General features: G+C 46.7%; 3 protein-coding genes across 3 annotated transcripts in view; 2 read left to right on the forward strand and 1 right to left on the reverse strand.

Moving 5' to 3' along the window:
• Positions 1–393, reverse strand: part of LOC139541955 (zinc finger protein 271-like) — a 22,105-nt gene extending 21,712 nt beyond the window's left edge. Inside the window, exon 1 of the mRNA XM_071346891.1 lies at positions 10–393. Within this exon, the coding sequence (XP_071202992.1) occupies positions 10–393 (384 nt within the window). The remainder of the gene's footprint in view (positions 1–9) is intronic.
• A 3,928-nt stretch (positions 394–4,321) lies between these two features.
• On the forward strand, positions 4,322–48,047 carry LOC139568389 (zinc finger protein 850-like). Its single transcript, XM_071390176.1, is given in 9 exon segments — positions 4,322–4,769; positions 28,252–28,471; positions 36,183–37,114; positions 40,438–40,546; positions 40,735–41,750; positions 44,732–44,893; positions 44,895–44,973; positions 45,175–46,860; positions 46,863–48,047. Coding segments are annotated over 9 exon segments (4,290 nt in total). The 5' UTR covers positions 4,322–4,760; the 3' UTR covers positions 46,940–48,047.
• A 6,967-nt stretch (positions 48,048–55,014) lies between these two features.
• gaa2 (alpha glucosidase 2) overlaps positions 55,015–67,500 on the forward strand; it is a 27,563-nt gene continuing 15,077 nt past the window's right edge. Inside the window, exons 1-10 of the mRNA XM_071390178.1 lie at positions 55,015–55,169; positions 55,970–56,059; positions 60,113–60,664; positions 61,203–61,348; positions 61,829–61,994; positions 64,394–64,496; positions 64,897–65,016; positions 65,102–65,220; positions 65,439–65,570; positions 66,593–66,703. Of these exons, the coding sequence (XP_071246279.1) occupies positions 55,970–56,059; positions 60,113–60,664; positions 61,203–61,348; positions 61,829–61,994; positions 64,394–64,496; positions 64,897–65,016; positions 65,102–65,220; positions 65,439–65,570; positions 66,593–66,703 (1,539 nt within the window). The 5' untranslated portion in view covers positions 55,015–55,169. The remainder of the gene's footprint in view (positions 55,170–55,969; positions 56,060–60,112; positions 60,665–61,202; positions 61,349–61,828; positions 61,995–64,393; positions 64,497–64,896; positions 65,017–65,101; positions 65,221–65,438; positions 65,571–66,592; positions 66,704–67,500) is intronic.

Raw genomic sequence — 67,500 nt, forward strand, 5'->3', positions numbered from 1 at the left:
AGGTTTCACTTCCTGGAGTAGCTCAAACTGCATGTGAGGTTTCACTTCCTGGAGTAGCTCAAACTGCATGTGAGGTTTCACTTCCTGGAGTAGCTCAAACTGCATGTGATGTTTCACTTCCTGGAGTAGCTCAAACTGCATGTGATGTTTCACTTCCTGGAGTAGCTCAAACTGCATGTGATGTTTCACTTCCTGGAGTAGCTCAAACTGCATGTGATGTTTCACTTCCTGGAGTAGCTCAAACTGCATGTGATGTTTCACTTCCTGGAGTAGCTCAAACTGCATGTGATGTTTCACTTCCTGGAGTAGCTCAAACTGCATGTTATGTTCCACTTCCTGGAGTAGTTCAAACTGCATGTGATGTTTCACTTCCTGGAATAGCTCAAACTGCATGTGATGTTACACTTCCTGGAGTAGCTCAAACTGCATGTGATGTTTCACTTCCTGGAGTAGCTCAAACTCCATGTTATGTTCCACTTCCTGGAGTAGCTCAAACTGCATGTGATGTTTCACTTCCTGGAGTAGCTCAAACTCCATGTTATGTTCCACTTCCTGGAGTAGCTCAAACTGCATGTGATGTTTCACTTCCTGGAGTAGCTCAAACTCCATGTTATGTTCCACTTCCTGGAGTAGTTCAAACTGCATGTGATGTTTCACTTCCTGGAGTAGCTCAAACTGCATGTGATGTTACACTTCCTGGAGTAGCTCAAACTGCATGTGATGTTTCACTTCCTGGAGTAGCTCAAACTGCATGTGATGTTACACTTCCTGGAGTAGCTCAAACTGCATGTGATGTTTCACTTCCTGGATTAGCTCAAACTGCGCATGTTATGTTTCACTTCCTGGAGTAGCTCAAACTGCATGTGATGTTACACTTCCTGGAGTAGCTCAAACTGCATGTGATGTTTCACTTCCTGGAATAGCTCAAACTGCATGTGATGTTACACTTCCTGGAGTAGCTCAAACTGCATGTGATGTTTCACTTCCTGGAGTAGCTCAAACTCCATGTTATGTTCCACTTCCTGGAGTAGCTCAAACTGCATGTGATGTTTCACTTCCTGGAGTAGCTCAAACTCCATGTTATGTTCCACTTCCTGGAGTAGCTCAAACTGCATGTGATGTTTCACTTCCTGGAGTAGCTCAAACTCCATGTTATGTTCCACTTCCTGGAGTAGTTCAAACTGCATGTGATGTTTCACTTCCTGGAGTAGCTCAAACTGCATGGGATGTTACACTTTCTGGAGTAGCTCAAACTGCATGTAATGTTTCACTTCCTGGAGTAGTTCAAACTGCATGTGATGTTTCACTTCCTGGAGTAGCTCAAACTGCATGTGATGTTACACTTCCTGGAGTAGCTCAAACTGCATGTGATGTTTCACTTCCTGGAGTAGTTCAAACTGCATGTGATGTTTCACTTCCTGGAGTAGTTCAAACTGCATGCCGTGTTTCCAAAACCTCTATGTAGCAAGATGGCGACATGCTGAAATGACACTTCCTGATCTTCAAACACGCCACTGAGACTTCACATAGGAAACAATGGGGTGACGCCACTGAGACTTCACATAGGAAACAATGGGTTGACGCCACTGAGACTTCACATAGGAAACAATGGGGTGACGCCACTGAGACTTCACATAGGAAACAATGGGGTGACGCCATTGATGGCTTCACATAGGAAACAATGGGTTGACGCCACTGAGACTTCACATAGGAAACAATGGGGTGACGCCACTGAGACTTCACATAGGAAACAATGGGGTGACGCCATTGATGGCTTCACATAGGAAACAATGGGTTGACGCCACTGAGACTTCACATAGGAAACAATGGGGTGACGCCATTGATGGCTTCACATAGGAAACAATGGGGTGACGTCATTGAGACTTCACATAGGAAACAATGGGGTGATGCCATTGATGGCTTCACATAGGAAACAATGAGGTGACGCCACTGAGACTTCACATAGGAAACAATGGGGTGACGTCATTGAGACTTCACATAGGAAACAATGGGGTGACGTCATTGAGACTTCACATAGGAAACAATGGGGTGACGCCACTGAGACTTCACATAGGAAACAATGGGGTGACGCCACTGAGACTTCACATAGGAAACAATGGGGTGACGCCACTGAGACTTCACATAGGAAACAATGGGGTGACGCCACTGAGACTTCACATAGGAAACAATGGGGTGACGCCACTGAGACTTCACATAGGAAACAATGGGGTGACGCCACTGAGACTTCACATAGGAAACAATGGGGTGACGCCACTGAGACTTCACATAGGAAACAATGGGGTGACGCCACTGAGACTTCACATAGGAAACAATGGGGTGACGCCACTGAGACTTCACATAGGAAACAATGGGGTGACGCCATTGATGGCTTCACATAGGAAACAATGGGTTGACGCCACTGAGACTTCACATAGGAAACAATGGGGTGACGCCATTGATGGCTTCACATAGGAAACAATGGGGTGACGTCATTGAGACTTCACATAGGAAACAATGGGGTGATGCCATTGAGACTTCACATAGGAAACAATGGGGTGACGTCATTGAGACTTCACATAGGAAACAATGGGGTGACGTCATTGATGGCTTCACATAGGAAACAATGGGGTGACGCCACTGAGACTTCACATAGGAAACAATGGGGTGACGCCACTGAGACTTCACATAGGAAACAATGGGGTGACGCCACTGATGGCTTCGTCCTTATTATATACAGTCTGGTTTGCAGGTCTACAAAAAACTACTGGCTGGAAAGGTTCAGTCAAAACACCCAGCATAATCTTCTTACCACGCTCCAGCATGGTAACAAGGCTGCAGAGTTGTCGTTCAAATGTTCTAACTTTAGGAGATGGGTGTTTCATTTCTGAGCGTCAAATATTTTTTGATAAAAGGCTACGGTTATGAGCAAATGTATATATCTTAAATGACTGCGTTTTCATGAATTTGATCATATAATTTTGAAGCCCATTCAAGAGATTATGGGACACGACCCAGAAGTAACGTGGAAGTGGCCATCACCAGAGGAAAAGGAAGAAGGGAGTGTCCAACTCGGCGGAAAATCTTTCTCCCTCCAGCAGGTGGCGTTGTTCCGCCCACCAAGCAAGGAGTTTTGTATGGATGTCAAAGAGAGGGTCGGATTTGTTCAACAACGAAAAATGATTTGCTACCTGAGGTTTATTTGATCTAATAGACGTTTCGTAAAGCTTAAGTTGTTACGAGTGTACTTATATAAGTAGGACACGTGACATCCCCGCATCTTTAAGAAAAAAACACACAAAAAAAACTTTAAATCCGCGTTGTCTCATGATGGCTATGCATATTCATGAATGGGGCATAGCATCTCTCCCCATTGAATAACGGCGGTAGACGTAAACAATTTTGAATATTCAAAACTGGATTACAATAATGAGATGAGATGTATCCACCAATCCATAGAAAGGATAGCCGAAGCTTGACAGCCCGCGGTGCCGCTTTTGTGGACAACGACTCCCAACTGAGAGACATGTCCTGTCAGTATATCCATAATCTTTGCCGTCGCTTTCATAGCGATTTCAATCCAGAAAGTAAATTCCAATGGTCAAATTTTCATGGAAGTAAATTCTAAGGCCCACCCACCAAAACAGGCTTCAGAAAATGTGTTTCATGGTCCAGGAAGCGGAACCGAAAAATTAAGACCATTAATTGATTAATTGTATTAAGAGTAAGAATTTGTGATCTACAACTTGTACAAGTTGTTACTACTCGTTGCTTTTCTCCACTAGCGATGCGTGAGAAGGGTTGGCTACCCCTCGTCAGAAGTATATTACTGGGATTTACAATACACTACTACTAATCATGTATTAAACTTCTATAGGGTTTTTTATAGAATCCCAAAACGCTTCAAAAACAACAACAACAAAAATGACAAGCAATATATCATGCCGGGTCGACGAATAGAGGCCAAGTCTTTGAACGCTGTATCCTCCGAAGAGGAGAGGGTCAGTTCATGGTTTGAGCGGAGGGAGTGGTCAGAGGATGGAAGATGACGGTGATGGAATCTGCTGATAATCTTGTAGAGGGCAAGTCAGGGAAGCAGCCTGAGTCATGTAGCCACTGTACTTCTCCCCTTCCACTCTGTGTATTACCCATTTAGGTGATGCCTCAGGAGCTCTGTATATGAAATATCAATAACAGTCAACTCAGTATTATTAAAATAACATTATTTGGATTAAGAAATTAAAATATACATTTTGTAAAACACCACTGCAATGTGCTCCTGAACTGGTGGTGGCGGTATAGCAGAGTCCACAGTAGAAGCTAATCCTAACCGGAAGTTAGACCGGAAGCAGAAAGACACTGGTGTAGCTAGCCAGCAGTCTGGATTAGCTGTCCACGTAATTTTGTGGAAAATTCGTCAAATATCACAATGATACGGTTGAAAAATATGCTGTGACGTTGCCAAACTCGAACTGTAAACACGGAGCAGGCAATATTTCCAACTACTATTTTTATAGTTTTGTAATCGGGTTTAGCAAAGCAGTTAGCTAGCTTCCTGGCCGCCGTTAGCCTAGCTAACTAACCTTTGTCAAATTGTAATGGCAGTGCTACTAGTAGCGAGGCTATTTAATTCGCTAGCTAACTAGCTAACGTGACCTCGTGGTGAACAGTTAATTTCAGAGGAAGGACGTGGACGATTTCAGAAATTCATTTTCCGCTACAGCATTTAGCTAGCTGCTTCAACCATTCCTGAAGGATTCAAGATGGATGAGGTGAGAACCATGACTTTGGTTGCTAGCAAACGAAACGTTCTCTAGCTAGCTAGTTGCGTCCCGTTTCTCCACCCTTTTCCCAAAGTGTACACTCCCAGATTTAAAACAAGCATCGGATTGGTGTTAGCACAATATTAGTGGCTGGATGGAGATAGCTAGCGTTAGCTATCAGTAGCGGGGATTGATCTTGTGTAAACCAAGTACACTTCGGCAGAATAGTAGCTAGCCTTTAGCATTCTCCACTCTTCTCCCGACATATCGTTGGCTTACACACGAACATGACCATTCCCCGCTGTGCTGAGCGATTAGTTATTTTTGAGGTCGGTTCGATTCAGAAAACTAAAAACTTTTCGTTTTCGATTATTGGGGTTGAATGCACAGGATACAACTATTAACAGTCCCATGATGGTAGTGAATGCCAATTACAGCGTTTCACCTATTAACCATTCATTTACTCTAATAACATATTTCAGTTATGTATATTACATTTGTTTTATTTTATGACTTTCATTTCATGCCAAGTCATCTCATCAGAGCTGCTGCCTGACAATCACTATTTTGTATTAATTTAAAGTAAATAAGGCATACTTTAATGACTGCTGAATAGGGAAAGGGGGATACCTAGTCAGTTGTACAACTGAATGCCTTCAACTGAAATGTGTCTTCTACATTTAACCCAACCCCTCTGAATCAGAGAGGTACCAGGGGGCTGCCTTAATCAACATCCACCATGTCAGGGGCAGAAGGACAGATTTCTTTCCCTTGTCAGCTCAGGGATTTGATTCAGCAACCTTTCGGTTACTGGCCCAAAGCTCTAACCACAAAGCTACCTGCCTCCCCATGCAACTATCAATCACTTAGATCATGTATTTTCAGGTAGCGATACCTCTCAAATCATGCTGTAGCTGGCATAAAAGAAACACAGACCAGACAAATAGATGCATAATAGATTATGGTCATTGTAGTTAGTTTAGCGCATAAAATGTAATTATGTGGAATATTCGCTTGTTGGAAACTTCAACTCCCTACTACATCTCACAGTTCAGGCTGGATCTGGTGTATCTCTAGAGAAACTACAACTCCCTACTACATCTCACAGTTCAGGCTGGATCTGGTGTATCTCTAGAGAAACTACAACTCCCTACTACATCTCACAGTTCAGGCTGGATCTGGTGTATCTCTAGAGAAACTACAACTCCCTACTACATCTCACAGTTCAGGCTGGATCTGGTGTATCTCTAGAGAAACTACAACTCCCTACTACATCAAACAGTTCAGGCCGGATCTGGTGTATCTCTAGAGAAACTGCAATGTGCCCATTGAGCTCACAGAAAGAAATGAAACGTTGGTCAATTAGTTGTTTAAAAAATGAAGAATAACAGATATTTTGGTGAATTGCTCAGCACTAGTGGAATGCCTTGTTATTGCTGTTGGTTGGTCTACAGATCTCTCCCTGACCTAGCTAGGTAACTCACCTCCACGGTGAAGGAAGTTTCTGATGAACTCCACCAACGGAGTTGAGCAGAGACCGGACTTTGTGGAATTCAGCTCCGATGCCCTGAACCAGATCTAACCGGTCTCTGTGTTGGTAGCAGTATAGAGATGTCTAAAGATGGCCTGAACCAGATCTAACCGGTCTCTGTGTTGGTAGCAGTATAGAGATGTCTAAAGATGGCCTGAACCAGATCTAACCGGTCTCTGTGTTGGTAGCAGTATAGAGATGTCTAAAGATGGCAGCGTTGTATCTGTCTCATTAAGGCGTCTCTGAGCGCACGGGCAGCGCCATTGAGGCCATCTCCATTTTGAAGTAGTTCATTTTCTTCTTCTACTACTTGTATGAGTTGGTAAACAAACTGAAAGGGTGCATACTGTCACCTGGAGTGTGTTATTTAAACAGTTATGAAGCCATGGTTGGCCTGCAGTTATGGTATGGTTGCTCATGAGTATAATTCATTGGCAGGTCCCTCCTGCCTACCTGGATGGAATTATGTGATCCTTCTTTAAACCACAGGAAGTCCCACCCAGTTGACTACTTTCAAATTGTAAAATCAATCAAATGTATTTATAAAGTCCTTTTTACGTCAGCCGATGATGTCACGAAGTGCTGTACAGAAACCCAGCCTAAAACCCCAAACGGCAAGCAATGCAGATGTAGAAGCACAGTGGCTAGGAAAAACTCCCTAGAACAGCAGGAACCACGGAAGAAACGTGGAGAGAAGTCATCAGGCCAAGTAGTCCTGAGGCATGGTCCTAGGGCTCAGGTCCTCCGAGAGGAGAATTAGAGGGAGCGTGCTTAAATTCACACAGGACACCGGATAAGACAGGAGAATTACACCAGACTGACCCTAGCACGTAGACTATTACAGCATAATAATGTCTCAGTAGGCTCAGTAGGCTGAGACAGGACGTGTCGGGAGACACTGTGGCCCTGTTCGACGATACCCCCCGGACAGGGCCAACCAGGCAGGATATAACCCCACCCACTTTGTCAAAGCACAGCCCCCACACCACTAGAAGGGTTATCTTCAAACCACCAATTTACTACCCCGAGACAAGGCAGAGTATAGCCCACAAAGATCTCCCCCACGGGAAACAAACCCGAGGGGGCGCCAACCCGGACAGGAAGATCACGTCAGTGACTCAACCCACTCAAGTGACGCACCACTCCTAGGGATGACATGAAAGAGCACCAGTGACTCAGCCCCCGTAATAGGGTTAGAGGCAGAGAATCCCAGTGGAGAGAGGGGAACCGGCCAGGCAGAGACAGCAAGGGTGGCTCCAGTGCCTTTCCGTTCACCTTCACACCCCTGGGCCAGACTACACTCAATCATAAGACCTACTGAAGAGATGAGTCCTCAGTAAAGATTTAAAGGTTGAGACCGAGTCTGTGTCTCTCACATGGATATGTAGACCATTCCATAAAAATGGAGCTCTATAGGAGAAAGCCCTGCCTCCAGCTGTTCTAGGGACAATAAGAAATATAAATTCTAGGGACAATAATGAGGCTTGTGACCGTAGCGTACGTATGTACGGCAGGACCAAGCCAGAAAGATAGGTAGGAGCAAGCCCATGTAATGCTTTGTCGGTTAACAGTAAAACCTTGTAATCAGCCCTAGCCTTAACATGAAGCCAGTGTAGAGAGGCTAGCACTAGAGTAATACGATCAAACTTTTGGGTTCTAGTCAAGATTCTTGCAGCTGTATTTAGTACTAACTGAAGTTCATTTCGTGCTTTATCCGGGTAGCCAGAAAGTAGAGCATTGCAGTAGTCTAATCTAGAAGTGACAAAAGCATGGATACATTTTCCTGCATCATTTTTGGACAGAAAGTTTTTTGCAATGTTACGTAGATGGAAAAAAACTGTCCTTGAAACAGTCTTGATATGTTCGTCAAAAGAGAGATCAGGGTCAGAGTAACGCCGAGGTCCTTCACAGTTTTATTTGAGACGACTGTACCACCATCATGATTAATTGTCAGATCCAACAGAATATTTCTTTGTTTCTTGGGACAGAGAACTAGCATCTCTGTTTTGTCCACGTTTAAAAGTAAACTATTTGCCGCCATCCACTTATGTCTGAAACACAGGCTTCCAGGGAGAGCAATTTTGGTTCTTCACCATGTTTCATCAAAATGTACAGCTGTGTATCGTCCGCATAGCAGTGAAAGTTAACATTATGTTTCCGAATGACATCACCAAGAGGTAAAATATATAGTGAAAACAATAGTGGTCCTAAAACCGAACCTTCTGGAACATCACAATTTACAGTTGATTTGTCAGAGGACAAACCATCCACAGAGACAAACTATCTTTCCGACAGATAAGCTCTAATCCAGGCCAGAATTTTCCCGTGGAGACCAATTTGTGTTTCCAATCTCTCCAAAAGAATGTGGTGATCGATAGGCTGATCGACAAGCAGTGAGGGCTCTTCGATACTGCACAGTACAGTCTTTCCAAGCTAATCGGAAGACTTCCAGTTTGGTGTAGCGCCATTTCGTTCCAATTTTCTGGAAGCTTGCTTCAGGGCTCGGTTATTTTTTGTATACCAGGCAGCTAGTTTCTTATGACAAATGTTTTTTGTTTTTAGGGGTCCGACTGCATCTAAGGTATTACGCAAGGTTACATTTAGTTCCTCAGTTGGTTAACTGATTTTTGTACTCTGACGTCCTTGGGTAGTTGGAGGGAGTCTGGAAGGGCATCTAGGAATCTTTGGGTTGTCCGAGAATGAATAGCACAGCTTTTGATGATCCTTGGTTGGGGTCCGAACAGATTATTTATTGAGATTGTAAACGTAATAAAATGGTGGTCCGATAGTCCAGGATTATGAGGAAAAACATTAAGATCCACAACATTTATTCCACGGAACAAAACTAGGTCCAGAGTATGACTGTGGCTGTGAGTAGGTCCGGAGACATGTTGGACAAAACCCACTGAGTCGATGATGGCTCCGAAAGCCTTTTGAAGTGGGTCTGTGGACTTTTCCATGTGAATATTAAAGTCACCAAAAATGTGAATATTATCTGCCATGACTACAAGGTCCGATAGGAATTCAGGGAACTCAGTGAGGAACGCTGTATATGGCCCAGGAGGTTTGTAAACAGTAGCTATATAAAGTGCTTGAGGAGGCTGCATCAATGTCATGACTACAAGGTCCGATAGGAATTCAGGGAACTCAGTGAGGAACGCTGTGTATGGCCCAGGAGGCCTGTAAACAGTAGCTATATAAAGTGCTTGAGGAGGCTGCATCAATGTCATGACTACAAGGTCCGATAGGAATTCAGGGAACTCAGTGAGGAACGCTGTGTATGGCCCAGGAGGCCTGTAAACAGTAGCTATATAAAGTGCTTGAGGAGGCTGCATCAATGTCATGACTACAAGGTGCGATAGGAATTCAGGGAACTCAGTGAGGAACGCTGTGTATGGCCCAGGAGGCCTGTAAACAGTAGCTATATAAAGTGCTTGAGGAGGCTGCATCAATGTCATGACTACAAGGTCCGATAGGAATTCAGGGAACTCAGTGAGGAACGCTGTGTATGGCCCAGGAGGCCTGTAAACAGTAGCTATATAAAGTGCTTGAGGAGGCTGCATCAATGTCATGACTACAAGCTCAAAAGATGAAAACACAGTTGTTGTTTTTTGTACATTTGAAATTTGGTATCGTAAATGTTAGCAACACCTCCGCCTTTAAAGGATGCCGCGGGGGATATGGTCACTAGTGTAACCAGGAGGTGAGGCCTCATTTAACACAGTAAATTCATCAGGCTTAAGCTATGTTTCAGTCAGGCCAATCACATCAAGATTATGATCAGTGATTAGTTAATTGACTATAACTGCTTTGGAAGTGAGGGATCTAACATTTAAGTAGCCCTATTTTGAGATGTGAGGTATCACGATCTCTTTCAATAATGGCAGGAATGGAGGAGGTCTTTATTCCAGTGAGATTGCTAAAGTGAACACCGCCATGTTTAGTTTTTCCCAACCTAGATCGAGGCACAGACACACGGTCTCAATGGGGATAGCTGAGCTGACTACACTGACTGTGCTAGTGGCAGACTCCATTAAGCTGGCAGGCTGGCTAACAGGGGCATTGTGCATTCGATCAGTTGACTACACTCTGACTAATGTATACTTCTCGCCTGTGACGTCACGTGTCTGTCCGGTAGCGAGTTACAATGCCAGATTAACTTCAAGCAAAAGCTCCTTTCTTTCTGTGGCCGTGCATCGTCTTTACAAGAAATACCTTGCTCTTTCCCATTGAAAGCTATTTTACTGAATGTGTCTGCAAGCCAAATAGCACTTCTGTTGTCATCTGATATAAATGACTCTACTTTCTGCAGGATGTTTAACATTCAATTATTTTGTGTGATTTAAAAACTGTAGCTGCACCTGATCACTCTATTGAAGCAAAAAAAAACACTGATGCCTTTAAAACACAGGTTAAATGGTTTAAAACGTCTATTTTTTTAGGTCTGCGTTTTTAAAAGGCAGTTTTCTGAAAGTTAACGCTAACCCCTGGCACGACACAGCTGATTCAAAAGATCAATTCATCAAGCTTTGATGATTGGAATCGGGTGTGTAGTGCTAAGGCAAAAACGTGCAACCCCCTGGGATCCCCAGGGTTAAGCACCACTAAACTAATAAGCCCACATTGACCTATAGGTAACTGCCAAAATAAAGGAAACACTTCAGTAAATGAGGAATACAAAGTATCCCATGGTAAAGGGTTCAGGCACCTCTGTTATGTTGTGGTCCTGGCATGGGTTAGGTCCAATCAACCCCATAGAGCAGGGTAAACACCAATAAATACACTGCCATTCTGAGTGGTCACCTTGAACCTTTTGGTGAATAATTTCTTCCAGGATGACAATGCCCCCATCCACGGTGCGCGTGTGGCTACTGAATGAAATGCATCATCAAGTGACCCGATGAGGCTGCAGATTGGACAGAACAAAGCAGCAAGGATTGTGTTTCAGGTGGAGATGTGATTCTCCGGGGGTCATTCACAATGTTCTCGGGGGGTCATTCACAATGCTCTCGGGTTGTCATTCACAATGCTCTCGGGTGGTCATTCACAATGCTCTCGGGTGGTCATTCACAATGCTCCTGGGGGGTCATTCACAATGCTCTCGGGTGGTCATTCACAATGCTCTCGGGTGGTCATTCACAATGCTCTCGGGGGGTCATTCACAATGCTCTCGGGTGGTCATTCACAATGCTCTCGGGTTGTCATTCACAATGCTCTCGGGGGGTCATTCACAATGCTCTCGGGTTGTCATTCACAATGCTCTCGGGGGGTCATTCACAATGCTCTCGGGGGGTCGTTCACAATGCTCTCGGGGGGTCATTCACAATGCTCTCGGGTGGTCATCAATCAACAAGATAATTGAGAGAAGAGAAAAAAACATTGCTTATTTTATTTTTCTCAATGTTACACCATTTTAAAACGTCCCAACTCCATTCACAACAGTATTGAGTTGATAAGAGACAGACATTCAATCAATACTTCGAATAGATTGTCCACCATCTTATCCCGGCAGAAAAGAGAAACGGGAAATACATTTAGATTCAGAAATTGAATAATTTATCTGAGCAAACCAGAAAGCTTTTTAAATATATAAATTCATACAATATTTTAGAACCACTTAAATATAACACGTGAAGGTTGTGCAGGACTATGGTAGATGAAGGAACCTGTCTGTCTGTCCAGACGGTATTTATCTGGTCAATATGGCGGTGTATTACGTCTGCTGTTGGGAACTGTGTGCTGTATGTGGACATGGGATTGTTTTATAAATTAGATTTTAATGTTTAAGGACTCTTGGAAGATTAGTCCAAATGAGGACTAAAAGAGATCCAAATAAAGTGGTTTGATGAGCATGAAAATGATGTAAACCACATGCCATGTCTGTCTGTCACCATGATGTAAACCACATGCCATTGCTGTCTCAGTGACCACGATGTAAACCACATGCCATGGCTGTCTGTCACCACGATGTAAACCACATGCCATTGCTGTCTCAGTCACCACGATGTAAACCACATGCCATGGCTGTCTCAGTGACCAGGATGTAAACCACATGCCATGGCCGTCTCAGTGACCACGATGTAAACCACATGCCATGGCTGTCTGTCACCACGATGTAAACCACATGCCATGGCTGTCTCAGTGACCACGGTGTAAACCACATGCCATAGCGGTCTCAATCACCACGATGTAAACCACATGCCATGACTGTCTCGGTGACCACGATGTAAACCACATGCCATGGCTGTCTTTCACCACGATGTAAACCACATGCCATGGCCGTCTCAGTGACCACGATGTAAACCACATGCCATGGCTGTCTCAGTGACCACGATGTAAACCACATGCCATGGCCGTCTGTCACCACGATGTAAACCACATGCCATGGCTGTCTGTCACCACGATGTAAACCACATGCCATGGCTGTCTGTCACCACGATGTAAACCACATGCCATGGCTGTCACCACGATCTAAACCACATGCCATGGCTGTCTCGGTCACCACGATGTAAACCACATGCCATGGCTGTCTGTCACCACGATCTAAACCACATGCAATGGCTGTCTGTCACCACGATGTAAACCACATGCAATGGCTGTCTCAGTGACCACGATGTAAACCACATGCAATGGCTGTCTCGGTCACCACGATGTAAACCACATGCCATGGCCGTCTGTCACCATGATGTAAACCACATGCCATGGCTGTCTGTCACCACGGTGTAAACCACATGCCATGGCTGTCTCAGTGACCACGATGTAAACCACATGCCATGGCTGTCTCAGTGAGCACGATGTAAACCACATGCCATGGCCGTCTGTCATCATGATGTAAACCACATGCCATGGCTGTCTCAGTGACCACGATGTAAACCACATGCCATGGCTGTCTCAGTGACCACGATGTAAACCACATGCCATGGCCGTCTGTCACCACGATGTAAACCACATGCCATGGCCGTCTGTCACCACGATGTAAACCACATGCCATGGCCGTCTGTCACCACGATGTAAACCACATGCCATGGCCGTCTGTCACCACGATGTAAACCACATGCCATGGCTGTCTGTCACCACGATGTAAACCACATGCCATGGCTGTCTGTCACCACGATGTAAACCACATGCCATGGCTGTCACCACGATCTAAACCACATGCCATGGCTGTCTCGGTCACCACGATGTAAACCACATGCCATGGCTGTCTGTCACCACGATCTAAACCACATGCCATGGCTGTCTGTCACCACGATCTAAACCACATGCAATGGCTGTCTGTCACCACGATGTAAACCACATGCAATGGCTGTCTCAGTGACCACGATGTAAACCACATGCAATGGCTGTCTCGGTCACCACGATGTAAACCACATGCCATGGCCGTCTGTCACCATGATGTAAACCACATGCCATGGCTGTCTGTCACCACGGTGTAAACCACATGCCATGGCTGTCTCAGTGAGCACGATGTAAACCACATGCCATGGCCGTCTGTCACCACGATGTAAACCACATGCCATGGCTGTCTGTCACCACGATGTAAACCACATGCCATGGCCGTCTCAGTGACCACGATGTAAACCACATGCCATGGCTGTCTGTCACCACGATGTAAACCACATGCCATGGCTGTCTGTCACCACGATGTAAACCACATGCCATGGCTGTCTGTCACCACGATGTAAACCACATGCCATGGCTGTCTCGGTCACCACGATGTAAACCACATGCCATGGCTGTCTGTCACCACGATGTAAACCACATGCCATGGCTGTCTCAGTCACCACAATGTAAACCACATGCCATGGTCGTCTCAGTCACCACGATGTAAACCACATGCCATGGCCGTCTCAGTCACCACGATGTAAACCACATGCCATGGCCGTCTCAGTCACCACGATGTAAACCACATGCCATGGCTGTCTGTCACCACGATCTAAACCACATGCCATGGCTGTCTGTCACCACGATGTAAACCACATGCCATGGCCGTCTCGGTCACCACGATGTAAACCACATGCCATGGCCGTCTCAGTGACCACGATGTAAACCACATGCCATGGCTGTGTCAGTCACCACGATCTAAACCACATGCCATGGCCGTCTCAGTCACCACGATGTAAACCACATGCCATGGTCGTCTCAGTCACCACGATGTAAACCACATGCCATGGCCGTCTCAGTCACCACGATGTAAACCACATGCCATGGCCGTCTCAGTCACCACGATGTAAACCACATGCCATGGCTGTCTGTCACCACGATCTAAACCACATGCCATGGCTGTCTGTCACCAGGATGTAAACCACATGCCATGGCCGTCTCAGTGACCACGATGTAAACCACATGCCATGGCCGTCTCAGTGACCACGATGTAAACCACATGCCATGGCTGTCTCAGTCACCACGATCTAAACCACATGCCATGGCTGTCTGTCACCACGATGTAAACCACATGCCATGGCCGTCTGTCACCACGATGTAAACCACATGCCATGGCCGTCTCAGTCACCACGATTTAAACCACATGCCATGGCTGTCTCAGTGACCACAATGTAAACCACATGCCATGGCTGTCTGTCACCATGATGTAAACCACATGCCATGACCGTCTCTGTCACCACGATGTAAACCACATGCCATGGCCGTCTCAGTGACCACGATGTAAACCACATGCCATGGCTGTCTGTCACCACGATGTAAACCACATGCCATGGCTGTCACCACGATGTAAACCACATGCCATGGCTGTCACCACGATGTAAACCACATGCCATGGCTGTCTGTCACCAGGATGTAAACCACATGCCATGGCTGTCTGTCACCAGGATGTAAACCACATGCCATGGCTGTCTGTCACCACGATGTAAACCACATGCCATGGCCGTCTCAGTGACCACGATGTAAACCACATGCCATGGCTGTCTTTCACCACGATGTAAACCACATGCCATGGCCGTCTCAGTGACCACGATGTAAACCACATGCCATGGCTGTCTGTCACCACGATGTAAACCACATGCCATGGCTGTCTGTCACCACGATGTAAACCACATGCCATGGCTGTCTCAGTGACCACGATGTAAACCACATGCCATGACCGTCTCGGTCACCACGATGTAAACCACATGCCATGGCCGTCTCAGTCACCACGATGTAAACCACATGCCATGGCTGTCTCGGTCACCACGATGTAAACCACATGCCATGGCTGTCTGTCACTACGATGTAAACCACATGCCATGGCTGTCTCAGTCACCACAATGTAAACCACATGCCATGGTCGTCTCAGTCACCACGATGTAAACCACATGCCATGGCCGTCTCAGTCACCACGATGTAAACCACATGCCATGGCCGTCTCAGTCACCACGATGTAAACCACATGCCATGGCTGTCTGTCACCACGATCTAAACCACATGCCATGGCTGTCTGTCACCACGATGTAAACCACATGCCATGGCCGTCTCGGTCACCACGATGTAAACCACATGCCATGGCCGTCTCAGTGACCACGATGTAAACCACATGCCATGGCTGTGTCAGTCACCACGATCTAAACCACATGCCATGGCCGTCTCAGTCACCACGATGTAAACCACATGCCATGGTCGTCTCAGTCACCACGATGTAAACCACATGCCATGGCCGTCTCAGTCACCACGATGTAAACCACATGCCATGGCCGTCTCAGTCACCACGATGTAAACCACATGCCATGGCTGTCTGTCACCACGATCTAAACCACATGCCATGGCTGTCTGTCACCAGGATGTAAACCACATGCCATGGCCGTCTCAGTGACCACGATGTAAACCACATGCCATGGCCGTCTCAGTGACCACGATGTAAACCACATGCCATGGCTGTCTCAGTCACCACGATCTAAACCACATGCCATGGCTGTCTGTCACCACGATGTAAACCACATGCCATGGCCGTCTGTCACCACGATGTAAACCACATGCCATGGCCGTCTCAGTCACCACGATTTAAACCACATGCCATGGCTGTCTCAGTGACCACAATGTAAACCACATGCCATGGCTGTCTGTCACCATGATGTAAACCACATGCCATGACCGTCTCGGTCACCACGATGTAAACCACATGCCATGGCCGTCTCAGTGACCACGATGTAAACCACATGCCATGGCTGTCTGTCACCACGATGTAAACCACATGCCATGGCTGTCACCACGATGTAAACCACATGCCATGGCTGTCACCACGATGTAAACCACATGCTATGGCTGTCTGTCACCAGGATGTAAACCACATGCCATGGCTGTCTGTCACCAGGATGTAAACCACATGCCATGGCTGTCTGTCACCACGATGTAAACCACATGCCATGGCCGTCTCAGTGACCACGATGTAAACCACATGCCATGGCTGTCTTTCACCACGATGTAAACCACATGCCATGGCCGTCTCAGTGACCACGATGTAAACCACATGCCATGGCTGTCTGTCACCACGATGTAAACCACATGCCATGGCTGTCTGTCACCACGATGTAAACCACATGCCATGGCTGTCTCAGTGACCACGATGTAAACCACATGCCATGACCGTCTCGGTCACCACGATGTAAACCACATGCCATGGCCGTCTCAGTCACCACGATGTAAACCACATGCCATGGCTGTCTCAGTCACCACGATTTAAACCACATGCCATGGCCGTCTCAGTGACCACGATCTAAACCACATGCCATGGCTGTCTGTCACCACGATGTAAACCACATGCCATGACCGTCTCAGTGACCACGGTGTAAACCATATGCCATAGCGGTCTCAGTCACCACGATGTAAACCACATGCCATGGCTGTGTCAGTCACCACGATGTAAACCACATGCCATGGCTGTCTGTCACCACGATCTAAACCACATGCAGTGACCACATCTCAGTGACCACGATGTAAACCACATGCCATGGCCGTCTCAGTCACCACGATGTAAACCACATGTCATGGTCGTCTCAGTGACCAGATTTCAACCCAATTGAACTCTTATGGGAGATTCTGGAGCAGCGCCTGAGCCAGCGTTTTCCCACCACCACCATCAACAAAATAACAAATGAGGGAATTTCTCGTGTTAGAATGGTGTCGCATCCCTCCAATAGAGTTCCAGACACTTGTAGAATCTACGCCAAGGCGCATTGAAGCTGTTCTGATGGCTCGTGGTGGCCCAGCTCCCTATTAAGACACTTCATGTTGGTGTTTTCTCATATATACATTCGCTGTAGTAGCTGTATCTATATTAAGACACCTTTATATGTGTTTCCTTTATTCTGGCAGTTACCTGTAGCTCTACATTCGCTGTAGTAGCGTTTATCTATATTAAGACGTGCAACATGCACGCACAGTTACAAGCCTGCTGGAGTTAGCTGCAGGCGGACGAGCAATATCCACCGTCGTAATACGGATGAAGCTGGCTAGCTTTATAACAGCCGGAGTAGATCTAGCTTGCTTCGTAGTGTAACACTCAGGAAACTTCATTTTATGAGAGGAGTGAGCCGACATGGCAATACTTTGTAATCGTATCCGTAAATTGACAGTTCATTAACAGATGATACTCGTGATCGGGGGAAAAAAACGGAAGGGTTTTAATATTGCTAAGTAGATGTTGGCAAAATCTCCCTGCACATTTATCGACCCAAAAAAGCTGCAGATTAGGAGCAGCGCGCGGAGGGGGGTGTGTATCTGTGTCCTTAGTAAATTAGCTGTCACTCAGTCAGAATGTTCCCTACCCTCGCCCCGCTTCTTAGATATGCACATTGATAGCGTCATAGCACGTTTACTCGCCTGTTGATGTATCATAGTAGCAGGCTACCAGGAGGCAGGAGCAATCGGAATGACAAGACCCAAACATTGTGACGAAAGACCGGGTGAAATTAGGAATTGAGTGGAATGAGAAATACCGCTTCACTTTATCCAATCAGAGCAGCAGGACCAACAGCCCGCCCTTCTGTTCTCCCAAGTCTATTTCTATTGGCCAAGCACTGTTCATGACACAAACTGTTCACACCCCTCTTGTTTTGCAGGTTTAAAGCTTATTCGCTGTAATTCTACACATCTTGTCATGGGGCAGAGAAAATGTTGCAATTTTGAAGCAAATTGTCTTGCAATTCTATATATTTTGCCAATGTTTATTGATGTGATATCTGAGTGACTCAAACATTAAACAAAATCTATGGTCAAAAAAAAACTAGCTAAAAAACGTTAGCTGACACGGGCTAGTTGATCTGGACATTACAGACCAGTTATAAATATCTAAGATCTGCAATGACAAGAGGAACTGATGAATTCAAAAATAATTAACTTTTATTTAACCTTTATTTAACTAGGCAAGTCAGTTAAGAACACATTTTTATTTACAATGACGGCCTAGGAACTGATGATGCACAAACCCAATTTCTACATTTCACCTTGTGCATTCTACTATTACAACTTCCTAAATAAACCAACCGTTTCAGAACCACTGATTTAGAGCCCGTAGTACCTCGCACCTGACTAATTGACATGAACGCACGGATAATTACAAGAAATAATACTATCATAATTGCCCATATCGTTACGATTCTCGTTTTGCGTGGCTACTTGGCCGCACCCCTGTCTTACGAGTGTTTTTAATGATGCATCGATCCTAATGGCAGAAGGTGTCACGTGCGTTTCCCCTAAACACCAAGCAGAGCGAACGCTCCCTGAGTGCGTCGTTGAGGCATGTGTTAATACTGATAGGATGGAAAGGCAGCGCTGCAATCGGATCAGCTTTTTCCCATTTAAATCTTAACTTATCATTAGAATTATTCCACAATACTGACGACGGATCAGTTCCTAGAGAGGTATGATCACCTTGTCTGCAAAAATTGAGGCGGCTTAAGGCTAATGCGAACCAAACGACTCGCATAATCCCTTTTTAAAAGAACTTCGCTTGAAATACGAGGAGAAAAAAGCAGCAATAGTATTGTTTCTCCATTTTGAGATGCCGTAGCCAGTATCCACTTACTCAAAATGGTCCAAATTAACCTAAAATGACTCAAGAAATCTGTTTTAAAATGTACGTTTTTGCCGAGGAGATCGTAGTCTGATGTTTGGTGTACTTCCGGCTATATTAAAATGAAATCCCCTCGGAAATATCGCCATTTCTCAAACAAGCCATAGAAAGTCGGTTGCAATTTCAGTTTAATCCACCAGAAAAGACAGAATAAATAAAATAACAAATATTATGGTTAAACTCAAATATACTAATTGATTAAAACTATTTTTTTAAATTGTGAAAATGTTTTAAAAAGGTATAATCTTTGTAAATTATATCATACGTAGACTGGTGGAGTTATGTCACATGCAGCTAGAGATGAAACGGTATGAAAATGTCATATCAAGATTATAGTGACCAAAATTGTCCCGGTTATCAGTATTATCAGTTTTGTGTGCATAAATATTAAAATAACAACATTAACATTAAAGATGGCACCACGAGAGGTAAAAGTTTCCCTAGTGCAGGTTTTAATGAACGCAACCTTAGGTAAGCAAATCAAATGTCCATATAAAAGTAACACAAGTAAAGCAATGTAAACATGTAAACATGTAAGAACAATACAACCATATGTAAACAAATCCAATGTGCAGGTGTTGCCATTAAAATAACACAATATGTAAACAAATCAAATGAACAACACTGATTGTATGTCCGTTCTCTCCTTCATAAAGAAACAAGGTGCTGCTGGTCTAACATCCTGTATGTCTGTTCTCTCCTTCATAAAGAAACAAGGTGCTGCTGGCCTAACATCCTGTATGTATGTTCTCTCCTTCATAAAGAAACAAGGTGCTGCTGGTCTAACATCCTGTATGTATGTTCTCTCCTTCATAAAGAAACAAGGTGCTGCTGGTCTAACATCCTGTATGTATGTTCTCTCCTTCATAAAGAAACAAGGTGCTGCTGGTCTAACATCCTGTATGTCTGTTCTCTCCTTCATAAAGAAACAAGGTGCTGCTGGCCTAACATCCTGTATGTCCGTTCTCTCCTTCATAAAGAAACAAGGTGCTGCTGGCCTAACATCCTGTATGTCCGTTCTCTCCTTCATAAAGAAACAAGGTGCTGCTGGTCTAACATCCTGTATGTATGTTCTCTCCTTCATAAAGAAACAAGGTGCTGCTGGTCTAACATCCTGTATGTATGTTCTCTCCTTCATAAAGAAACAAGGTGCTGCTGGTCTAACATCCTGTATGTATGTTCTCTCCTTCATAAAGAAACAAGGTGCTGCTGGTCTAACATCCTGTATGTCTGTTCTCTCCTTCATATAGAAACAAGGTGCTGCTGGTCTAACATCCTGTATGTCTGTTCTCTCCTTCATAAAGAAACCAGGTGCTGCTGGTCTAACATCCTGTATGTATGTTCTCTCCTTCATAAAGAAACAAGGTGCTGCTGGTCTAACATCCTGTATGTATGTTCTCTCCTTCATAAAGAAACAAGGTGCTGCTGGTCTAACATCCTGTATGTATGTTCTCTCCTTCATAAAGAAACAAGGTGCTGCTGGTCTAACATCCTGTATGTATGTTCTCTCCTTCATATAGAAACAAGGTGCTGCTGGTCTAACATCCTGTATGTATGTTCTCTCCTTCATAAAGAAACAAGGTGCTGCTGGTCTAACATCCTGTATGTATGTTCTCTCCTTCATAAAGAAACAAGGTGCTGCTGGTCTAACATCCTGTATGTATGTTCTCTCCTTCATAAAGAAACAAGGTGCTGCTGGTCTAACATCCTGTATGTATGTTCTCTCCTTCATAAAGAAACAAGGTGCTGCTGGTCTAACATCCTGTATGTATGTTCTCTCCTTCATAAAGAAACAAGGTGCTGATGGTCTAACATCCTGTATGTCTGTTCTCTCCTTCATAAAGAAACAAGGTGCTGCTGATCTAACATCCTGTATGTCCGTTCTCTCCTTCATAAAGAAACAAGGTGCTGCTGGTCTAACATCCTGTATGTCCGTTCTCTCCTTCATAAAGAAACAAGGTGCTGCTGGTCTAACATCCTGTATTTTTATGCATAATGGTTCACTTGAGATTGAAATGTAAAAATGTCAGCATATTTACTTTGTCCGGTTTAAGTCCGCGAGGGGCGACAATGTGCCAGCTGGCACTGAACACTCTCAGAGGTTCAGGAAGCTGGCACAGTTGCTCCATGACACTTATGTCGGCATCCTTGGGGCATCAGATGCCTTGTTCCTCTTTCTCCAGCCAGTGTCTCACAGACTGGCTGCTGTTGGCTGAGGAAACGCTCAAGCATCTTGTGTGTAGATCCCCCATCGGGTCACCACATCATGGATCAGAGCCTTCTGTGTGCATGTTGAGGGCAGCTTGCTTTTCTCTCAGTTCTCTCCTTCTACCAGCTCTGTGGGAAGCCCTGGACCAGATGACGGCAGGCCTTGACTGTTGTGTCAACTCTCTGAATTTTCAGAGCCTTTGAGATGGCCAGGTTCAAATGATGGCCAAAGCACCCAAGCCACAAATCTGGGAACTCTTCAAAAGCCTTGATCATGTTTGTTGCGTTGTCTGTGGTAATGCAGACCAGGTCTTTCTTGTTGATTCCCCCCCCCCCCCCCCCACTCTTCCAGCATATTCTCAAAAAACTCTCTGATGTTGTGAGCCGAGTGATCTTCTGGGAAGAACTGTGTTTCCAGGCAGTTTGATTCCAGTTGCCAGTCTGGGGTGAGGTAATGGATAGGGAAGCTGATGTAGGGTTGACCACCCCAGGGGTCCAGGGGTCAGTCTGGGGTGAGGTAATGGATAGGGAAGCTGATGTAGGGTTGACCACCCCAGGGGTCAGTCTGGGGTGAGGTAATGGATAGGGAAGCTGATGTAGGGTTGACCACCCCAGGGGTCAGTCTGGGGTGAGGTAATGGATAGGGAAGCTGATGTAGGGTTGACCACCCCAGGGGTCCAGGGGTCAGTCTGGGGTGAGGTAATGGATAGGGAAGCTGATGTAGGGTTGACCACCCCAGGGGTCCAGGGGTCAGTCTGGGGTGAGGTAATGGATAGGGAAGCTGATGTAGGGTTGACCACCCCAGGGGTCCAGGGGTCAGTCTGGGGGGAGGTAATGGATAGGGAAGCTGATGTAGGGTTGACCACCCCAGGGGTCCAGGGGTCAGTCTGGGGGGAGGTAATGGATAGTGAAGCTGATGTAGGGTTGACCACCCCAGGGGTCCAGGGGTCAGTCTGGGGTGAGGTAATGGATAGGGAAGCTGATGTAGGGTTGACCACCCCAGGGGTCCAGGGGTCAGTCTGGGGGGAGGTAATGGATAGGGAAGCTGATGTAGGGTTGACCACCCCAGGGGTCCAGGGGTCAGTCTGGGGGGAGGTAATGGATAGTGAAGCTGATGTAGGGTTGACCACCCCAGGGGTCCAGGGGTCAGTCTGGGGGGAGGTAATGGATAGTGAAGCTGATGTAGGGTTGACCACCCCAGGGGTCCAGGGGTCAGTCTGGGGTGAGGTAATGGATAGTGAAGCTGATGTAGGGTTGACCACCCCAGGGGTCCAGGGGTCAGTCTGGGGTGAGGTAATGGATAGGGAAGCTGATGTAGGGTTGACCACCCCAGGGGTCCAGGGGTCAGTCTGGGGTGAGGTAATGGATAGGGAAGCTGATGTAGGGTTGACCACCCCAGGGGTCCAGGGGTCAGTCTGGGGTGAGGTAATGGATAGGGAAGCTGATGTAGGGTTGACCACCCCAGGGGTCCAGGGGTCAGTCTGGGGTGAGGTAATGGATAGGGAAGCTGATGTAGGGTTGACCACCCCAGGGGTCCAGGGGTCAGTCTGGGGTGAGGTAATGGATAGGGAAGCTGATGTAGGGTTGACCACCCCGCTTTCACTGGTCCAGGGGTCAGTCTGGGGTGAGGTAATGGATAGGGAAGCTGATGTAGGGTTGACCACCCCAGGGGTCCAGGGGTCAGTCTGGGGTGAGGTAATGGATAGTGAAGCTGATGTAGGGTTGACCACCCCAGGGGTCCAGGGGTCAGTCTGGGGTGAGGTAATGGATAGGGAAGCTGATGTAGGGTTGACCACCCCGCTTTCACTGGTCCAGGGGTCAGTCTGGGGTGAGGTAATGGATAGGGAAGCTGATGTAGGGTTGACCACCCCAGGGGTCCAGGGGTCAGTCTGGGGTGAGGTAATGGATAGTGAAGCTGATGTAGGGTTGACCACCCCAGGGGTCCAGGGGTCAGTCTGGGGTGAGGTAATGGATAGGGAAGCTGATGTAGGGTTGACCACCCCAGGGGTCCAGGGGTCAGTCTGGGGTGAGGTAATGGATAGTGAAGCTGATGTAGGGTTGACCACCCCAGGGGTCCAGGGGTCAGTCTGGGGTGAGGTAATGGATAGGGAAGCTGATGTAGGGTTGACCACCCCAGGGGTCCAGGGGTCAGTCTGGGGTGAGGTAATGGATAGGGAAGCTGATGTAGGGTTGACCACCCCGCTTTCACTGGTCCAGGGGTCAGTCTGGGGTGAGGTAATGGATAGTGAAGCTGATGTAGGGTTGACCACCCCAGGGGTCCAGGGGTCAGTCTGGGGTGAGGTAATGGATAGGGAAGCTGATGTAGGGTTGACCACCCCGCTTTCACTGGTCCAGGGGTCAGTCTGGGGTGAGGTAATGGATAGTGAAGCTGATGTAGGGTTGACCACCCCGCTTTCACTGGTCCAGGGGTCAGTCTGGGGTGAGGTAATGGATAGTGAAGCTGATGTAGGGTTGACCACCCCGCTTTCACTGGTCCAGGGGTCAGTCTGGGGTGAGGTAATGGATAGTGAAGCTGATGTAGGGTTGACCACCCCAGGGGTCCAGGGGTCAGTCTGGGGGGAGGTAATGGATAGGGAAGCTGATGTAGGGTTGACTACCCTGCTTTCACTGGTCCAGGGGTCAGTCTGGGGTGAGGTAATGGATAGGGAAGCTGATGTAGGGTTGACCACCCCAGGGGTCCAGGGGTCAGTCTGGGGTGAGGTAATGGATAGGGAAGCTGATGTAGGGTTGACCACCCCAGGGGTCCAGGGGTCAGTCTGGGGTGAGGTAATGGATAGGGAAGCTGATGTAGGGTTGACCACCCCAGGGGTCCAGGGGTCAGTCTGGGGGGAGGTAATGGATAGTGAAGCTGATGTCGGGTTGACCACCCCGCTTTCACTGGTCCAGGGGTCAGTCTGGGGTGAGGTAATGGATAGGGAAGCTGATGTCGGGTTGACCACCCCAGGGGTCCAGGGGTCAGTCTGGGGTGAGGTAATGGATAGGGAAGCTGATGTAGGGTTGACCACCCCAGGGGTCCAGGGGTCAGTCTGGGGTGAGGTAATGGATAGGGAAGCTGATGTCGGGTTGACCACCCCAGGGGTCCAGGGGTCAGTCTGGGGTGAGGTAATGGATAGGGAAGCTGATGTAGGGTTGACCACCCCAGGGGTCCAGGGGTCAGTCTGGGGTGAGGTAATGGATAGGGAAGCTGATGTCGGGTTGACCACCCCAGGGGTCCAGGGGTCAGTCTGGGGTGAGGTAATGGATAGGGAAGCTGATGTAGGGTTGACCACCCCAGGGGTCCAGGGGTCAGTCTGGGGTGAGGTAATGGATAGGGAAGCTGATGTCGGGTTGACCACCCCAGGGGTCCAGGGGTCAGTCTGGGGTGAGGTAATGGATAGGGAAGCTGATGTCGGGTTGACCACCCCAGGGGTCAGTCTGGGGGGAGGTAATGGATAGTGAAGCTGATGTCGGGTTGACCACCCCGCTTTCACTGGTCCAGGGGTCAGTCTGGGGTGAGGTAATGGATAGGGAAGCTGATGTAGGGTTGACCACCCCAGGGGTCCAGGGGTCAGTCTGGGGTGAGGTAATGGATAGGGAAGCTGATGTCGGGTTGACCACCCCAGGGGTCCAGGGGTCAGTCTGGGGGGAGGTAATGGATAGGGAAGCTGATGTCGGGTTGACCACCCCAGGGGTCCAGGGGTCAGTCTGGGGGGAGGTAATGGATAGGGAAGCTGATGTAGGGTTGACCACCCCAGGGGTCCAGGGGTCAGTCTGGGGTGAGGTAATGGATAGGGAAGCTGATGTCGGGTTGACCACCCCAGGGGTCCAGGGGTCAGTCTGGGGTGAGGTAATGGATAGGGAAGCTGATGTAGGGTTGACCACCCCAGGGGTCCAGGGGTCAGTCTGGGGTGAGGTAATGGATAGGGAAGCTGATGTCGGGTTGACCACCCCAGGGGTCCAGGGGTCAGTCTGGGGTGAGGTAATGGATAGGGAAGCTGATGTCGGGTTGACCACCCCAGGGGTCCAGGGGTCAGTCTGGGGTGAGGTAATGGATAGGGAAGCTGATGTAGGGTTGACCACCCCGCTTTCACTGGTCCAGGGGTCAGTCTGGGGTGAGGTAATGGATAGGGAAGCTGATGTAGGGTTGACCACCCCAGGGGTCCAGGGGTCAGTCTGGGGTGAGGTAATGGATAGGGAAGCTGATGTCGGGTTGACCACCCCAGGGGTCCAGGGGTCAGTCTGGGTTGAGGTAATGGATAGGGAAGCTGATGTAGGGTTGACCACCCCAGGGGTCCAGGGGTCAGTCTGGGGTGAGGTAATGGATAGGGAAGCTGATGTCGGGTTGACCACCCCAGGGGTCCAGGGGTCAGTCTGGGGTGAGGTAATGGATAGGGAAGCTGATGTCGGGTTGACCACCCCAGGGGTCCAGGGGTCAGTCTGGGGTGAGGTAATGGATAGGGAAGCTGATGTCGGGTTGACCACCCCAGGGGTCCAGGGGTCAGTCTGGGGTGAGGTAATGGATAGTGAAGCTGATGTAGGGTTGACCACCCCAGGGGTCCAGGGGCCAGTCTGGGGTGAGGTAATGGATAGGGAAGCTGATGTCGGGTTGACCACCCCAGGGGTCAGTCTGGGGTGAGGTAATGGATAGGGAAGCTGATGTCGGGTTGACCACCCCAGGGGTCCAGGGGTCAGTCTGGGGTGAGGTGATGGATAGGGAAGCTGATGTAGGGTTGACCACCCCAGGGGTCCAGGGGTCAGTCTGGGGTGAGGTAATGGATAGGGAAGCTGATGTCGGGTTGACCACCCCAGGGGTCCAGGGGTCAGTCTGGGGTGAGGTAATGGATAGGGAAGCTGATGTCGGGTTGACCACCCCAGGGGTCCAGGGGTCAGTCTGGGGTGAGGTAATGGATAGGGAAGCTGATGTCGGGTTGACCACCCCAGGGGTCCAGGGGTCAGTCATGTTCTGCAGACCATCTTAGGTTACGTTTCCCTTGGTACTCTTGTAAAACCCAAAATACGACCACACTTCAGATTTGGTCCTCGTAGAAGGACTGAAAAATCTCCCAAGCGCCGTCACTGCCTTCCGACCATGTTTTTACACAAAACAAAACAAGGCTTGCGCTTGTAAACCCACAGCAGGCTAATGTGTGTGAATAGGGTCAAGGGTCACCGTAGAATATCTTTCAGACAGGCGTGTACTTGTAAACCCACAGCAGGCTAATGTGTGTGAATAGGGTCAAGGGTCACCGTAGTATCCCTTTCAGACAGGCTTGTACTTGTAAACCCACAGCAGGCTAATGTGTGTGAATAGGGTCAAGGGTCACCGTAGAATCCCTTTCAGACAGGCGTGTACTTGTAAACCCACAGCAGGCTAATGTGTGTGAATAGGGTCAAGGGTCACCGTAGTATCCCTTTCAGACAGGCTTGTACTTGTAAACCCACAGCAGGCTAATGTGTGTGAATAGGGTCAAGGGTCACCGTAGAATCCCTTTCAGACAGGCTTGTAAACCCACAGCAGGCTAATGTGTGTGAATAGGGTCAAGGGTCACCGTAGAATATCTTTCAGACAGGCTTGTACTTGTAAACCCACAGCAGGTTAATGTGTGTGAATAGGGTCAAGGGTCACCGTAGAATATCTTTCAGACAGGCTTGTAAACCCACAGCAGGTTAATGTGTGTGAATAGGGTCAAGGGTCACTGTAGAATCCCTTTCAGACATGCTTGTAAACCCACAGCAGGCTAATGTGTGTGAATAGGGTCAAGGGTCACTGTAGAATCCCTTTCAGACATGCTTGTAAACCCACAGCAGGCTAATGTGTGTGAATAGGGTCAAGGGTCACTGTAGAATATCTTTCAGACAGGCTTGTAAACCCACAGCAGGCTAATGTGTGTGAATAGGGTCAAGGGTCACCGTAGAATCCCTTTCAGACAGGCTTGTAAACCCACAGCAGGCTAATGTGTGTGAATAGGGTCAAGGGTCACCGTAGAATCCCTTTCAGACAGGCTTGTACTTGTAAACCCACAGCAGGCTAATGTGTGTGAATAGGGTCAAGGGTCACCGTAGAATCCCTTTCAGACAGGCTTGTAAACCCACAGCAGGCTAATGTGTGTGAATAGGGTCAAGGGTCACCGTAGAATCCCTTTCAGACAGGCTTGTAAACCCACAGCAGGCTAATGTATGTGAATAGGGTCAAGGGTCACCGTAGAATCCCTTTCAGACAGGCTTGTAAACCCACAGCAGGCTAATGTATGTGAATAGGGTCAAGGGTCACCGTAGAATCCCTTTCAGACAGGCTTGTAAACCCACAGCAGGCTAATGTATGTGAATAGGGTCAAGGGTCACCGTAGAATCCCTTTCAGACAGGCTTGTAAACCCACAGCAGGCTAATGTATGTGAATAGGGTCAAGGGTCACCGTAGAATCCCTTTCAGACAGGCTTGTAAACCCACAGCAGGCTAACATGTCAGAAGAAGGTGGTTCTTAAATGATGATGTCATTTTTTAACTGACAAGTGGCACTGACTGTTTGGTTTACTATAAAGTTTATTTATTTATTTTACCTTTTATTTATACTGTTTTTTTCTCATTGAGATAACATCTCTTTTCCAAGAGAGACCTGGTCCAAAGTGTGTTGCGATTTTTAAATGCGCTTTAAATACAATTTGATTTGATTCTGTATTCTGTATTCCAGGACTTTGGTGGGCCATCGCCATCCTGCTCCACTGAACCCCAACCAACACCGTCACTAGGTCCTGACGGTAACCATGGTGACCGGGACTACACACCGCAGGGGCAGGGTTACCCTGGAGGCCTTGACAGCTTCAGTGAAATACCTAGATTTAACATCGTAGTCAAAGAGGAGGAGGAGGAGGAGGAAGAAGATTTAGAGGAGTGGAGTTTTAATTATACAGGTAAGTAGCCGACTGAAAATGTTCACTAGAAATAAAATGGTTCTCTCAGGAGGGCAGTTCAATTTGATGAGTCTTTAAAGATGGAATTCTCAGTAGGGGAAACAGATCCACTGTTTGCCACAGACTCTTTGTTATTTTTTTATGTTTTGTAGATGAAACAGATGTGAGCAGCGGGGTATTTTGTGTTGTTGCCGTATCTGCTGTTCTGTCACCCATGTAATGATGTCTGAGGGGGGAAGAACAGTGTTGTAATGATGTCTGAGGAGGAAAGAACAGTGTTGTAATGATGTCTGAGGAGGGAAAGAACAGTGTTGTAATGATGTCTGAGGGGGAAAGAACAGTGTTGTAATGATGTCTGAGGGGGGAAAGAACAGTGTTGTAATGATGTCTGAGGGGGAAAGAACAGTGTTGTAGTGATGTCTGAGGGGGAAAGAACAGTGTTGTAATGATGTCTGAGGGGGAAAGAACAGTGTTGTAATGATGTCTGAGGGGGGAAGAACAGTGTTGTAATGATGTCTGAGGGGGATAGAACAGTGTTGTAGTGATGTCTGAGGGGGAAAGAACAGTGTTGTAATGATGTCTGAGGGGGAAAGAACAGTGTTGTAGTGATGTCTGAGGGGGAAGAACAGTGTTGCAATGATGTCTGAGGGGGAAGAACAGTGTTGCAATGATGTCTGAGGGGGAAAGAACAGTGTTGTAATGATGTCTGAGGGGGGAAAGAACAGTGTTGTAATGATGTCTGAGGAGGAAAGAACAGTGTTGTAATGATGTCTGAGGGGGATAGAACAGTGTTGTAATGATGTCTGAGGGGGGAAGAACAGTGTTGTAATGATGTCTGAGGGGGATAGAACAGTGTTGTAATGATGTCTGAGGGGATAGAACAGTGTTGTAATGATGTCTGAGGAGGAAAGAACAGTGTTGTAATGATGTCTGAGGGGGAAAGAACAGTGTTGTAATGATGTCTGAGGGGGGAAAGAACAGTGTTGTGATGATGTCTGAGGAGGAAAGAACAGTGTTGTAATGATGTCTGAGGGGGAAGAACAGTGTTGTAATGATGTCTGAGGGGGGAAAGAACAGTGTTGTGATGATGTCTGAGGGGGAAAGAACAGTGTTGTAATGATGTCTGAGGGGGGAAGAACAGTGTTGTAATGATGTCTGAGGGGGGAAAGAACAGTGTTGTGATGATGTCTGAGGGGGAAAGAACAGTGTTGTAATGATGTCTGAGGGGAAAGAACAGTGTTGTAATGATGTCTGAGGGGGGAAAGAACAGTGTTGTGATGATGTCTGAGGGGGAAAGAACAGTGTTGTAATGATGTCTGAGGGGGGAAGAACAGTGTTGTAATGATGTCTGAGGGGGGAAAGAACAGTGTTGTAATGATGTCTGAGGAGGAAAGAACAGTGTTGTAATGATGTCTGAGGGGGAAAGAACAGTGTTGTAATGATGTCTGAGGGGAAAGAACAGTGTTGTAATGATGTCTGAGGGGGAAAGAACAGTGTTGTAATGATGTCTGAGGGGGAAAGAACAGTGTTGTAATGATGTCTGAGGGGGGAAAGAACAGTGTTGTAATGATGTCTGAGGGGGAAAGAACAGTGTTGTAATGATGTCTGAGGGGGGAAAGAACAGTGTTGTAATGATGTCTGAGGGGGGAAAGAACAGTGTTGTAATGATGTCTGAGGGGGAAAGAACAGTGTTGTAATGATGTCTGAGGGGGATAGAACAGTGTTGTAATGATGTCTGAGGAGGATAGAACAGTGTTGTAATGATGTCTGAGGGGGAAAGAACAGTGTTGTAGTGATGTCTGAGGGGGGAAAGAACAGTGTTGTAATGATGTCTGAGGAGGGAAAGAACAGTGTTGTAATGATGTCTGAGGGGGAAAGAACAGTGTTGTAATGATGTCTGAGGGGGGAAAGAACAGTGTTGTAATGATGTCTGAGGGGGGAAAGAACAGTGTTGTAATGATGTCTGAGGAGGAAAGAACAGTGTTGTAATGATGTCTGAGGGGGGAAGAACAGTGTTGCAATGATGTCTGAGGGGGAAAGAACAGTGTTGTAGTGATGTCTGAGGGGGAAAGAACAGTGTTGTAATGATGTCTGAGGGGGAAAGAACAGTGTTGTAATGATGTCTGAGGGGGGAAGAACAGTGTTGTAATGATGTCTGAGGGGGATAGAACAGTGTTGTAGTGATGTCTGAGGGGGAAAGAACAGTGTTGTAATGATGTCTGAGGGGGAAAGAACAGTGTTGTAGTGATGTCTGAGGGGGAAGAACAGTGTTGCAATGATGTCTGAGGGGGAAGAACAGTGTTGCAATGATGTCTGAGGGGGAAAGAACAGTGTTGTAATGATGTCTGAGGGGGGAAAGAACAGTGTTGTAATGATGTCTGAGGGGGGAAGAACAGTGTTGTAATGATGTCTGAGGGGAAAGAACAGTGTTGTAGTGATGTCTGAGGGGGGAAAGAACAGTGTTGTAATGATGTCTGAGGGGGATAGAACAGTGTCGTAATGATGTCTGATGGGAAAGAACAGTGTCGTAATGATGTCTGAGGGGGAAAGAACAGTGTTGTAATGATGTCTGAGAGGGGAAAGAACAGTGTTGTAATGATGTCTGAGGGGGAAAGAACAGTGTTGTAATGATGTCTGAGGGGGAAAGAACAGTGTTGTAGTGATGTCTGAGGGGGAAAGAACAGTGTTGTAATGATGTCTGAGGGGGGAAAGAACAGTGTTGTAATGATGTCTGAGGGGGAAAGAACAGTGTTGTAATGATGTCTGAGAGGGGAAAGAACAGTGTTGTAGTGATGTCTGAGGAGGAAAGAACAGTGTTGTAATGATGTCTGAGGAGGAAAGAACAGTGTCGTAATGATGTCTGAGGGGGAAAGAACAGTGTTGTAATGATGTCTGAGAGGGGAAAGAACAGTGTTGTAATGATGTCTGAGGGGGAAAGAACAGTGTTGTAATGATGTCTGAGGAGGATAGAACAGTGTTGTAATGATGTCTGAGGAGGAAAGAACAGTGTTGTAATGATGTCTGAGGGGAAAAGAACAGTGTTGTAATGATGTCTGAGGAGGAAAGAACAGTGTTGTAATGATGTCTGAGGGGGATAGAACAGTGTTGTAATGATGTCTGAGGGGGAAAGAACAGTGTTGTAATGATGTCTGAGGGGGAAAGAACAGTGTTGTAATGATGTCTGAGGGGGGAAAGAACAGTGTTGTAATGATGTCTGAGGAGGAAAGAACAGTGTTGTAATGATGTCTGAGGGGGATAGAACAGTGTTGTAATGATGTCTGAGGGGGAAAGAACAGTGTTGTAATGATGTCTGAGGGGGAAAGAACAGTGTTGTAATGATGTCTGAGGGGGATAGAACAGTGTTGTAATGATGTCTGAGGAGGATAGAACAGTGTTGTAATGATGTCTGAGGGGGAAAGAACAGTGTTGTAGTGATGTCTGAGGGGGGAAAGAACAGTGTTGTAATGATGTCTGAGGAGGGAAAGAACAGTGTTGTAATGATGTCTGAGGGGGAAAGAACAGTGTTGTAATGATGTCTGAGGGGGGAAAGAACAGTGTTGTAATGATGTCTGAGGAGGAAAGAACAGTGTTGTAATGATGTCTGAGGGGGGAAGAACAGTGTTGCAATGATGTCTGAGGGGGAAAGAACAGTGTCGTAATGATGTCTGAGGGGGAAAGAACAGTGTCGTAATGATGTCTGAGGGGGAAAGAACAGTGTTGTAATGATGTCTGAGGGGGAAAGAACAGTGTTGTAGTGATGTCTGAGGGGGAAAGAACAGTGTTGTAATGATGTCTGAGGGGGAAAGAACAGTGTTGTAATGATGTCTGAGGGGGGAAGAACAGTGTTGTAATGATGTCTGAGGGGGATAGAACAGTGTTGTAGTGATGTCTGAGGGGGAAAGAACAGTGTTGTAATGATGTCTGAGGGGGAAAGAACAGTGTTGTAGTGATGTCTGAGGGGGAAGAACAGTGTTGCAATGATGTCTGAGGGGGAAGAACAGTGTTGCAATGATGTCTGAGGGGGAAAGAACAGTGTTGTAATGATGTCTGAGGGGGGAAAGAACAGTGTTGTAATGATGTCTGAGGGGAAAGAACAGTGTTGTAGTGATGTCTGAGGGGGGAAAGAACAGTGTTGTAATGATGTCTGAGGGGGATAGAACAGTGTCGTAATGATGTCTGATGGGAAAGAACAGTGTCGTAATGATGTCTGAGGGGGAAAGAACAGTGTTGTAATGATGTCTGAGAGGGGAAAGAACAGTGTTGTAATGATGTCTGAGGGGGAAAGAACAGTGTTGTAATGATGTCTGAGGGGGAAAGAACAGTGTTGTAGTGATGTCTGAGGGGGAAAGAACAGTGTTGTAATGATGTCTGAGGGGGGAAAGAACAGTGTTGTAATGATGTCTGAGGGGGAAAGAACAGTGTTGTAATGATGTCTGAGGGGGGAAGAACAGTGTCGTAATGATGTCTGATGGGAAAGAACAGTGTCGTAATGATGTCTGAGGGGGAAAGAACAGTGTTGTAATGATGTCTGAGAGGGGAAAGAACAGTGTTGTAATGATGTCTGAGGGGGAAAGAACAGTGTTGTAATGATGTCTGAGGGGAAAGAACAGTGTTGTAATGATGTCTGAGGAGGAAAGAACAGTGTTGTAATGATGTCTGAGGGGGAAAGAACAGTGTTGTAATGATGTCTGAGGGGGACAGAACAGTGTTGTAATGATGTCTGAGGGGAAAGAACAGTGTTGTAATGATGTCTGAGGAGGAAAGAACAGTGTTGTAATGATGTCTGAGGGGGAAAGAACAGTGTTGTAATGATGTCTGAGGAGGAAAGAACAGTGTTGTAATGATGTCTGAGAGGGGAAAGAACAGTGTCGTAATGATGTCTGAGGGGGAAAGAACAGTGTTGTAATGATGTCTGAGAGGGGAAAGAACAGTGTTGTAATGATGTCTGAGGGGGAAAGAACAGTGTTGTAATGATGTCTGAGGGGGATAGAACAGTGTTGTAATGATGTCTGAGGAGGATAGAACAGTGTTGTAATGATGTCTGAGGGGGATAGAACAGTGTTGTAATGATGTCTGAGGGGGAGAAAGAACAGTGTTGTAATGATGTCTGAGGGGAAAAGAACAGTGTTGTAATGATGTCTGAGGAGGAAAGAACAGTGTTGTAATGATGTCTGAGGGGAAAGAACAGTGTTGTAATGATGTCTGAGGGGAAAGAACAGTGTTGTAATGATGTCTGAGGGGGGAAAGAACAGTGTTGTAATGATGTCTGAGGGGGGAAAGAACAGTGTTGTAATGATGTCTGAGGGGGGAAAGAACAGTGTTGTAATGATGTCTGAGGGGGAAAGAACAGTGTTGTAATGATGTCTGAGGGGAAAGAACAGTGTTGTAATGATGTCTGAGGGGAAAGAACAGTGTTGTAATGATGTCTGAGGGGGATAGAACAGTGTTGTAATGATGTCTGAGGGGGGAAAGAACAGTGTTGTAATGATGTCTGAGGGGGAAAGAACAGTGTTGTAATGATGTCTGAGGGGGGAAAGAACAGTGTTGTAATGATGTCTGAGGGGGGAAAGAACAGTGTTGTAATGATGTCTGAGGGGGAAAGAACAGTGTTGTAATGATGTCTGAGGGGGATAGAACAGTGTTGTAATGATGTCTGAGGGGGGAAAGAACAGTGTTGTAATGATGTCTGAGGGGGGAAAGAACAGTGTTGTAATGATGTCTGAGGGGGGACAGAACAGTGTTGTAATGATGTCTGAGGGGGGAAAGAACAGTGTTGTAATGATGTCTGAGGGGGGAAAGAACAGTGTTGTAATGATGTCTGAGGGGAAAGAACAGTGTTGTAATGATGTCTGAGGGGGAAAGAACAGTGTTGTAATGATGTCTGAGGGGGGAAAGAACAGTGTTGTAATGATGTCTGAGGGGAAAGAACAGTGTTGTAATGATGTCTGAGGGGGAAAGAACAGTGTTGTAATGATGTCTGAGGGGGGAAAGAACAGTGTTGTAATGATGTCTGAGGGGAAAGAACAGTGTTGTAATGATGTCTGAGGGGGAAAGAACAGTGTTGTAATGATGTCTGAGGGGGAAAGAACAGTGTTGTAATGATGTCTGAGGGGGGAAGAACAGTGTTGTAGTGATGTCTGAGGGGGAAAGAACAGTGTTGTAATGATGTCTGAGGGGGAAAGAACAGTGTTGTGATGTTGTCTGAGGGGGAAAGAACAGTGTTGTAATGATGTCTGAGGAGGAAAGAACAGTGTTGTAATGATGTCTGAGGGGAAAGAACAGTGTTGTAATGATGTCTGAGGGGGGAAAGAACAGTGTTGTAATGATGTCTGAGGGGAAAGAACAGTGTTGTAATGATGTCTGAGGGGGAAAGAACAGTGTTGTAATGATGTCTGAGGGGGGAAAGAACAGTGTTGTAATGATGTCTGAGGGGAAAGAACAGTGTTGTAATGATGTCTGAGGGGGAAAGAACAGTGTTGTAATGATGTCTGAGGGGGAAAGAACAGTGTTGTAATGATGTCTGAGGGGGGAAGAACAGTGTTGTAGTGATGTCTGAGGGGGAAAGAACAGTGTTGTAATGATGTCTGAGGGGGAAAGAACAGTGTTGTGATGATGTCTGAGGGGGAAAGAACAGTGTTGTGATGATGTCTGAGGGGGAAAGAACAGTGTTGTAATGATGTCTGAGGGGGGAAGAACAGTGTTGTAATGATGTCTGAGGAGGAAAGAACAGTGTTGTAATGATGTCTGAGGGGAAAGAACAGTGTTGGTCGTTTACAGTAACGCCGTTCTTGTAATATTAAAGGGACGTGTTAGTTTCACCATTAAGGATTCCAGCTTTATTGTCCCATGTGGCAATTAATTAGCCTGGTCCCGGACCTGCTTTCCTTGTTGCCGGGGCAATTTTAAATCAACCTAATGCCAACTTTCATCAACATGTCTCCTTGTCTCCTACCCACAGCCTCCTACCCACAACCCCCTACCCACATCACCCTACCCACACCCCCCTACCCACATCACCCTACCCACAGCCTCCTACCTACACCCCCCTACCCACAACCCCCCCCCCACACACAGCCTCCTACCCACACCCCCCTACCCACACCCACCCTACCCACATCACCCTACCCACACCCCCCTACCCACATCACCCTACCCACAGCCTCCTACCCACACCCCCCTACCCACACCCCCCTACCCACAGCCTCCTACATACACCCCCCTACCCACAACCCCCTACACAGCCTCCTACCCACACCCCCCTACCCACATCACCCTACCCACAGCCTCCTACCTACACCCCCCTACTCACAACCCCCTACACACAGCCTCCTACCCACATCACCCTACCCACAGCCTCCTACCCACAGCCCCCTACCCACACCCCCCTACCCACAACCCCCTACCCATACCCCCCTACCCACCTCCTACCCACAGCCTCCTACCTACAGATGGACAATACTTGCAATCCCACTGACAATACTTTAATGCCCCTCGAGGAGATGATTTATTTGGTTAATACATGAACATAGAACGTTACAGTAGATTATGATACCCTAGTTCCTGTATAGTGCACTACCCTTGACCAGGGTCCAGGTCAACAGTAGTGCACTATCCTTGACCAGGGTCCAGGTCAACAGTAGTGCACTATATAGGAAATGGGGTAGCATCTAGGACGCACCATAACTTGTTTTTATCCTTCCTGTTGTAACAGGAGAGAGTCCTAACCCCAGCTCTAGTGATGAGGCATCAGGAGTAGCTGAACAACACCAGGAGAGTCACACCGCTAAGAAGACGTTTTACCGCTGCCCGGAGTGTGGGAAAGAGTTTCCTCACCCATCAAAACTACAGAGACATCTAAGAACACACACAGGAGAGAAACCATATCCTTGCGCTGTGTGCGGGAAGCGATTCAGTGATACAGGGACCCTCAAAACACATGAGAGGTTGCACACAGGAGAGAAACCGTACACCTGCCCAGAAAAGGACTGTTGGAAGAGGTTTGTCAGCCAAGGAGAGTTAAAACTACACCATCGGACACACACTGGAGAGAAACCTTGCCACTGCTCTGTGTGTGGGAAGAGTTTCTCACGTATGTGGCACTTGAAGGTCCACATGATGACGCACGCCGGAGAGAAGCAGAGACTCAGCATGAAGAAACCTTTCCCATGCTCTGAGTGTGAGAGGGGCTGCAACTCTGCAGCAGAGCTCAAGATGCACCAGAGGATGCACACTGGGGAGAGACCTTACCAGTGTTCCACCTGCAAAAAGACCTTTGTTTTCCCAAGCTCTTTAACAAGACATGAACAATCCCATATTAGCGAAGCGAATAGTACCGCCAAGCCGTACAGCTGCTCAGAATGTGGGAAGGAATTCACTCAGCCATGGACCTTAAAGATACACATGCGCCAGCACACCGGAGAGAAACCGTACCACTGCTCTCAGTGCGAGAAGAGGTTCTCATCTTCGTCACTCCTTAAAAGACACCAGAGGGTTCACACCGGAGAGAAACCATTCCAGTGCTCCGACTGCGGGAAGAGTTTCTCCTCGTCAGCGAATAGAACTAGTCACCGTCGTCGTATCCATGAAGGTATACAGAGTAGGTCACAGCAGCCGGAGGCAACCTCTGTGGATGGTACCAATAAGGTAGGTTTCTATGGTGCATCCAGTGCAATTTTGCATTTCTTTTCTTTCTTAAAAAGGTTTTTCTAGAAGTCCGTGTTGCTGGATTACAGATTTCCTGCTTATTTTCTTCTGATTCCAGGAATCGTCCAACCTGTATTTCTGGAAAACCTGGGAATTTTAAGAAAGTTACTGGAATTTTGCACCCTTAAACCAGTTATTAACTTTTACTTGGTACTCATCCCGGATCCGGGAGCACCCCCATCAGTAAAAAAGCTGACTAGCATAGCCTAGCATAGCGCCACAAGTAAATACTAGCATCTAAATATCATGAAATCACAAGTCCAAGACACCAGATGAAAGATACAGATCTTGTGAATCCAGCCATCATTTCTGATTTTTAAAATGTTTTACAGGGAAGACACAATATGTATTTCTATTAGCTAACCACGATAGCAAAAGACACAACTTTTTTCTCTCCACCACTTTCTTACTGCATAGGTAGCGTTCACAAATTCGACCAAATAACGATATAAATAGTCACTAACCAAGAAAAAACTTCATCAGATGACAGTCTGATAACATATTTATTGTATAGCATATGTTTTGTTCGAAAAATGTGCATATTTCAGGTATAAATCACAGTTCTACATTGCAGCTGCAATCTGAAATAGCGTCGATGCAGCCAGAATAATTACAGAGACCAACGTCAAATACCGAAATACGCATCATAAAACATTTCTGAAAAATACACAGCGTACAGCAAATGAAAGACCAACATCTTGTGAATCGAGCCAATATTTCAGATTTTTTAAGTGTTTTACAGCGAAAACACAATATAGCATTATATTAGCTTACCACAATAACCAGAAACACAAGCAATTTACCAGCAGCAAAGGTTAGCGATCGTAACAATCCAGCAAAAGATATATAATTTTTGACTAAAAAAACAGTCCTGTAACATCATATTACACAATGCATATAGGTTTTGTTCGAAAATGTGCATATTTAGCAGCACAAATCGTGGTTATACAATGTGATCAGTAGCAACATTTCAGGCATTCTGGCCGGCGCCATCTTGGAGAGGCACCTAATCTAATCGATAACTAATCGTAAACTTGACTAAAAAATACAGGTTGGACAGCAAATGAAAGATGCATTAGTTATTAATGCAACCACTGTGTTAGATTTTTAAAATTAACGTTACTAGACATACAGTGTGCGTTACAGCCAGACCAGTGCCGAAATTAATGGCGGACAAATCATTTTACATTTTTCCACAGAAATACGGATTAACATCATAAATAGCTCTTACTTTTGGAAGAGCTTCCATCAGAATCTTGGGCAAGTTGTCCTTTGGCCAAAAGAATCGTTGCTTGGTTGTAAAACGTCCTCTTCAACTTTGGAAATAGCAGCAAACATTAGCTATGTGGCGCAGACATGCCCAAATCTTCAAAACGCAATACAAAGGAAATTCCAAAAATCGCAATATACTCACATAAACTGATATAACTCGGTTTAAAATAACTTCGTTATGATGTTTCTAACACCTATATCGAATAAAATCAGAGCCGGATATATCTAAGGCCTATAACTTGAGCTTTTGAGAATGCCATCCTGAGGTCCTTCTTTGCGTCATGACGAAGGTCGAAAAGAGTGCACTTGGGCTTTTATAAGGTCTCAGATCTGCCTAGAAACTCCATTCCAATTCTCATTGGTTACTGACATCCAGGGGAAGGCGCGTGCAGTTCATGTCGACCCATAGGATACATACAGAGTTTTAAACTGATCCTAGAACAGTCTACATTTTCAGATTTTTCAGTACCTGTCAGGAATTTCGCTGCCAAACGAGTTCTGTTTCACTCAGAGAAATAATTCAAACGGTTTTAGAAACTAGAGAGTGTTTTCTATCCAATAGTAATAATAATATGCATATTGTACGAGCAAGAATTGAGTATGAGGCAGTTTAATTTGGGAACGATAAATGGTAACATTGAAACAGCACCCCCTATATTGAGAAAAGTCTGGCACCAGTGGTCAGCGCCTAGTCACAGAAAACCATACAGCCATTTTCCAGCCAAGGAGAGGGCTCACAAAAGTCAGAAATAGCGATTAAATTAATCACTAACCTTTGATGATCTTCATCAGATGGCACTCACAGGACTTCATGTTACACAATAAATGTGTGATTTGTTCGATAAAGTTAATCTTTATGTCCAAAAACCTCAGTTGAAATTTGCGCGTTATGTACAGTATTCATTGTCTCAAACAAACATCCGGTGAAATTTCAGAGCCACATCAAATTACAGAAATACTCATCATAAACATTGATGAAAAATACAAGTTTTATACATAGGATTAAAGATAAACGTCTTGTTAATCCAGCCGCTGTGTCAGATTTCAAAAAGGCTTTACGGCAAAAGCACACCATGCAATTATGTTAGGTCAGCGCCTAGCCGCAGAAAACCATACAGACATTTTACAACCAAGGAGAGGTGTCACAAAAGTTCGAAATAGCGTTAAAATTAATCACTTACCTTTGATGATCTTCATCTGGTGGCACTCCCAGGTCTCCATGTTAGACAATAAATGTTTGTTGTGTTCGATAATGTCCCTCTTTATGTCCAAAAATCTCAGTTTTGTTGGTGCGTTTAGATCAGTAATCCAAAGGCACTAAGTCCAGATGAAAAGTCACAAAAAAGAACAATAAAAGCTCGTAGAAACATGTCAAACGAAGTTTAAAATCAATCCTCAGGTTGTTTTGTCATAAATAATAAATAATATTTCAACCGGACAAAAGCTTCGTCAATAGAAAAGGAGAAACAAGAAAGGCGCGCTCTCGATCACGCGCTTGGCTCATGTCTGGAAATTTCCACTGTCCACTCATTTGAAAGTGCTGTATCTCCCTCATTTTTCAGAGTAAAAGCCTGAAACAATGCCTAAAGACCGGCCAGATGTAGAGGAAGCCACAGAGATCGTGAACTGGGTCCTAAGTCTTTGTATGGTGGATAGGCTTTCAATTGAAAAACAGCTTTTCAAAATAATAGTACTTCCTGGTTGGATTTTCCTTGGGTTTTCACCTGCCATATCAGTTCTGTTATACTCACAGACATTATTTTAACAGTTTTAGAAACTATAGAGTGTTTTCTATCCAAATCTACTAATTATATGCATATCCTAGCCTCTGGGCCTGAGTAACAGGCCGTTTAATTTGGGCACGCTTTTCATCCGGCGGTGAAAATACTGCCCCATACCCAAGAGAGGTTAAGGCCCTTACAACAATATAACTAAGATTAATGCTGCTGTTGAATATTATATTGAATGAGTTGTCTGATTATTAATCCTAGGCTTGTGTTGACCAAAACGACCAGGTTGAACCCACAGCTGTAGAGGAGGCTGGTCTCAATCTAGTACTGGATGTCAAAGTCAAAGAAGAGGAGGAAGATCCTGCTTTTGGTGAGTTCAAAGGTTAATTTATGAAGGTATGGGTTAGCTTACACATTCAAGTTTACTTTATTTTAAGAAGTTTAAATAAATTGTTTATTTCCAATTACCCAAATGAAGAAACATCTATATTATTGGCAGAATCTCAAATCTTCACATATTTAAGGTGTTTACTTATCCATACCACCTCTTTACCACAGCAGAGAGACCTGACCATTGCTCTGACAGTGAGGAGAGTCCCTCTACATTAGCAGAACCTGACCAACACCAGGAGAACAACAAAGCTCTGGGCCCTCACATCTGTTCAACGTGTGGAAAAGAACTATCCAGCTCCTATAAACTAATGCTACACCAGAGAACACACACAGGAGAGAAGCCTTACGAGTGTATGGTGTGTGGGAAGGGCTTCTCCCAAGCCGCAAACCTCAAGACGCACCAGAAAGTGCACAGTGGAGAGAAACCGTACCCCTGCTCTGACTGCGGGAGCAGGTTTACTCACATGGGAGACTTGAAGAGACACCAGTTGTTGCACTCGGGTGAGAAACCTTATAGCTGCCCCGAGTGCGGGAAGAGTTTTTCTCAGTTGGCGCACCTGAAATCTCACCAGCAGACACACACAGGGGAGAAACCTTTCCTCTGCACTCACTGTGAAAAGACTTTCTCCACTGCTGCCAAGCTGAAGAACCACGAGAGAGTGCACACCGGCGAGAGACCTTACTGCTGCTCCTACTGCCCCAAGCGCTTTGCTCTATCTGGGACACTGGTGAAGCATGAACGACTCCACACCGGAGAAACACCGTACCAATGTGGAGAATGTGGTAAGGGATTTGCTCAACTGGTGTCCTTGAAGATACATGCCCAATCACACACTGGAGTCAACTTCTACAAATGTTTCCATTGTGAGCAGAGCTTCTCCACTTCAACCAAGCTGAAGGAACATCAGAGAATCCACACTGGGGAGAATCTGTACCAATGCACCGAATGTGGGAAGAGTTTCACCATCGAGTCAAAGCTACTGAAACACCAGAGAGTTCACACTGGAGAGAAACCGTACCAGTGCTCCGGGTGTGGAATGAGGTTCTCGCTCTCTGAGAACCTACTGAGACACCAGCGTAACTCTTCAGGGATCTGTGGTGCTGTGAGCCTTAATCAGGCTACTGGGAGTGGGATTCTACTTCCACAAGATGCTACTGTCTTCCAGAATATACTGGTCAAGGTCGGTGGAAATTATTATCCTATCAACCAAACATTTGTCCAAGGGTGCAGTTGTCCTCTCAATAAAGCTAAACTTTTGTCCTTCATATAGGGCCAATCTTTCACCTTTAATTCTATAGGCCCATATCCCAGACACAGATTAAGACTGGCCCTGGACTAAGCATTAGTCTAGTAGTTAGAGCGTTGGGCCAGTAACCAAAAGTTTGCTGGATCGAATCCCCGAGCGGACAAGGTAAAAATCTGTCGTTCTATACCTGAACAAGGGAGTTAACCCACTGTTCCCCGGTAGGCTGTCGTTGTAAGAATTTGTAAGAATTAAGAAGTAAGAATTTGTTCTTAACTGACTTGCCTAGTTAACCTTTCTAGGACACACGTTCCGCTAGCGGAACCCCTCGACAACATTCCGCTGAAAAGGCAGCGCGGGAAATTCAAAAATATTTTTGGGAAATATGTAACTTTCACACATTAACAAGTCCAATACAGCAAATGAAAGATAAACATCTTGTTAACCTACCCATTGTGTCCCATTTTTTTTTTAAATGCTTTACAGTGAAAACACAACATATGATTATGTTAGATCACCGCCAAGTCCAAAAAACACAGCCATTTCCCAGCCAAAGATAGGAGTCACAAAAAGCAGAAATAAAATAAATCACTAACCTTTGATCTTCATCAGATGACACTCATAGGACTTCATGTTACACAATACATATATGTTTTGTTCGATAAAGTTCATATTTATATCCAAAAATCTCAGTTTACATTGGTGCCATGTTCAGAAATGCCTCCAAAATATCCTGAGAAATTGCAGAGAGCCACGTCAAATAACATAAATGCTCATCATAAACTTATATGTAAAACATGTATCTTTCATCAAATTAAAGATACACTTGTTCTTAATGCAACCACTGTGTCAGGTTTTTTTTTTTTATTACGGAAAAAGCAAACCATGCAATAATCTGAGATGGCGCTCAGATAGAAACAAAATTTCTCCGCCATGTTGGTTGGAGTCAACAGAAATACGAAATTACATCATAAATATTCCCTTACCTTTAATCTTCATCAGAATGCACTCCCAGGAATCCTAGTTCCACAATAAATTGTTGTTTTGTTCGATAATGTCCATTTCTTATGTCCAAGAAGCTACTTTTGTTAGCACGTTTAGTACACATATCCAAACGCTTGCGCAGGTCCAGGCGAACTCCGGACAAAAACTTCAAAAAGTTATATTACAGGTCGAATAAACTTGTCAAACTAAGTATAGAATCAATCTTTAGGATGTTGTTATCATAAATATTCAATAACGTTCCAACCGGAGAATTCCTTTGTGTCTATAGAAGTAATGGAACGCAAGTCGATATCATGTGGAATGCGCGTGACCAGGACCTGGCTCTCTGCCAGACCACTGACTCAAACAGCTCCCATCCGGCTCAACATCACAGTAGAAACTTCATTCAACGTTCTACAGACTGTTGACATCTAGTGGAAGCTGTAGGAAGTGCAAACAGATCCATATCCCACTGGGATTTCAATAGGTGAATATTAGCATCTGGGACAGAGTAGGAGGCAGTTCACTCTGGGCACGCTATTCATCCAGTGAAAATGCTGCCCCCTATCCCTAAAAATGTAAATAAAGGTAAAATAAAACATTTACAAAAATTGTCCATTGGGAGATTCTCCATTGTACATGCATTTTAGTCATGACTGTGGTGCAGCAGGGCCAAGCCTAGATACCAGTTGAGCGCGGTTCCCTTAACGAGGGTGTGGCAGCCCTCTAATGGACTCCCTATAGACTTCAAGGTCTGCAACTCTCACTATGGGGAAAGAGCGTTCTGAAGAGCACGTCACTTGAGGTTTGGCTAGTCCTGTCCTGCACTATGGGGAAAGAGCGTTCTGAAGAGCACGTCACTTGAGGTTTGGCTAGTCCTGTCCTGCAGCATGCTGTCACCTTTGAGTCGTCACCTTTGAGTCTCATTGACTATACCCGACTCCCTAGACAGTGAGACTAAACAATCTGCCAAATGCGGGTGGATTTTTCACCACGTTGACGTGGTCAGGGCTCCACAGTGCCAGCATTTCACTAAGATTTGTGAATAAAAATAGTCAAGTATGATCACATTTATAGTCAGGTATGATCACATGTTTAGTCAGGTATGATCACATTTGTAGTCAGGTATGATCACATGTTTAGTCAGGTATGATCACATGTTTAGTCAGGTATGATCACATTTATAGTCAGGTATGATCACATTTATAGTCAGGTATGATCACATTTATAGTCAGGTATGATCACATTTATAGTCAGGTATGATCACATTTATAGCAAAGGAAATGCTGCAGTAGCTGTTTTCAAACTATTTCTGCCGTTTTGTTTCTTAACTGGAAAATAAATTGCACAAAGTCCAAGAACTGCGACTCCTAAAGCCTCTCCCACCTCGTGCTGCAACGCTGCCTTGCTGGGGGCTGTGCGCACGTGAAGAGCTGAGTAAAATATTCATTTTTAGAAGCGCTGCGCACAGGTATAAAAGTTGGTCTAATTTACTTGAAAAGAAAAGTCTACTGAAGTGTAACTTTGTCCTTGTGTTTCTTGGCTGTTGACATGGTTTTGTTCACAAAGCTAAGTTGGTTTTTCAATGTTTTGAGTTTCAACTGCTAGGGAAGAGAAGGTAGCACTTCTACTCGTCAGACTCGATCTCACAAGCACAAACATGACTCGAGTCCCGTTACCACGGTAACCACCCGCCCTTAAAAGGGGTCTCAAAAAAGTGGTTGAACTCAGTAATACACGTATTGTTTTTGAAATATTATGAAGCATACACATCTGTTTATTTTGTGTTTTGTTGGTGTCATTTAAGCAGAAAATAAATATTTTAGCTGGTAAATTTTTTTTGTGGCTGGTGGACCAAAAATTTAATTTTAAGGCAATTTGAACTATTTTAATTGTTTTTCTCCATCCTAAATACATGTTTATTTTCTCACCAGGCTGGGCACAAACCAACAGAGTCCCTGCCTTCTGACCAGAGCCAAAGTGAAGCCTCCACTCAAACTGCTGGGATGACTGTTAATGTTAAAGAGGAGGACCGAACACTTGGACTGAAGATTAAAACTGAAGAACTGGAGGATGAAGAAGAAGAGGAGGAGGAAGGAGGAAGAAGAGGAGGAGGAAGTTGTTGGGCTGATTAATTCTGATGGAGAAGAAATGGACTGGGATCCTTCTCTTCTTGGTAAATTGAGATGAGTTTGAATTCATTTAACTTTCCCAAAATGCCCAGGTTTTTCAGAAATCCTGGTTGGAAGATTCCCGGAATCAGGAGGGAATAAACAGGAAATCAGGAATACTCCAGCCAGGATTTCAGGAAAACCTGGGAATTTTCTCTTGACTTGTCTGCTGCTTTGTTTAACCCATTCAAAAAATGTTCACACAGGATATAATCCCAGTCAGAGTTCTGACATTGAAGAGAGTCCCTCTACATCAGGAGTACCTGAACATCACCAGGAGAACCACACCGCTAAGAGCTCTCACTGCTGTTCAGTGTGTGGAAAAGACTGCCAAAAATTATCGGCGCTACAAAAACACATGAGAATTCACACAGGAGAGAAGCCTTACCCCTGTACTTTGTGTGGAAACCAATTCCGTGAGAAGGGACACCTGAAAGCACATCTGAAAACACACACTGGAGAGAAACCTTACCACTGCCCGACCTGTGGGATGAAGTTCGCCCATTTGGGAGCCATGAAAATACACCTGCTGACACACACTGGAGAGAAACCTTACCCCTGCTCTGTGTGTGGGAAGAGTTTTACCCAATCATCACGTTTGAAGCAACATTTCCGGACGCACACAGGAGAGAAACCTTACTCCTGCTCTGTATGCAGGAAGAATTTTGCAAGACCAGCAGACCTTAAAGTACACCACAGAGATCACACAGGTGAGAAACCTTACAGCTGCGTTGAATGTGGCCAGAGCTTCACCAGTTCCCACAACCTATGGAAACATCAGAAGACCCATCTACCACCTGGACTACCACCACCTGTTGAGTTTGACAACCACAACCAAACACCTGAGATGAATAGTAAAAACGAAGGACTAGATGAGGAGGAGGAGGAATTTGGTGTTCTGATCAATTCTGATGGAGAAGAAGTTGGATTGGACTTGGATCCTCCTTGTCTCAATCCTCTGAGTTCTGAGGAAGAGGAGAGTCCGTCAACATCAGGAGAAACTGAACAATACCAGGTGAACCACAATACAGCTCTGAGGTACAGCTGCTCTGTGTGTGGGAAGCAGTTCAACCACAAAGGACATCTGCGAAGACACGAGAGTGTACATTCAGTTGAAAAACCTTATGGTTGCTCAGACTGCGACAAGATGTTCGGTTCCACCATAGCTCTGAATAGACACAAGAAGTTACACAGAGAAGAGAAACCTCACACTTGCACAGTGTGTGGGAAAGGTTTCGTTCAACTGTCACGTTTGAAGGAACATTACCCGACGCACTCGGGAGAGAAACCACACTGCTGCTCTGAGTGTGGGAAGCGCTTCACTACTGCGTCGTACCTCAAAACGCACAGCAAAGTCCACTTGGGGGAGAGTCCTTATACCTGTAACATATGTAGGAGAGATTGCCAGAAGTTGTCCGCATTCAAGTTACACATGAGGATCCACACAGGAGAGAAGCCCTTCAGTTGCTCTGTGTGCGAGAAGCAGTTCACTCAGAAAAGACATCTGCAAGACCACCAGAAAGTACACACGGGAGAGAAACCGTACCCCTGCCCCCACTGTGACAAGCGGTTCAGCTTCTCCTCAGCCTTGAAAAGACACCAGCAGTTACACACAGGAGAAAAACCCCACTGCTGCTTTGTGTGTGGGAATTGTTTCTCTCAAGCAGGGCGCCTGAAAGAACACCTACGGACGCACTCGGGAGAGAGACCTTTCTCCTGCTCTGTCTGCGAGAAAACCTTCAGAAAAGCTTCTGAACTTACGATACACAACAGATCTCATACAGGAGAGAGACCGTACAGCTGTGCTGAATGTGGTAAGACCTTCACCAGTTCTATGAAGCTGGGACGACACAAGAAGATCCATCAGAACGCAAACACTGAAGAGAATCTGACTAAAGATGTGAAGAGAATTCCATGAGTATTGATGATGATGAAGAAGTGGAGGCTGCCTCCGCAGTTAGTGGATGCTAGTAGGGTGAAGAAGAGGAGGAGGAGGAGGAGCCTCTACAGTTAGTGGATGCTAGTAGGGTGAGGAGGAGGAGGAGGAGCCTCTACAGTTAGTGGATGCTAGTAGGGTGAAGAGGAGGAGCCTCTACAGTTAGTGGATGCTAGTAGGGTGAAGAAGAGGAGGAGGAGCCTCTACAGTTAGTGGATGCTAGTAGGGTGGAGAAGAGGAGCCTCTACAGTTAGTGGATGCTAGTAGGGTGAAGAGGAGGAGGAGGAGCCTCTACAGATAGTGGATGCTAGTAGGGTGAAGAGGAGGAGGAGGAGCCTCTACAGTTAGTGGATGCTAGTAGGGTGGAGAAGAGGAGCCTCTACAGTTAGTGGATGCTAGTAGGGTGGATAATCGTGATGATTGAGAGTGCCACCTGATGCCCGTTGGTCTCCTAACGAGGTGCCGGTTTAGACTGGGAACGATGATGACTTCATAATGTAAAAAATATATCTGCACACTGATGCATGTTTCCAAGAATTGTATTTTATTTTAAGTGAGAAATGTTTTTGTGAAAGGTTAATGGTTTCAAGATTTAAGCCAATTTGTATCAAATACATTTAAACTATTAAAAAAAAGCATGAAAAGGTAAAGACAGCAGACTGAACAGTATAAAGCGGATAAACAACATACTAATACACAATCAGTCAATCCAACGTAAGAAATGACATGAGCAAACTAGCTGGTGGTATCTATAAACATTTTAATAAAGTGATCCATGTTCTTTCTATTTTATTAAGGTTAATTCATGTGATAATATGCTAATTATGCAACAATCCAAATAGTAGGTTTGTAGTCCATAGAATAGCTCTTCTTCCCTGTTCTTAACACTTACAAAACTTGTCTTTTAATATCAATGTTCATCATCTTAGTAAATGATGTTAGTTATTTTAGAAAGTCGAGATTGTTCAGAGTAGGATATTGCTGAAAGAAGTGTGTGTGTGTGTTTGGACAATCATTTCAGAATGAGGTGTTTGTGGAATATTGATATGGATTGTATGTCATAATCATGTTACGTGATGTCATAATCATGTGATGTCATAATCATGTTACGTGAACAATGGAAATAAAAGTAAAGATAGTGAATGTGCTAGTCCTTTTCATTGTCCAGAGTCAGCACGTGTTGTCGATGACATTTACACTATGGCAACACCTCTCAACATATTTGGTTTCTGGTTTTAGTGGAGAGGATCTAGCCTGGTTACAACCATCCCAGAAGTCTCGTGAGCTTGCATTCTGATTCGCTACAGAGGTAATCAGTCTGGTAATGCCATGTGCAGGTGGCATCGTCCTGCGTCATGCTTCCGGGGTCCTGTCCTCACCTAACCTTTTTTTGAATGGGCTTTGACAATTCTATCATCAAATTTGTGAAAGATTATAAACTTGGTGGTATATTGGCCATATACCACACCCCCTCGGGCCTTATTGCTTTAATATACCAAGGCTGTCAGCCAATCTGCATTCAAATTATATTCTTGTTTGTGGATGAATGTACTTCTCCCAGATGCATTTGATGATGTTTTTTATAATGAAAACCATTCAAAACTCCTACGAAAGTGAATAGACTACAAGGCTACTTCCTGGAAAACGACAGATAACTTTCATACCGTATACATAAGGCGAGCATTGGAAGGGTGAGAAGTGTGGGGGGGGGTGAGTGGGGTCAGAAGGGATAGGATCCCGTGTTGACGAGTGGGAGAATATGGCAGTAACAGATGAGGAAGCGGAGACGATGGCTAAAGCGTTTCTCCTCTGTCAGAAGGAGAGAGAGAACGAGAGGGGAGAACGAGAGGGAGAACGAGAGGGGAGCACCCTACTATGGCAGAGATGAAGACGGCAATAGGCAAGGCTGGGTTTATTTTGTTGTACCTTTATTTTGACAGGGAGTCAAAGCTGAGACTAAGGTCTCTGTCCCAGATGAGCCCTGGATAGCACCACAATACACATCAACACATTCAACTACGCATTTAAAATAAACATTATACACAACAATACATGAAAAGCAAAAACACAATCAGAACAAACAGCCAGTCTTCAGTACCAAGGTCACCTAGCAACCGTCTGTAATACCTTCGAGGTATGAGAAGAGGCATCAGACAAGCCAGTTGTCTCTCGGGTCAATTTCACCTGAGCAGGATGAGCTGTGCCATGTCATGTTGGCCCATTTCAGTGATGAGGCGCTGGATAACGTAATGGAGTCTGTACTGAGGGAGTAGTGGTGCCGATCCAGAAGCCAGGGGAGGACCAAACGAGGACCACAAGCTATCGTGCCAATAGCCCTAATCATCGTGTTTAAGGTTGATTACAGAGAGGCTAACCAACTTCCTGGAGAGTAAGGGGTTAGTATCGCCACAGAATTGAAGGGGAGCTATGGAACCGAGTGGTCTGCCTAGAAGCAGAGGTCAGGGAGGACCAGGTGAAGGTTGTGTCTGTCTTGTTGGATGTGGAGAAGACGTATGATCTGAAAGGAGGGGTTGCTAATCGAGCTTGATCTTTTGTAGGTAGAAGGAAGAACAAGTGGATGAAGGTCAGGGGTCGGGGAAGTCTCTATCGAGCAGCTACATAGCGGATCTTGGTACACCGCAGGGGGGTGTGATTAGTCCTCTTCTGTTCTCAATCATCATTCATGACGTTTACTCTCAGGTACGGCGGGATATTGGAAGGTCTCTATTTGCAGGTGATGGGGCCTTATGGAAGAGGAGAAGAGGGGTATCATACACAGCCAGGAAGGTACAGGAAGCCCATTGAGGAGGTAGAGCGGTGGGTATTAATGTGGTGATTCAGGTTCTCTGTAGAGAACTCAGACAGTCTTCTCTACCAGGAGGAACGGTGGGAGATGAAGCAGGCTTGAGGTTTTATGGGAGAAACCTGTAGAGGCTGGGGGCCTTCAGGTTCCCACTAAGTTAACCTGGACGGAACACATTGACACTAGGCTGACCTGGACGGAACACATTGACACTAGGCTGGTTATACTAGGCTGACCTGGACAGAACACATTGACACTAGGCTGACCTGGACGGAACACATTGACACTAGGCTGGTTATACTAGGCTGACCTGGACAGAACACATTGACACTAGGCTGGTTATACTAGGCTGACCTGGACAGAACACATTGACACTAGGCTGGTTATACTAGGCTGACCTGGACGGAACACATTGACACTAGGCTGACCTGGACGGAACACATTGACACTAGGCTGGTTATACTAGGCTGACCTGGACAGAACACATTGACACTAGGCTGGTTATACTAGGCTGACCTGGACAGAACACATTGACACTAGGCTGGTTATACTAGGCTGACCTGGACAGAACACATTGACACTAGGCTGGTTATACTAGGCTGACCTGGACAGAACACATTGACACTAGGCTGGTTATACTAGGCTGACCTGGACCTGGCCAAGGCAGCAGCTACTCTTCCTGGGGTTTATTATGGATCCTCGTTAGTTCCTGCCAAGGCAGCAGCTACTCTTCCTGGGGTTTATTATGGATCCCCATTAGTTCCTGCCACGGCAGCAGCTACTCTTCCTGGGGTTTATTATGGATCCCCGTTAGTTCCTGCCAAGGCAGCAGCTACTCTTCCTGGGGTTTATTATGGATCCCCATTAGTTCCTGCCAAGGCAGCAGCAACTCTTCCTTGGCTCCGGTTAGATTAAGGCAGTTAAACAATTTTTAAAACATGACAATAAATTCTCGACAGATTTCACAACACACTGTGTGCCCTCATTGACTCTAGGCTGACCTAGACAGAACACACTAGGCTGACCTAGACAGATCACACTAGGCTGACCTAGACAGATCACACTAGGCTGACCTAGACAGAACACACTAGGCTGACCTAGACAGAACACACTAGGCTGACCTAGACAGAACACACTAGGCTGACCTAGACAGAACACACTAGAATGACCTAGACAGAACACACGAGAATGGTCTAGACAGGACACACTAGGCTGACCTAGACAGAACACACTAGGCTGACCTAGACAGAACACACTAGGCTGACCTAGACAGAACACACTAGAATGACCTAGACAGAACACACGAGAATGGTCTAGACAGGACACACTAGGCTGACCTAGACAGAACACACTAGGCTGACCTACATTGACACTAGGCTGCAGCTCGTAAGTTTCAAGTTTGGGGAGTCTTGTCATTTATCCTATCAGGGCGGCAGGTAGCCTAGTGGTTAGAGCGTTGGACTAGTAACCGACAGGTTGCAAGATCGAATCCCCGAGCTGACAAGGTAAAAATCTGCTGTTCTACCCCTGAATAAGGCAGTTAACGTGGAGCACATACAGAGAAACCACACGTGGAGCACTCCAAACAACAGACCATTCAAACATGGACTAAACTCCTAAATGATGGTTATGAAATAAAGAAAGTTGTTTCTCACCAGTGGAGCAGGTTGTGACCTCTGCAAAGGAAGTTTCCACTCTGAGAAGAGTAAATGACTGTAATACAGAAATCTAAGTAACCAAAAGACAGAGATTAACATTTACTATGCCTACTGGTTACATATGTAATGGGAAATTTATTAAAATAAACAATCAAAGGGTGAACAATTTGCACAATGCAATAATATATGTGGAAGAAGTGTCTGGAGAGCTGAGTGCATTCTGGAGAGAGACCCCCACACAACCCCCACACAACCATTCTGGAGAGAGACCCCCACACAACCCCCACACAACCATTCTGGAGAGAGACCCCCACACAACCCCCACACAACCATTCTGGAGAGAGACCCCCACACAACCCCCACACAACCATTCTGGAGAGAGACCCCCACACAACCATTCTGGAGAGAGACCCCCACACAACCATTCTGGAGAGAGATCCCACACAACCATTCTGGAGAGAGACCCCCACACAACCCCCACACAACCATTCTGGAGAGAGACCCCCACACAACCATTCTGGAGAGAGACCCCCACACAACCATTCTGGAGAGAGACCCCCACACAACCATTCTGGAGAGAGACCCCCACACAACCCCCACACAACCATTCTGGAGAGAGACCCCCACACAACCCCCCTTCTTCTTGTCTCAATGTTAAACTCAAGACACATTATCTTCACACATTTTAGATGCTTTTTACTGACAGACACAAGTCAATAATCAGCTAGGCCTGTTGCCACGCGCACTGCCCAAACTGCTGGCTTCCCCAATAGGTATATGCCTATACACTTGTCATTTGAAACAATCCACAGCTATTTATTTGAAGAAGCTAATGACCCTCTGTGGCTGAGTCAAGCTCTCTGGTAAAGTATTTTGATTGATTTTATTTAGACAGGAGGAGTAATTATATAATTTCAACAAAAGATACATTTACTTTAGGGGAAGCCAGAATCCAAACTGCGCACCTGCATATTTACCTATCTTATTCGCAAATGGCTGAAAACAGAGATCTGTAAATAATGACGAGATGCTCATGTCTCCGCCCTAACATTGTGAATCGTCGTCCCAAATGCGGGAACACGGGCGACAAGTTTAGGTCTGCATGTTGTAACGACCAGAAATCGACTCTGCCGCTTGAGCATGCTTTTGCGGCACAGTCGATAGCGCGCCAGACCTCGGGCTAGAAGGTCGAGGGTTCGAGACCTGCTCCGTGCTGTTACATTACATAGAAACGCATTGGGCTTATTCTGGACAGATTTTGGCGGGTGAGGCCTCTCTCTTCGCCTCTTCCTCTCTGCTGAAACTAGCCAGCGAAACAGCGCCCCTCAGTGTTACTAAATGTAGCCCATGTATTTGATGCTGTCTGGCCGGAAAAGGTATGACATGCCACACAACTGTCCAGACAGAATCAGATACAGGTCTATTTCTATAGGCACAAGCACTGTTCATGACACACACCGTTCACACGCCTCTTGTTGGTGGAGAGGATTTTGCAGGTTTAAAGTGTATTTCCTGCAAATTCTACACATTTTGTCATCGGGGTGCAAAGAAAATGTTGCTGTTTTAAAGCTAATTTTCTTGCAATTGTATACATTTACCATGTCTAATATGTATTAATTGGAGTGACAAAAAAATTACAACAATATCTATGTGCTAGAAACGAGCTATCCCATGCTGACCCGGTCTAGTTGACCTGGACATTTCTGACCAGTTATAAATAGTTTTTTAAGGTATGTAATGACTGACACGGGCTAGTTGACCCGGACACTTCTGACCAGTTATTAGTATCTCTCTAAGGTATGTAATGACTGACACGACAAGAGGAACTGATGATGAACTACCCAATTTCTACATTGCACCTTTTGCATTCTACTATTACAACTTTCAAGAGTACATTTAAAGCCGGACGTTTAAAAAAATGATGCATTCGGGAAGTATTCATCAACAATCTACACACAATACCCCATAATGACATCACAATACCCCATAATGACATCACAATACCCCATAATGACATCACAATACCCCATAATGACATCACAATACCCCATAATGACAAAGCAAAAACAGTTTTAAAAATATTAAAATACAAAGCTGAAATATCACATTTATATAAGTATTCAGACCCTTTACTCAGTACTTTTTTAGAAGCACCTTTGGTAGTGTTTACAGCCTCGAGTCTTCTTGGGGGTATGACGCTACAAGCTTGGCACACCTGTATTTGGGGAGTTTCTCCTATTCTTCTCTGCAGATCCTCTCAAGTTCTGTCAGGTTGGATGGAGAGCGTTGCTGCACAGCTATTTTCAGGTCTCTCCAGAGATGTTCGATCAGGTTCAAGTCTGGGGTCTGGCTGGGCGGCCAGCTCTAGGAAGAGAGACCAATAGGTATACAGGTGAGATGTGCTTGAGTCCCAGCCCATGTGGGGGGTGGAGGGGAACGAGGTGGTTGATGTGCTTGAGTCCCAGCCCATGTGGGGGGTGGAGGGGAACGAGGTGGTTGATGTGCTTGAGCCCCATGTGGGGGGTGGAGGGGAACGAGGTGGTTGCTGAACGAGCCCTGAGGTGGAAGTGGAGATTTCAATAAGCAATGCAGAGGCTTTAGGGACTGATATGGGCAGTAATGGTACAGAGATGGCAGGAGTAGTGGAGTAGAGAAACAGGGCAGTAATGGTACAGAGATGGCAGGAGTAGTGGAGTAGAGAAACAGGGCAGTAATGGTACAGAGATGGCAGGAGTAGTGGAATAGAGAAACAGGGCAGTAATGGTACAGAGATGGCAGGAGTAGTGGAGTAGAGAAACAGGGCAGTAATGGTACAGAGATGGCAGGAGTAGTGGAGTAGAGAAACAGAGCAGCATCTATTCCAAGTACAGAGGAAGTCGGGGAGGATGGAAGAGAGGAGGCCTTTACTTCAGGGTTTCCCGAACTCGAGTTGAAACCCTGTTTTACCAGACTTGTGGGTGAAAACAGTTGAATAAGTCATTACATCTGATAGGATATATTTATACATTGTTTTATTGAACCTATATTTAACTAGGCAAGTCAGTTAAGAACAAATTCTTATTTACAATGACGGCCTACCCCGGCAGAGACGGATGAGGAAGCAAGACATCCCACTGCCTATTATGTTCTTCTTCTGGTCCATATATGGTTAATGAACTCCGCAGACCAGACCTAGCTGCTAATGCATTGGTGCCTAAGGGAGAGCCACCCTGTTGAGCAGAACATAACTGAATATTTTGTTTCAATGGTAAACAACCATCACGGTCACCTAATAATCCCCAGTTTACAATTGGCTCATTCATCCCCCTCCTTTCCCCTGTAACTATTCCCCAGGTCGTTGCTGTAAATGAGAACGTGTTCTCAGTCAACTTACCTGGTAAAATAAGGGATAAATAGAAATAAATAAAAGCCTGAGTGGGACATCATTTATCCACCATCTTTGACCTCACTGCCTGGGACTTGCCTGGGCACAAAGTGTAAAGAGTTGACTGGGTAGAACATCGACAGATATAGTATCCTGTCTTTTGTTTTATTTTTTTAAGAGACACAGGGCTGGTAGATTTGATTTAGTTCTCCGTTTCTCTGGCACACACTCCAGTACAGTAGGTGGCGGTAATGCGCCATTAACGGTAAATGCCGACCGCCGTTAAATTCCCCGAAGAAGAACAGAAGCCTGAGAGAACAACAACTTGTTTATGAAAGGAGAGACGACGGCATGCTAGCCAAGTTTTGAAAACCTACATCGAGGGAACGTGTATTATTATTATTTGTGAAACACCCTCGCTTCTGAGTCAAACAGTCGAGGTAAGCAACTTTCGTGGTGTCGCTTGCTTTTACCTCTTATTCCAGGTATTCAAACTAACGTTTGATAGCTACGCAAACAAACAGGCTAATGTTGGCTACAGGGCTAACCAGATAACGTTACTGTCCTCACAATGCCTTGTCCTAGCTTCGCCTTCATGTGCTATGTTGCAGAGGACGTTAAATCAATAACACATTTATTGTGGATACTTTAGTAAACAGCACGCAAGCTAAGTTAGAGGGATACTACTAGCTAGTTGTCTAGGTAACGTTATTACCTCCGCAGCCTAGTTTTTGTTTATTAAATCCCTGTAATACGATATCGTGGAGTTGAGTAAACTCAGCTAGTATCCCCAGCCGAGGTGGCCAGCTAAATTAACCTTTGGCATTTACAGCAACGGTTGTGTTTCGCTATCTACGGGTTCGAAGTCTAGCAAGGCTATTCGGCACTGTCCAATTATGAAGCTATGCATGCAATCTTATCTAACTATATGATACAGTCTAATCTACTAGCTAGTCGGCTTACTGGAGATGTGTGTACACAAGTCTTTACAATATCTGGAAACCAAACAGTGGATTTGACATGCCACTACCTGTGACGGGTGTCTGTAGTGTCCTCACCCGTCTACTTTGTCCTGGTCTCTGTGTAGATGGTGTCTGTAGTGTCCTCACCCGTCTGCTTTGTCCTGGTCTCTGTGTAGATGGTGTCTGTAGTGTCCTCACCCGTCTGCTTTGTCCTGGTCTCTGTGTAGATGGTGTCTGTAGTGTCCTCACCCGTCTGCTTTGTCCTGGTCTCTGTGTAGATGGTGTCTTATAAGAGACTGAGTCCAGAGGATGTCCAATTCTCCAACGCTGCTGCTTCAGAGGAGGCTCCTGTACAGGAGGTGGCGGAGGTGAGACCTACCTAACACTCCAGTGGGACTCTGTCATGTATAGTAATGTATCGTCATGTAGTACCTATTCACTTTTTACCCCAACCTACAGTACCAGTCAAAATTTTGGACATACCTACTCATTCAATGGTTTTTCTTTATTTTTTACTATTGTCTACATTGTAGAATAATAGTGAAGACATCAAAGCTATGAAATAACACATGGAATCATGTAGTAACCAGAAAAAGTGTTAAACAAATGTGTCCAAACCTTTGACTGGTGCTGTATATGTACATAGTACCTTAACTGCTTTGCACCCCTGCATTTTTACAAAAGAGCAGAAACATACTGGCACTCAGATGATTGGCTTGTGTCCTGTCTAGGGGGTGTACTGTACATCAAGCTGCCTCACGCTGTAGAAACAGACTTGTGTCCTGTCTAGGGGGTGTACTGTACATCAAGCTGCCTCACGCTGCAGAAACAGACTAGTGTCCTGTCTAGGGGGTGTACTGTACATCAAGCTGCCTCACGCTGCAGAAACAGACTAGTGTCCTGTCTAGGGGGTGTACTGTACATCAAGCTGCAGAAACAGACTAGTGTCCTGTCTAGGGGGTGTACTGTACATCAAGCTGCAGAAACAGACTAGTGTCCTGTCTAGGGGGTGTACTGTACATCAAGCTGCAGAAACAGACTAGTGTCCTGTCTAGGGGGTGTACTGTACATCAAGCTGCAGAAACAGACTGGTGTCCTGTCTAGGGGGTGTACTGTACATCAAGCTGCCTCACGCTGCAGAAACAGACTTGTGTCCTGTCTAGGGGGTGTACTGTACATCAAGCTGCCTCACGCTGTAGAAACAGACTTGTGTCCTGTCTAGGGGGTGTACTGTACATCAAGCTGCCTCACGCTGTAGAAACAGACTTGTGTCCTGTCTAGGGGGTGTACTGTACATCAAGCTGTAGAAACAGACTAGTGTCCTGTCTAGGGGGTGTACTGTACATCAAGCTGCAGAAACAGACTTGTGTCCTGTCTAGGGGGTGTACTGTACATCACGCTGCAGAAACAGACTTGTGTCCTGTCTAGGGGGTGTACTGTACATCAAGCTGCAGAAACAGACTTGTGTCCTGTCTAGGGGGTGTACTGTACATCACGCTGCAGAAACAGACTTGTGTCCTGTCTAGGGGGTGTACTGTACATCAAGCTGTAGAAACAGACTAGTGTCCTGTCTAGGGGGTGTACTGTACATCAAGCTGTAGAAACAGACTAGTGTCCTGTCTAGGGGGTGTACTGTACATCAAGCTGCCTCACGCTGCAGAAACAGACTTGTGTCCTGTCTAGGGGGTGTACTGTACATCAAGCTGTAGAAACAGACTAGTGTCCTGTCTAGGGGGTGTACTGTACATCACGCTGCAGAAACAGACTAGTGTCCTGTCTAGGGGGTGTACTGTACATCAAGCTGCAGAAACAGACTAGTGTCCTGTCTAGGGGGTGTACTGTACATCAAGCTGCAGAAACAGACTAGTGTCCTGTCTAGGGGGTGTACTGTACATCAAGCTGCAGAAACAGACTAGTGTCCTGTCTAGGGGGTGTACTGTACATCACGCTGCCTCACGCTGCAGAAACAGACTAGTGTCCTGTCTAGGTGGTGTACTGTACATCACGCTGTAGAAACAGACTAGTGTCCTGTCTAGGGGGTGTACTGTACATCAAGCTGCAGAAACAGACTAGTGTCCTGTCTAGGGGGTGTACTGTACATCACGCTGCAGAAACAGACTAGTGTCCTGTCTAGGGGGTGTACTGTACATCAAGCTGCCTCACGCTGCAGAAACAGACTAGTGTCCTGTCTAGGGGGTGTACTGTACATCAAGCTGCCTCACGCTGCAGAAACAGACTAGTGTCCTGTCTAGGTGGTGTACTGTACATCACGCTGTAGAAACAGACTAGTGTCCTGTCTAGGGGGTGTACTGTACATCAAGCTGCAGAAACAGACTAGTGTCCTGTCTAGGGGGTGTACTGTACATCACGCTGCAGAAACAGACTAGTGTCCTGTCTAGGGGGTGTACTGTACATCAAGCTGCCTCACGCTGCAGAAACAGACTAGTGTCCTGTCTAGGGGGTGTACTGTACATCAAGCTGCAGAAACAGACTAGTGTCCTGTCTAGGGGGTGTACTGTACATCAAGCTGCAGAAACAGACTAGTGTCCTGTCTAGGGGGTGTACTGTACATCAAGCTGCAGAAACAGACTAGTGTCCTGTCTAGGGGGTGTACTGTACATCAAGCTGTAGAAACAGACTAGTGTCCTGTCTAGGGGGTGTACTGTACATCACGCTGCAGAAACAGACTAGTGTCCTGTCTAGGGGGTGTACTGTACATCAAGCTGTAGAAACAGACTAGTGTCCTGTCTAGGGGGTGTACTGTACATCACGCTGCAGACACAGACTTGTGTCCTGTCTAGGGGGTGTACTGTACATCAAGCTGCCTCACGCTGCAGAAACAGACTAGTGTCCTGTCTAGGGGGTGTACTGTACATCAAGCTGCAGAAACAGACTAGTGTCCTGTCTAGGGGGTGTACTGTACATCAAGCTGCCTCACGCTGCAGAAACAGACTAGTGTCCTGTCTAGGGGGTGTACTGTACATCAAGCTGCAGAAACAGACTAGTGTCCTGTCTAGGGGGTGTACTGTACATCAAGCTGCAGAAACAGACTAGTGTCCTGTCTAGGGGGTGTACTGTACATCAAGCTGCAGAAACAGACTAGTGTCCTGTCTAGGGGGTGTACTGTACATCAAGCTGTAGAAACAGACTAGTGTCCTGTCTAGGGGGTGTACTGTACATCAAGCTGCAGAAACAGACTAGTGTCCTGTCTAGGGGGTGTACTGTACATCAAGCTGCAGAAACAGACTAGTGTCCTGTCTAGGGGGTGTACTGTACATCAAGCTGTAGAAACAGACTTGTGTCCTGTCTAGGGGGTGTACTGTACATCAAGCTGCCTCACGCTGCAGAAACAGACTAGTGTCCTGTCTAGGGGGTGTACTGTACATCAAGCTGCCTCACGCTGTAGAAACAGACTAGTGTCCTGTCTAGGGGGTGTACTGTACATCAAGCTGCAGAAACAGACTAGTGTCCTGTCTAGGGGGTGTACTGTACATCAAGCTGCAGAAACAGACTAGTGTCCTGTCTAGGGGGTGTACTGTACATCAAGCTGCAGAAACAGACTAGTGTCCTGTCTAGGGGGTGTACTGTACATCAAGCTGCAGAAACAGACTAGTGTCCTGTCTAGGGGGTGTACTGTACATCAAGCTGCCTCACGCTGCAGAAACAGACTAGTGTCCTGTCTAGGGGGTGTACTGTACATCAAGCTGCCTCACGCTGCAGAAACAGACTAGTGTCCTGTCTAGGGGGTGTACTGTACATCAAGCTGCCTCACGCTGCAGAAACAGACTAGTGTCCTGTCTAGGGGGTGTACTGTACATCAAGCTGCAGAAACAGACTAGTGTCCTGTCTAGGGGGTGTACTGTACATCAAGCTGCAGAAACAGACTAGTGTCCTGTCTAGGGGGTGTACTGTACATCAAGCTGCCTCACGCTGCAGAAACAGACTAGTGTCCTGTCTAGGGGGTGTACTGTACATCAAGCTGCAGAAACAGACTAGTGTCCTGTCTAGGGGGTGTACTGTACATCAAGCTGCAGAAACAGACTAGTGTCCTGTCTAGGGGGTGTACTGTACATCAAGCTGCCTCAAGCTGCAGAAACAGACTAGTGTCCTGTCTAGGGGTGTACTGTACATCACGCTGCAGAAACAGACTAGTGTCCTGTCTAGGGGGTGTACTGTACATCAAGCTGCCTCACGCTGCAGAAACAGACTAGTGTCCTGTCTAGGGGTGTACTGTACATCAAGCTGCCTCACGCTGCAGACACAGGAGATAGGCTCCTGCCCCTATGAGCCGTTCTGACTTGCGCATGCCAAGGCTTGTGCAGGGCTTACTTTCTTACCCAGGCTTCACCTAGTGTGTTGTACTGTCTTCTACTCTACTGTTTAGTATTGCAGTGAAACTGTAACTGTAGTTCTGATTGCAGGTGAAGGACCCAGAGGAGATAGAGCGCTCCCTGCTGCCTCGGAGGCCCTCCTGTTCTGCCACCACGGCCCTCATCTCCCTGGGCTCCCTGCTGCTCCTGGTCTGTGGCCTCTGGCTTCTGGTGACCATCTTCTGGCTCCAAGCCCCCTCCAACAGCGTCCCCCACAGGGCCCCGCCGCCCAGGGGCTCCCCAGGGACGGGTGGGGGAGACGGGGGTCGAGCCCTACCAGAGCCCCAGGCTTGTGGAGTGGTCCCAGAGGCCTGGAGGTTTGACTGCTACCCAGAGAGAGGGGTGGTGGTGACCAGGGAGTTGTGTGAGGCGAGGAACTGTTGCTTCATCCCTGCCTCCTCCTCCTCTGCCCCGGGGAGGAATGGTGTTCCCTGGTGTTTCTACCCTCCTGGGTTCCCCTCCTACTCCCTGGTGTCTGTTAACGCCACAGAGTTGGGTCAGACAGGAACTCTGGTGAAGACGGTGAAGACCTACTACCCTAAAGACATTCTGACCCTACAGCTGGAGCTCCTCTATGAGACAGACCACAGGCTCCGAGTCAGGGTGAGGAGGCAGGGAGGACACACGCATGTATTCATGCATACTGACGCACGTGAATGTACTGTATATACACACACACACACACACACACACACACACACACACACACACACACACACACATATCAATACATGTATTCATACATACTGACGCACGTGAATGTTCTGTATACACACACACACACACAAATTAATGCACACACACTCACACACACAGGCAGAAGTGTGCACACACACATAAATACATACAGATGCACATGAATGTACTGTATAGACACACATTAATGCCCACACACACACACACACACACACACACACACACACACACACACACACACACACACACACACACACACACACACACACACACACACACACACATAGGCAGAAGTGCTCACACTCATGAATCCAATTTGTAAGTCGCTCTGGATAAGAGCGTCTGCTAAATGACTTAAATGTAATGTAAATGTAATTCAGTCCCTGTGTCAGATCTCTGGGATCTTTGGCCGTTATATCATTCATCTCTCTTTTGTTATGTTCAGATCACCGACCCGTCTGAGTCACGGTTCGAGGTGCCAATCGCCGTGCCCAAGGCCACAGAGAAGGCCTCTAGTCCCGCCTACTCTGTGGAGCTGTCCAATGAGCCATTTGGCATCATCGTTAAGAGAACTTCCACAGGAGCTGTGCTGTACGCATGAGTTACTCTCTGTCTCTCTGTCTCTCTGTAGTCTCTCTGTCTGTCTGTAGTCTCTCTCTGTCTGTAGTCTCTCTCTGTCTCTCTCTCTCTCTGTAGTCTCTCTGTCTGTCTCTGTTTCTCTGTAGTCTCTCTGTCTGTCTGTAGTCTCTCTGTCTGTCTGTAGTCTCTCTCTGTCTCTCTCTCTCTCTGTAGTCTCTCTGTCTGTCTCTGTTTCTCTCTCTCTCTCTCTCTCTCTGTTTCTCTCTCTGTCTCTCTCTGTGTCTCTCTCTGTCTCTCTCTGTTTCTCTCTCTGTTTCTCTCTCTCTCTCTCTCTCTCTCTCTGTTTCTCTCTCTCTCTCTGTAGTCTGGAGTAATCTGGAAATTGGGATAGTTTCTTTTGACTCAACATAATGTCTGTGCTTGTGTGTCTGTCTTCATGTTGTGCGTGTCTCTCTCTCTGACTCTCTCTGCTCCCCCCCCCCCCCCCCCCAGCCTCAACACCACGGTAGCACCTCTGTTCTACTGTGACCAGTTCCTCCAGCTGTCCAGCAGTCTGTCCAGTCAGTACATCTATGGGCTGGGAGAACACCGCTCCTCCTTCCTACACGACATCCACTGGAACACTCTCACCATGTGGGCTAGAGACGTACCTCCCACGGTAATGACACCAACACTGACATCCACTGGAACACTCTCACCATGTGGGCTAGAGACGTACCTCCCACGGTAATGACTAACACTGACATCCACTGGAACACTCTCACCATGTGGGCTAGAGACGTACCTCCCACGGTAATGACTAACACTGACATCCACTGGACCACTCTCACCATGTGGGCTAGAGACGTACCTCCCACGGTAATGACTAACACTGACATCCACTAGAACACTCTCACCATGTGGGCTAGAGACGTACCTCCCACGGTAATGACCAACACTGACATCCACTAGAACACTCTCACCATGTGGGCTAGAGACGTACCTCCCACGGTAATGACCAACACTGACATCCACTAGAACACTCTCACCATGTGGGCTAGAGACGTACCTCCCACGGTAATGACTCCAACACTGACATCCACTGGAACACTCTCACCATGTGGGCTAGAGACGTACCTCCCACGGTAATGACTCCAACACTGACATCCACTGGAACACTCTCACCATGTGGGCTAGAGACGTACCTCCCACGGTAATGACTAACACTGAAATCCACTGGAACACTCTCACCATGTGGGCTAGAGACGTACCTCCCACGGTAATGACTCCAACACTGACATCCACTGGAACACTCTCACCATGTGGGCTAGAGACGTACCTCCCACGGTAATGACTAACACTGACATCCACTGGAACACTCTCACCATGTGGGCTAGAGACGTACCTCCCACGGTAATGACTAACACTGACATCCACTGGAACACTCTCACCATGTGGGCTAGAGACGTACCTCCCACGGTAATGACTCCAACACTGACATCCACTGGAACACTCTCACCATGTGGGCTAGAGACGTACCTCCCACGGTAATGACTAACACTGACATCCACTGGAACACTCTCACCATGTGGGCTAGAGACGTACCTCCCACGGTAATGACTAACACTGACATCCACTGGAACACTCTCACCATGTGGGCTAGAGACGTACCTCCCACGGTAATGACTCCAACACTGACATCCACTGGAACACTCTCACCATGTGGGCTAGAGACGTACCTCCCACGGTAATGACTAACACTGACATCCACTAGACCACTCTCACCATGTGGGCTAGAGACGTAACTCCCACAGTAATGACTAACACTGACATCCACTGGAACACTCTCACCATGTGGGCTAGAGACGTACCTCCCACGGTAATGACTAACACTGACATCCACTGGAACACTCTCACCATGTGGGCTAGAGACATACCTCCCACGGTAATGACACCAGCACTGACATCCACTAGAACACTCTCACCATGTGGGCTAGAGACGTACCTCCCACGGTAATGACGCCAACACTGACATGCACTGGAACACTCTCACCATGTGGGCTAGAGACGTACCTCCCACGGTAATGACTAACACTGACATCCACTAGAACACTCTCACCATGTGGGCTAGAGACGTACCTCCCACGGTAATGACCAACACTGACATCCACTGGAACACTCTCACCATGTGGGCTAGAGACGTACCTCCCACGGTAATGACTCCAACACTGACATCCACTGGACCACTCTCACCATGTGGGCTAGAGACGTACCTCCCACGGTAATGACTAACACTGACATCCACTGGAACACTCTCACCATGTGGGCTAGAGACGTACCTCCCACGGTAATGACTAACACTGACATCCACTGGAACACTCTCACCATGTGGGCTAGAGACGTACCTCCCACGGTAATGACTAACACTGACATCCACTAGAACACTCTCACCATGTGGGCTAGAGACGTACCTCCCACGGTAATGACGCCAACACTGACATCCACTGGAACACTCTCACCATGTGGGCTAGAGACGTACCTCCCACGGTAATGACGCCAACACTGACATCCACTAGAACACTCTCACCATGTGGGCTAGAGACGTACCTCCCACGGTAATGACTAACACTGACATCCACTGGAACACTCTCACCATGTGGGCTAGAGACGTACCTCCCACGGTAATGACGCCAACACTGACATCCACTGGAACACTCTCACCATGTGGGCTAGAGACGTATCTCCCACGGTAATGACTAACACTGACATCCACTGGAACACTCTCACCATGTGGGCTAGAGACGTACCTCCCACGGTAATGACTAACACTGACACTCATCCCTTCTACCTGACCGTGACTCTATTCTATATCCTGTGTCTGTAGGACCTCATCCCTTCTACCTGACCGTGACTCTATTCTATATCCTGTGTCTGTAGGACCTTAACCTGTTCGGGGCTCATCCCTTCTACCTGACCGTGACTCTATTCTATATCCTGTGTCTGTAGGAGCTGACTAACCTGTACGGGGCTCATCCCTTCTACCTGACCGTGACTCTATTCTATATCCTGTGTCTGTAGGAGCTGACTAACCTGTACGGGGCTCATCCCTTCTACCTGGCCATGGAGGAGGGAGGGACGGGGACGGCACATGGATTCTTCCTGCTCAACAGCAACGCTATGGGTCAGTGGCCACGTCCCAATTCCACCATTACTACCTTTACTCTAGCTCCTGTTTACCTGGGACGCTATGGGTCAGTGGCCACGTCCCATTACTACCTTTACTCTAGCTCCTGTTTACCTGGGACACGATGGGTCAGTGGCCACGTCCCATTTCTACCATTACTACTTTTACTCTAGCTCCTGTTTACCTGGGACACGATGGGTCAGTGGCCACGTCCCATTACTACCATTACTACCTTTACTCTAGCTCCTGTTTACCTAGGACACGATGGGTCAGGCGCTGGCCTATTTCATTTCCACCACTTTTATGTTCAGTATCTTGAATCTACATTGATGTTTGAGTGATGCTATGTCGTGTTTATGGCGTGTTTATGAACGCTCTGTGAATGTTGGTTCTGCAGACGTGGCCCTCCAGCCGGGCCCTGCCATCACCTGGCGTACCATTGGTGGGATCCTGGACTTCTACGTCTTTCTCGGTCCCGATCCGGCCTCTGTGATTGGACAGTATTTGGAGGTCGTAGGTCAGTCTACAGAAAGATAAGGACCTATTTCTTCCTCATGTCCTTGACGTCATCACCGTCTGACTCTCACCGTCATCTCCCTCAGGTTACCCCACCATGCCAGTCTACTGGGCGCTGGGGTACCATCTCTGTCGCTGGGGTTACGGAAGTAGCAATGCCACCTGGGACGTCGTCAAGAACATGCGGAATTATGGAATACCTCAGGTACGTTCCGCTGACTCACTCAGTGTGTTCACGGTTCTCTTCTGCATGTAACAGGGACTGTCTTCCTTGACAGGCAGTGGAATAACATTATGTGTGTGTGTTCCAGGATGTGCAGTGGAATAACTGTGTGTGTGTGTTCCAGGATGTGCAGTGGAATAACTGTGTGTGTGTGTGTTCCAGGATGTGCAGTGGAATAACTGTGTGTGTGTGTGTTCCAGGATGTGCAGTGGAATGATATAGACTACATGGACCGTTCTCTAGACTTCACCTTTGACCCCGCGGTCTTCTCGACCCTGCCTGACATGGTGAAAGACCTGCACAGCCACGGACAGCGCTATGTCATGATGCTGGTACGTTAGTTAACCCTCTCCTCCCCCCTCTAGGACCCAGGGGTATTAACCGTATAGGACCCAGGGGTATTAACCCTCCAGGACCCAGGTATCAGTAGTGTCCAGTATTAACCCTCTACAGGACCCAGGTATCAGTAGTGTCCAGTATTAACCCTCTCCTCCCCCTACGGGACCCAGGTATCAGTAGTGTCCAGTGTTAACCCTCTCTCCTCCCTCTACAGGACCCAGGTATCAGCAGTGTCCAGTATTAACCCTCTACAGGACCCAGGTATCAGCAGTGTCCAGTATTAACCCTCTACAGGACCCAGGTATCAGCAGTGTCCAGTATTAACCCTCTCCTCCCCCTGCAGGACCCAGGTATCAGTAGTGTCTAGTATTAACCCTCTCCTCCCTCTACAGGACCCAGGTATCAGCAGTGTCCAGTGTTAACCCTCTCTCCTCCCTCTTCAGGACCCAGGTATCAGTAGTGTCCAGTATTAAACCTCTCCTCCCCCTACAGGACCCAGGTATCAGTAGTGTCCAGTATTAACCCTCTCTCATCCCCCTACAGGACCCAGGTATCAGCAGTGTCCAGTATTAACCCTCTCCTCCCGCTACGGGACCCAGGTATCAGCAGTGTCCAGTGTTAACCCTCTCCTCCCGCTACGGGACCCAGGTATCAGTAGTGTCCAGTATTAACGCTCTCCTCCCTCTCCAGGACCCAGGTATCAGTAGTCTCCAGTATTAACCCTCTCCTCCCTCTACGGGACCCAGGTATCAGTAGTGTCCAGTATTAACCCTCTCCAGGACCCAGGTATCAGTAGTGTCCAGTATTAACCCTCTCCTCCCTCTACAGGACCCAGGTATCAGCAGTGTCCAGTATTAACCCTCTCCTCCCTCTACAGGACCCAGGTATCAGTAGTGTCCAGTATTAACCCTCTCCTCCCCCTACAGGACCCAGGTATCAGTAGTGTCCAGTATTAACCCTCTCCAGGACCCAGGTATCAGTAATGTCCAGTATTAACCCTCTCCTCCCCCTACAGGACCCAGGTATCAGCAGTGTCCAGCCAGAAGGAGAGTACTGGCCGTATGACGAAGGTCTGAGGAGAGGAGTCTTCATCAACCACACAGATGGAAGCACACTCATCGGGAAGGTAAGGAGACACACACACAGATGAAAACCCACTCACCAGGTAGGTAGGGAGACACACACACAGATGGAAAACCACTCACCTGGAAGGTAAGGAGACCCACACACAGATGGAAAACCACTCACCTGGAAGGTAAGGAGACACACACACACAGATGGAAAACCACTCACCAGGAAGGTAAGGAGACACACACACACACACACACACACAGATGGAAATCCACTCACCAGGAAGGTAAGGAGACACACACACACACACACACAGATGGAAAAACACTCACCAGGAAGGTAAGGAGACACACACACACACACACACACACACAGATGGAAAACCACTCACCAGGAAGGTAAGGAGACACACACACACAGATGGAAAACCACTCACTAGGAAGGTAAAGAGACACACACAGATGGAAAACCACTCACCAGGAAGGTAAGGACCTCTAAAGGTTCCAATCCAAGGTTCTGTGGACATTCTATCTGTTTGGTACTTACTCACTCCTCGAGGTTAGAGAGAGATGGACCAGCAGCTGGAGGTCTCCTAGAGGTTAGAGAGAGATGGACCAGCAGCTGGAGGTCTCCTGGAGGTTAGAGAGAGATGGACCAGCAGCTGGAGGACTCCTAGAGGTTAGAGAGAGATGGACCAGCAGCTGGAGGTCTCCTGGAGGTTAGAGAGAGATGGACCAGCAGCTGGGGGTCTCCTGGAGGTTAGAGAGAGATGGACCAGCAGCTGGAGGACTCCTAGAGGTTAGAGAGAGATGGACCAGCAGCTGGGGGTCTCCTGGAGGTTAGAGAGAGAGG

The sequence above is a fragment of the Salvelinus alpinus genome, chromosome 2 (assembly GCF_045679555.1).
Source record: "Salvelinus alpinus chromosome 2, SLU_Salpinus.1, whole genome shotgun sequence".
Lineage (NCBI taxonomy): Eukaryota > Metazoa > Chordata > Actinopteri > Salmoniformes > Salmonidae > Salvelinus > Salvelinus alpinus.